The sequence below is a fragment of the Vigna unguiculata genome, chromosome 2, assembly GCF_004118075.2.
Source record: "Vigna unguiculata cultivar IT97K-499-35 chromosome 2, ASM411807v1, whole genome shotgun sequence".
NCBI classification, from domain to species: Eukaryota; Viridiplantae; Streptophyta; class Magnoliopsida; order Fabales; family Fabaceae; genus Vigna; species Vigna unguiculata.
Window position 1 is genome coordinate 22,004,547 of NC_040280.1, and position 65,788 is coordinate 22,070,334.

The 65,788-nt window shown below is 31.3% G+C and overlaps 3 protein-coding genes across 4 annotated transcripts; all 3 read left to right on the top strand.

The window, feature by feature from the left end:
• Nucleotides 1-14,011: 14,011 nt before the first annotated feature.
• On the top strand, nt 14,012-26,499 carry LOC114174066 (paired amphipathic helix protein Sin3-like 4). Its single transcript, XM_028058807.1, is given in 26 exon segments — nt 14,012-14,323; nt 14,416-14,704; nt 15,094-15,246; nt 15,391-15,577; nt 15,671-15,769; nt 15,909-16,070; nt 16,552-16,864; nt 17,276-17,412; nt 19,228-19,303; nt 19,383-19,415; nt 19,538-19,821; nt 19,924-20,078; nt 20,273-20,400; nt 20,515-20,769; nt 21,459-22,154; nt 22,294-22,364; nt 23,322-23,436; nt 23,509-23,954; nt 24,487-24,587; nt 24,669-24,807; nt 24,891-25,043; nt 25,146-25,275; nt 25,278-25,308; nt 25,396-25,501; nt 25,623-25,805; nt 26,017-26,499. Coding segments are annotated over 24 exon segments (4,206 nt in total). The 5' UTR covers nt 14,012-14,323; nt 14,416-14,627; the 3' UTR covers nt 25,782-25,805; nt 26,017-26,499.
• Nucleotides 26,500-36,331: 9,832 nt separating this feature from the next.
• Nucleotides 36,332-44,106, top strand: LOC114173724 (DExH-box ATP-dependent RNA helicase DExH15 chloroplastic). Of its 2 annotated transcripts, XM_028058289.1 has the most exons (8): nt 36,332-36,856; nt 36,948-37,123; nt 37,250-37,363; nt 38,195-38,303; nt 38,389-38,475; nt 39,722-39,840; nt 41,166-41,346; nt 41,642-44,106. In XM_028058289.1, exons 1-8 carry the CDS (start codon nt 36,380-36,382, stop codon nt 43,892-43,894), a joined length of 3,516 nt encoding a protein of 1,171 aa, XP_027914090.1. In that variant the 5' UTR covers nt 36,332-36,379; the 3' UTR covers nt 43,895-44,106. The 2 variants fall into 2 exon arrangements, with proteins under 2 accessions (XP_027914090.1, XP_027914091.1); XM_028058290.1 differs by lacking the exons at nt 38,195-38,303; nt 38,389-38,475; nt 39,722-39,840.
• A 2,851-nt stretch (nt 44,107-46,957) lies between these two features.
• On the top strand, nt 46,958-53,633 carry LOC114173848 (pyruvate dehydrogenase E1 component subunit alpha, mitochondrial). Its single transcript, XM_028058497.1, has 8 exons — nt 46,958-47,840; nt 48,384-48,463; nt 49,541-49,618; nt 52,112-52,207; nt 52,301-52,372; nt 52,879-52,932; nt 53,047-53,112; nt 53,272-53,633. Exons 1-8 carry the CDS (start codon nt 47,153-47,155, stop codon nt 53,314-53,316), a joined length of 1,179 nt encoding a protein of 392 aa, XP_027914298.1. The 5' UTR covers nt 46,958-47,152; the 3' UTR covers nt 53,317-53,633.
• Nucleotides 53,634-65,788: the final 12,155 nt, after the last annotated feature.

Sequence of the window (65,788 nt, forward strand, 5' to 3'; positions counted from 1 at the left end):
ACTAAAATTTTGATAAAAATAGTTTTTTAATAAGCACTTAAACAGGTAAAGAAATAAATTAACTTTATATGATCCAAAATTAATTTCTGTAAAAGTTAAAAGTTTACGTAAATAGCTTTTGTATCGAAGATATACGTTATCTAACAAAATATAACCATGAGCTTATATTAATTAGATATAAAATAAATTTATAATATATATATATATATATATATATATATAATTTAAAATATACATTTTTAATATTAAACATAAATTTTTAATTTAAAAAAACTAAAGATAACTTAAAAAATTAAAGAAAATTGTGTTTGAGTTGCATGTTTGGATCTGAGTGGTGGTGACCCTTGTTCTGTCATACTGAGGTGTGAGTTCTGTCCTTATTCTGTCAAGAAACATGGTACTGAATAATTAGTTAGCATAAAATTTATATATTACGTTATATATCAGCTCATATCTTCACAATTCCACATGCAAACCAGCAAAACTTTTTCAATTTCAATTTCAGTTTGAAAACCGACATCAAACATGATAAGCAGATTTATTATATACTTTAAAGCTGTATCTGAGAAGAAGATGACCTAAAAATCATTGGCTATGTCACAGTCAACAACAAATAATTTATTATATTGTCTTAATCATTAGAAAAAACTATAATGATAATTGATCTAGATAAGAGATAATGTATTTTTTTTATGAAATGATAAGAAGACACAAGTACTTTATTAATTGAGTTTTTTTACATTTTATAAATACAAAGTATAGTTTTTAAAATTATGAATTTGGACAACCTATTCAGAATAATTAAACGTGTACAAACTTTTTCACCAATGCTATATCGGAAACTAAGACGGAACAGGTTTTCCCCTTAGGTCATCTCCTTGACTAGAAAGATGGCCCAAAATTAATAAATGTGACATTTTTTTTTTATATTTAAGAATCATTGTTTATATTATTAACATTTCTTAAAAATATTTTGTTTTGAACTAAATTAGTTAAAAGAAATATAAAACACCTTTCATCTTATGTTAGATTTTTCTGTAAATTTGTTCTAAAAAAACATGCACGAAACCTTGTTTACATCTGATTTTTAAAAGTATTAAAGTCTCCTAACATGCACGATACCTTGTTTACATCATTCAGCTAGTTGAATGCGTTTTTTTTCACCGGTGTCTACCGATCATGACCGCCTTGGTAAAATTTCGCCGCATAGAATATAATTTCAGTCAAGGACGACTAAGATCAAATTTGGATTAGGACCTAATACAACCAAATTGTTACTAGAGTCAATTTGATTAAATATGGACATATTTGGACTAGGGCCTGATCGGTCAAATTTCATTTGAGGTTGAATTTATTGAATTCGTCGGTCGGGGAAAACTTGGTTGAATACGGCCAAATTTGGGTCAATGTTGAATTGGTTGAATACGACTAAATTTGGGTAAGGGCCAAAACAACTAAATTTCGTCTGGGGTTGACTCGGCCGAATATGACATTTTTTGTTAGGACCAAATCGATCGAATTTCAATAGGGCTGACTCAATTGAATTTGGCCAAATTTCTAAATATTGCCAAAACGACAAAATTTTGTCCGCGACCAACTTGGTCGAATATGGCCAAATTTGGATTAGGGTTGACTCTGCCAAATCTCAACTGGGGCCAACTCAACTGAATTTGATCAAATTTTGACTGAGACCCACTAGGCTAAATACGGCCAAATTTTGGTTGCGGTCATCTCGATCGAATACGGTCAAATTTCATCAGGGGCTGACTAAGCCCAATGTGGTCAAATTTGGGTCGAGGTCAACTTGGCCAAATACTTCCAAATTTGGTCCAAGATCGGCTGGGCCAAATTTCGACTGGAGTCGATTTGACTGAATTTAACCGAATATGACCAAATTTCGTATAGGGTCACGCCGACTTAGTCAAATATGGCCAAATTGGGCTAGTTCATCCTGACCTTTAGCCAAACAGAACTACAGATATAAAGTAAAAATTTGAATTGGATATTTTGGATTATCCATTTTGAATATTTAGATTTAGAGAATGGATATTCAATCCATAAAATATATAAAATGTATATCAGATTGAAATACAAATCCAATAAAATAGATTGAATTTTTAGTAAAATGGATCTTAAATGGATTGGATCGGAGCAAAAGTGGATCATATTAAGAAAATTGGATTTTTTGTCCACCCCTGCCACTTTTGTTTGTTTTTTCTTTTTTTTAGCTTTTCTTATATTTCTCTTTCTTCTAATTTTATTTTTCTTTTTCCTAATTATTTTCTCCCAATTAATTGGTTATGTAATATTTTAAAAAATTCACAAAATATTTAAACTATCTATAAATAAAATAATTTAAATAAAAATATTATATTATAAATTAACAAAACAGTAAATAAAGTCACATGGTTCAATGACAAAATATTTATATTGTATATTTAATTAAATATAGAAGCAACTTTTTAAAAAAAAATGCATTCTAATGTAAAAAAAAGAAGTAATTATGATATAAATTACCATCATATTTGAAATCAAATTAATTACGATAATGACAGCACAGGTTACTATTTTTAATAGTAATCAAATTAACTGTAATCTTAATTTTCAAAAATTGAAAATGAAGGGATGATGACACAAGTTACCCTTTTTATAGTAATTAAATCAATTTTGGTACAAGCTAGTATAACAATTAATTCAATAACTGTTAAGAAATGTAACTTTGTAAATAAAGGGTAATTAATTCGATTTAATCAAAAATATAATTTATACATATGTAATTTGACTACTATTAAAAGGATAAATTATTTCAACTGAAATACACGATAGAAAGTTGTCCGTGTTGTGCTAAACTTTTTCATATAATCTTAACAGACACATATTTTTGTCAAGTTAAGTTTTCTAAAAAATTAACAAAAGAAAGTTGTGTTTTTATTTTGTAATAAGATCCAATACAAAATATAAATTTACTTTTATTACTTTTGTTACAAGTTGTATTAATTGTCTTTTAAAATATAATAGGTGGATAAAAATTATAATTGAAAAACATTTTAATTGTTACGCTCTTCAATAGTAAAATAAGTTGTACTTCTAATAAAAAATTGGTGTACTATAATTTTTAACTAAGTAATGCATATTCAATTCAACAATTTACATCATAATGAATATCACAAGTTTGTTAAATTCTAAATAAGAGTTAGCCAAGTCATTGGCAAGAGAGTTTGAGATATAGCGAATTGTGCTCCTTAGTTTGGTACTCATTATAAACAAGTACATATTGAAATATAGGGGTGCACGAAGCAATATGTGGGTTACAAGAAGCTAAGAACCAATTACCATTGCTAAATAACTTGGGCTTTGGAGGTTCTAACAATGATGCACATATATTGTGTTTATGACTTACATGAATGAGAAGGAGGCTTCTTCCTCCACCTCCAAACATTTATTGAGCACTACAAAATTTTTCTGAAAACCCAAAATAGTCCTTTGAATTTTGACTCGAGTAAAATTTTTCTCTCTTATATTAACTCCCTCTAGACATGTCAAAATGAGCCAACCCGGCTCACACGGGTTGGCTCACCAACTCACCTAAAAATTTTCTTTTTTTAGTATTCAAATATTTAAATAAATTTTTAAGTAATCCATGAGATGACAATTATAGTAAAATCAAGAACCAATGTTTTGATCATGCTCACCACAAATATATGAAGAATTATTTCCAAGAAAGTATCCATTAGTCTAAGAAAGCATGACTAATATTACAAATTTTCTGTCATGCTATTCAACAAAATATAAATAAAAAAAACTATACATTTTTTTCATGCTAATTTAGAAAAAATTGTTTATAAGTAGGTTACTTGAGTAATTTAGTATAAAGATTATAGTTAAAGATTAAAGTATCAACATATATATAACTTGACAATCAAATTAATTAAACATTCAAACAATTCAAATATAATTAAGCAATATTCTAACATTTAAAAATATGAAATTGTGAACAAATATAATAGGAGTAGTAAATAATTATTATCAAAATTTTAAAAAAAAATTGTAAAAAAATGTTGGTGGGTTAAGTGGACCAACCCACCTTCAACCCGGCTCAAACCCGTTTAACCCGTGGGTTAAGTGAGCCGGGTTGAGTTCAACGCACTTTTGAAAAAGTTGAATTTTTCTCAACCCAACCCGGCTCGAACCCGTGGTGAGCCGGGTTGGCTCAGGGTTGAAACCCATTTTGACATCTCTAACTCCCTCACAACACTCGGCCACCCCACCCACCCCAGTCCGATCATTTTGGCCAGTTCCATATGTGACCCGTCAAAAATAGATCGAGTGAGACTGGCCCACCACCAGTAAATGGATTAGATATTACAACTCGTTCTACCTCAAGGCAGGCTGGCGGACTGTAGGTTGGCCCCTCACTTTTTTTTTTAACTTTTTATTTTTTTATAATATATATATATAATATAAAAAAGCATTATTTTTTAATTATTTTTAATTTTAAACATAAAAATATTAAAAAAAAAGTTTGGTGGGTCAGGGTAGAGCTGTCAAAATGGGTCGTTCGGTCCGACCCGACCACTTAGTGGGTCAACCCAACCCGGCTCACTTAGAAGCAAGTCAAAAAATTTTGAATCCGACCCGGCCCACCATGGGTTGGTGGGTTAAACGGGTTGGTTCACTAGCCCACTTAATTAAAATAAAATATAATTTTTTTTCTTAAGTCATAAATTATAATTCGGATTAAAATTTAAATAAAGTTCAACACAATCTAAATACAATCCAAAAATGATGTTAAACTCCTATACAAACCAAAATTAAAAAAAAATTATTATCTAAGATTAAAGCATTCTTGTTACTTATCGAACTATAATATTAGAGTCTTAAATGGATAAATCCACAATATTTTAATCTCTTGAAGCATCTTCTTTATCCCCATCTATTTGGAGTTGAAGCTAGGTTTTCATTTGCCAACCCACTTATGTGTTTAGTTAAAAAAACAATCCAACATAATGTGTGTGACCATAAGGGTTGGTGGGCCAACACGGCTCACCACGGGTTCAACCCAGATGAGCCGGGTTCTTGGTGGACCAGATAAAAAATTAACCCGTATTGACATTTATAAAAAAAATTCAACCCAACCTGGTCCAAATCCGTGGTGGGTAGGGTTGACCCACGGGTTTTGACCCACTCTGACGGCTCTATGTCAGGGCTAGCTAACCCATTTTGGCCCGTAAAACTGACAGGTTAAGTGGACCAGACTACAACGCGTTGATGGGTTGGAAACTCCAACCCAACCTGTCCTTTTATTTTGGCAGACTGGCAGTGGTCCGCTTTGACATCCCTACTAGCACCATGGAAACCTAATTTATCTCCTCTTCTTCACCCCTACCATCCACTTTTTCCCTCTTTCCTTCTACTAGATTTAGAATTCATGTTAGGCAAACAAAATCGGATTTCAAAATTCGATTAAAAAATGTATCGAATCTCAAAATCTAGCAAAGAAAATGTTACAGGTTTGGATAGATGATCGGAGTTGGGAGTGCACCGTTCAAAATTCAACTAAAGAGTTTACGGTTAAAGAAGACTACTAAATCTCAGGATTACAAAACTCACTCAATTTCAAAAATCGATTAAAAAACACAGCGAATTTTGAAATACAATTAAACACTCCCAAATTTCTAAATTTAGCTACAGATTTTCAACACAGCCGGATTAGTAAGTTCGGTAACATATTTCTTTAGATTTTGTTATAAATATTTACTTAAATTAACATAAAAGTAAAGCATATTATATTTGATTCAATTTTAATTTAATAAAAATTACAAATTTTATTAAATATGTTAATTAAAATATTATAACATTTTAATATAATTTACAATATAACCGAAGGGATTTCAAAATCCGATTAACATATTTATTTAAGTTTTACTTTAAGCAAAAAATTAATAAATATTTTAATTACTATAATTCTCTTTTAAATTTTTATATAAATTAAAATTAAAATAAAATTTATTTTATTTAGTTTACTTTTAGTTTAGTAATAATTTGAAAAAGAAAATTAATTAAGTTTTTTAATTAAAATATTATGATTTTTTAATATAATTTATTATATGTTAAATATATTTTGTTTAAATTGTGTTTTAAAATAAAAGATAATAACTATTTCAATTAATATATTTTTTTAAAATATTTATTTAAATTAACATAAAAATAAAACATATTTTATCTAATTCTATTTTAATTTAATAATAATTTAAAAAAATTATTAAATATTTAATTATGATACTAAAATATTTTAATAGAATTTACATATATTAATCGAGTTTCAAAATTCAGCTAACATATTTATTTCAATTTTATTTTAAATTAAAATTTAATATGTATTTTAATTATTATTATTTTCTTTTTAGTATTCATTTATATTAATATAGGAATAAAAGTTTATTTAATTGTTTTAATTTTAATTTAATAAAAAATTATAAAATTTCATTAAATATTTTAATTAATATGTCATATTATTTTAATATAATTTAGTGTATGTCCATTAACATGTTTATTTAAAATTTTACTTATATTTAAATTTAACAAATTTGTTAATTAATGTAACATTTCTTTTAAAATATATTTTATTTGATCCAAATTAATTTAATAAAAATTGAAATAAAACATATTAATTAACAGTTTATAATATATAGGGTTAATTATGTTTTTCTTCCCTCAAGTATTGTGCGATTTCGTTTTTAGTCCCCCAACTAACGTTTGCTCCAATTTTGTCCCTCATGTTTTGAAACGATTGGAAATGATCCTCATTTTTGGATGTCGTTAGTTGTGTTTGACACCTGGCAAACGGACTGCCACGTCTAGATCCCGTTTTAAGCTGTAAGTTTTATATTTTGTGCACGTGTTAATTAAAGCTGAAGAGAACGAATTAAAAAGAAATCATTAAAAGGGGTGGGGGGTGTTTGAATTAAAAAGAAGGGGAAAGGTCATTTGGTGAGTGGGAAAGTAATTTTGTGAGAACGAAAGCATTACAGAGTACAATCGGGAGCTTGACGAAAGGGATTAAAGCATTAAATAGTACAATCGAGACCTAAGGTTAGTTCGTTCCTCATGTTTTTTTTTATTGTTTGGTTTGGTTGCTTTTTTTGGTTCGTGTATGGTTCGATTTCTTTAGTTTGTCCGTTGATTGAAAATGTAGGGCTGGAAATGGGGTTTGCAGTTGCTTTTCATCATATGGGTAGGTTTGAAAGGAATAAGGGACTTAAATACGTCGGGTGAGATTCATGTAGTTAAAGGGATCGACCCAAATTTTTGGTCCTATTTTGAAGCACTGGGCATCGTCAAAGAGTTTAAATACGGGGTTGGTGTTAAAATATGGTGAAAGGGTTCAAAAGAAAAGCTATTAAACAATCTACGAATGCTGAATGATGACAAGGAAGCAATGACATTAGCTAACTTTGCAGAGGAGACTAAGGAAGAGGTTGATCTTTCAACATGTACCTAGTCAGCCTGAAGTTGTTCACTTTATTTGTGATGATGGAGCAGAGGAGGTAGTGGCTGAAGATAATTTGGTACGAGAAGAGGAAGTAATGGGTGAAGAGAATGTTGTACGACAAGAGGAAGTAGTGGATGAAGAGAATGTGGTACGAGAAGAGGAAGTAGTGGATGAAGAGAATGTGGTACGAGAAGAGGAAGTATTGGCTGAAAAGAGTGTGGTACAAGAAGAGGAAGTATTGGCTGAAGAGAGTGTGGTACGAGAAGAAGAAGTATTGGCTAAAGATAATGTAGTTGTAGAAGAGGAAGTAGTGGTTGAAGAGAATATGGTAGAAGAAGAGGAAGTAGTGGTTGAAGATGTTAATTGTGAAGATGAAGAAGGTTTAGCTGGAGAAAAATTAGATGACAGTGAAAAAGAGAGGGTGGCAAATGGTGAAGATGGATTTGGGATGGACATTGATCCACCTATTAGGAAGATTGGCCCTGTTTTGGATAGATGGAAATCATTCAAACCGAATTCAAGCAAAGTGAAGAGGAAAAGAGATATTAGTGGAGGGGCATTTGTGAAAAATGAAGAAGTTGGAGTGCATGACATTAATGAGGACTACAATACTGATGACTTAGATTTTGATGTTGATAGTGATGAAGGTGTTGTTACAGTTGGTCCCAATAAGTTCAAATATGAAGATATGAATAAGGAATTCAAATTTAAATTGGGAATGGAGTTTGGATCTTTGAAGGATTTTAAATAAAATTTAATGGAGCATAATGTTCTGAATGGAAAAGAAGTCAAATTTGTTAAAAATGATCAGAAGAAAGTGAGGGCAATTTGTAAGAAGAAATGTGGTTTTTTAATCATGGTCAGCAGGATTGGAGGGAGGCAAACCTTTCGGGTTAAGACACTTGTTGGGCGTCATAAATGTGGAAGGGTTTTTTAGAACAAAAGTGCAAAGAAGGACTGGACTGCTCAGGTCCTTATAGACAGATTTATGAATGTTGGTATTATGACAGTGGCTCAAATAATTGACGAAGTGAAGAAGACATATAGTGTAGGCATAACACCATGGAGGGTTGGGAAAGCAAAACAAATTGCAATGGATTGTTTGATAGGGGATAAACAACAACAATATGGTCATTTATATGACTGACTATGTGGCTAAATTACTAAGAATGAATGTTGGAACTTTCAAAATTAAGATAAATCAACCCCAACCAAGTCTGCCACCTAGGTTTGGCTGTTTTTACATGTGTTTAGATGTATGTAAGCAGTGGTTTTTGGCTGGATGCATACCCTTTACAGGTGTGGATGGTTGTCACTTGAAGACAACATATGGTAATCAATTGTTAGTTGTAGTGAGTAGGGATTGATTAAAAATGATCTATTTTAATTAAGTATATGTTAACTGGATTTTACATCAGGTTAACTTATTTATTTGTAATGACATAATAAAATAGATCAATTAAAAGAGTTATGGTTCGATATTTTGGGTTATATTTGATCAATAATTCAACAATCATCGTTCACTTGAGTTTTAAAGTTTGAAATAAATGATTAAAGTAAGATTGTCTCTAAGTTTCTGCAAATAATTATGATAATTTGATAAATAATTTTGTATAAAAAATTTAAAATATAAATTTGAAATAAAATATTTAATGTTTAAATTTATTTTAGATCTTAACAATTCGTGAAATGTCTCTACCCGTTACCGTCTCATAATTATATTTTATATTTTCTTCTTATAGAATAATTATTAGTCATTTTTATTTTAGTATTTTTTTAAAATCAAGTGATCAAATTAAAATCACTAGTGAAAAAATATTAATTATTGAATAATTATTTAAAATTTAACTTCATGTATTTAAAATTTTCATTTAGACCTATAAAATTGAATTTATTTTTAAAATAAATAATGTTTTAAAATTATATTTTGATACAAATCATTTAAATTTTTATTGCATAATATTTTAGTAAATAATTTAATTTGAATTGTAGTTTAAAATTATTTTTTTATTTAATTGTATGGATGCTTGTCAAGCTTTGGTATCATCACGTATGTGTATGGTTTTGGACAAAATAGATGTGTTTTAGTTTATAAATATTTTCTCTTATCAGTGGGAACGTGCATATCTAGTGTATATTCATTTTATAATATTTTGTCTTATTAATCTGACGGAAACTCATCGTTTGTTGATAGGGGATGAAGCCTTGGAGTGATACAAGCTCCAACTATCATTATGACAGGTGATAAACCTATGAAATCTATTACAAATTACAATTTTAAATATAAATATAAATATAAATATAAATATAAATATAAATATAAATATAGATATAAATATTTATCTATGAAAGAATATTGTTTCCTCCATTTATATATTCATGAACGCTTCTTACCTGGATGGTTCTTCTGATAATACAATATTTTGAGATGATTATAATTATATATATATATATATATATATATATATATATATATATATATAAACTCATTAAAAAGGTTACATACATATATTCCAATTTCTATGGTTTGCACAATTTATTATCTTTTACTACTGTTAAAATATCTTTTATTTGATTTCAGCTTCCTGTTGCTTGTTGCTGCGGATGATGGATGATTACATGCATGAATATGAAAAATCAAGAAAACCTTGAAAATTTGTCGGCATAGTTTATTAAGGAAATGTCCGTGTTCTTCTTCATTGTGAGAACATATAAACATGATAAACTAGATTGTTATTTTTTTCACAAACATGTGATGGCCAAAACTATTTTTACAGTACACAGTCACACATTTCTTTCCAACATGTATATATCCTGACTAAAGCACTTAACAAAAAATAATTTGAGTTTTTTTTATCCAAATTGGATATCTCTTTTCTCCATGCTCCACCTAATGAGAGAGTATATATAAGGATAATATTAAGTGATTAAAAATGATAAAATAATTTATTATTTCTGAAACTGTATTTTATAGCCCTTTAAGTTCCATCATATAAATTTGTGTTATTTTAAAGGTTTGCATATTATAAGTAAATAACGACACAAATGACGTATTCAAAAATACTTTACTTATTAAAAATAATATACTGCTTATTTAGAAACAATTTCTTTTAAATATTAATAGAGATATTTTAGATGTACATATATCATTTTTCACCTAAAAATAAGTATTAATCACATTTGATCATTTGATCTTTAATATGTTATCCTTGTTGAGAGTGTGTTTAGATTAGATGATGTATTTGAAGAATGAAAATAAATGGATATGAGAAGGAAGAAAAAATGAAACTGAGATTGTTTAGACTAAGATAAAACGACGAGAAATTTTTAAGAAAATTTATTAAAATTCGTAAATGATTTGATGAACCAATAAATAATTTCTTTAATAAAATTAATTAATTAAATATGTTTTTAAAGTAATTATCATTTATATATTTTAAGTATTTATTATATTAAAATAAAGAATAAATATTTTATTATGTTTAATTTAATTTTAATTAATTAAATTTATTTGTTTAATTAATTTTCAAATAGTTTTTAAATATATATAATTGTAAAAATTAGAAAAAGTAGTTTTACTTTCTTTCATCAGCGATGTCATCGTTTCGATTCCAAGATGAGATAGTATAACTAGAATCAATCTCTGCATCTATTTAATTTTTAAAAGTAAAAGGATTTTATTAAATATTTTATACATCTATTTACTCAGTATAAAATATTACTTTCCAATTTAGGTTCAAGAGTTTCCTTTTCCAATGATATTATACAAACAGATATTTAGGAATTCAAATCTCAAGTCAGTTTTCCACATTTCAAATCATGTCTCCTAAATAGTTATAACCTGTACTATACACATGTACATGTCTCTGTTATATTTGAAAACAATTTAGTGATTAAGTAAATTTTAAACATTAGCTGATAATTCAACGAGCTCTTAATCATAAATCTACAAAACATATACTTTATTTTATTTTTCTTTGGTGTTGCTATTTTTTAAATTAATTAGTCATGTATATTTTATTTGGGTTAAGTTATGTTTTGAATTTATGATAAATTTAATTTTTTTTAGTTGAGTCTCTATTAAATTTTTTGTGGTAGATTTAGTCTTCACAATTTTAAAATTTTTCAATTAAATCTCTGCCATTAGATTTTATTGTATGATGTGAAAGTTATCTTAAATTGTTATATTACTTTAATGTCATCACAAAGAGACTCTTCTTCAAGAATTTACTTTATGTTTTTATTTCTATTTGTGTATTTGTTGTTTTTATTGTATTTGTTGAATTTGTAATAGGATTAGAGATGTATTTCTTTTGTGTGGTTTTGTTTTTATGTACTTTTCAATTTATGAATTTGAAAGTTTTTCTACATGCATATATTTAAAATTTTAATTTAGACCTATAAAATAATAGTTATTTAAAAAAATAATAATTATTATTTATAATTATTTTGATGCAACTCATTCAAATTTGCACTGTATTGATATTATAGTGAGTAATTTGATTTGAATTGTACTTTAAAATTATTATTATTGATTTTATTTTATATTTAAAAGTTCTTTTAAAGTTATTTGATATAAAATAATATATATATAAACATTAGCGAGTATCCATGGGTATCTACGAGTATACAAAATTTGCAGGCACAAATATTTAACAGGTAATGGGACAGGTAATATGATAAATGTTTTAGACATGACGAATAATGGATAGACACTACTAATACTTGATCTAACATGTTGTCATTCGTAACAAGTAATCCTCACTCGTAATATTGAAAGAGGAAGAAAAAATCCAATGGATTGTTGAGGGTTTGTTCCTATATGTTGTGGAAGAATAAGTTAGAAATTATGTATAATGCGGTCCGAAAGAATCGGGTGTATGTGACACTAGTTGAAAGATGATGAAAAAGAGAGGAAAAAGAAATAGTAAAAGGAGAGAAAAAACATCAAAAAATAGAGTTATCAAGATGTAATAATTTTTCAAACCATGTCAACATTTATTAATTTAAATCCTTTTAAATAAATTAGAGATTAAATTAAGAAAAATAAACTAAAGAATCACATTGAATAAATTTCATATTAAAAAAATACCCTATTAAGCCTACAGTTAAATACATAATAGTAAATAAAAAAATGTAAAGATAATAAATAACTATGTGAAAAATATAAGAATTAATATTGATAATAATAATAAATTAAATAAGTTACAACTTACAAATTAAAAGTAAGCGAAAGTTGTTTACAATTTATTATAAACTAGAAACTTCTAACATACGTTGATTTAAGAAAATTTATCAGATATTTTTTTTATTGGTGAAACTAATAGTTAATTTTATTAACATTACTAAACATACTTTAGATATACTTATTTTAGTAAATTTTAATGTGATTAGGTCCACAAGCAAAAGATCGTAAGATGTAAAAAGTTCGATGAATATAGCAATAAAAACTAAATGTGTTTCCTAATTTCAAAAATAATGAATGCATACACATTAAATCATTATTAGTTATTAATAGTAGTATTAATTATTAGCATTAATTATTGGCCATTAAAATTATTGCATAATAAATCATGCATGTTTTAATGTGTTGAACGGTCGTGTTGCTTCACCATCATTAATAAAAACAAGCATAAATGAACATTGTTCCTTGATATACCCTGTCCTTCTGTGAAACAAAAACACCAAGTGACTATTCACAAGTTACCAAAACCCTAAGATATGTTCGGTTATGGTTATGGCTTCAAGAAAATAATAGTAAAATCTCACTGAACTATTTAATAACACACACACACACACACTTTTCTTTATAACTAAGTGGGCCTTGACATAGGTGTTAATTGGGTTTGAACTTTGCAAATTTGAGCACTTCCCTAACCTAGAAGAGCCCAATAAGCAAAATATCAACAAATTGACCTTAAAAGTTACAAATATAAGTTATACCTAGAGGCCATATATTCTGCACTATTCAACTGTAATAATCTTCATTTATAGTAAATAAAAATATTGAAGCCACACAAAATCAATAGTTTATTACAATAAGGATAAGGTCAATTACGAAGTCTTGTTTAATAAAATGCGAAAAAAAAAACACATACTATTAAGAGTTTTACTCATTCTCTCACTATCTGTTAGACCTAATTTCATCATCATCAATCACTTAGAATGAGTCTTGTAATACATTCTATTCACCAACAACTACTACTCCCAAACTCATACCAAACAGAAAAAAAGATATATTATTATAAAAATAAAATAAAAAAACTTTACCAACATTGTTACCAAAATTTCCGATAGGCGATTGCATGATTTTCATAATTTCCTTTTAAATAGTTACATACGAAGGAAATCTAGCAATAGAATCTTGAATTGCCCTGATTTAATTTGAGAAAACGTGTTTAGGGAAAAGGATTAACCGCTTATAAGCGGTAAACACTGCGGTGACCGGGAAATGAAGGTCAAATTTTACTACCGCCACGCCACCCTTATTTTCTCTTGTTCTTATATCACATCGTTAACTCTCTTTGGTTCTTTCTTTTATTTTCGCGTTGTCTCTTCTTTCTCTCGCTTTGTTTGCCCAGAAAATCAGAGAGAAAAAATAATCCTCTTTGAAATTCAAACTGAGAGAGAAAAAAAGAGAAACTTGTCCTTAAAAACCCACGGTGTTTTCTTCAGTACTTCAACGTTGACGCTTTCTGAGGAATCACAAAGGCACCAGCAAAAAGCTTTGTTACTCAAAGCATTTTCGCTATTTATCTTTTTTTTTTGTCTTTCGATTTTCTATCCTTTTTTTCTCAGGACTTGGCAGTTCGGAGACTTGGCGATCACTCTGTAAATTTCAGTTTCCTTCGCTCTAATTCATCCGCACGTTGCTTTACATTGAAGTAATGCGAATTTTGCTTGCGATTCTCTTTTTATTTCAGGATTTGGCTCCTCTGAGGTGATCTCTTCGTGGAGTTAGCGGTTAGGATTCTTGCTTCGCGTTGATTCCTCGTGGTTAGATCTGAAGTGTACTAATTACTCTTGTTTGAATGAGAAGCCTGAGGAACTAGAATTTTGAATTCTTTTGGAGTTTGGAAATATGATTTGAAGTTGAAGAGGGAGAGTGTGCTGTTTCTATGCTTTGTTGTTGAAGATGAAGAGGTCTAGAGATGAAGTTTTCACGAGTTGTTCTCAACTCAAACGGCCTGTGGTGTCTGCCCGAGGAGAAGCGTAAGTTTTTATTTTGTTATCTTGAATTTTCTTAGACTGTGCTCGAGCTTTGATTTTGCTATTTTTCGTGCTTGATGAAGCATTTATCTCTTCAATCGAGTGGTGAGGCTTTTCATTTTTTGGTGCGGTGAAGTTTTGTGTTTTCGTGTTCTTACGTGAAATCGAAGGAGTTTCAGTAGTTGTTCTACTTTATTATCTGCTTTTGCAGGTTTAGGCTTTAGTGAAGCTTGTAGTTTTGCTTTCGTTGAATTGTTTGACGTTGTGAAATGAGATCGGATGTTTCTTGTCTGCGATAATGTTTGAATCGCTCTCATCATTAGTTGATTTTTAGGTTTTATTTGTGGCTTTAGTCATTGTTCTAAAGATTTTATGAATTTTTTTGAATGAAGGTCTGGGCAACCGCAGATGGCAAATGGAGGTGCTCAGAAATTGACAACTAATGATGCCCTAGCATATCTTAAAGCAGTAAAGGATATATTTCAAGATAAGAGGGACAAGTATGACGACTTTTTGGAGGTTATGAAAGATTTCAAGGCTCAAAGGTTTGATCATGTTGTAACATATTCTTTGTCCACCTCGCCTTTTTCTCAATTATTTGTTCATTATTTTTGTATCATATTGGGAAAGAGGAGGATCTTGGTTTTGTTAGTGGAACTTGAGCTGTGTTTCCCTTGGGTGCATTGTAGAATTGATACCGCTGGTGTCATTGGAAGAGTGAAGGAGCTGTTTAAAGGCCATAGAGATCTTATATTGGGATTTAACACCTTCTTGCCTAAGGGGTATGAAATCACACTTCCGTCAGAAGATGAACAACCTGCTCCAAAGAAACCTGTTGAATTTGAAGAAGCTATAAATTTTGTGAACAAAATAAAGGTAAGTGCGTTGTTATTAATTTTTCCTTTACTGATTTGTTTTCAACCAATGTATTTTTTTTTCTTTTGAGCCTGATGAATTCTTATCATGCAGACTCGTTTTCAAGGCGACGATCATGTGTACAAATCATTTCTTGACATATTGAATATGTACAGAAAGGAAAACAAGTCTATTACCGAGGTCTACCAGGAGGTATGTGTGTCTGCCTATGTTATGTGTTGTCATGCTATTGTCCTGTAAATATGATGTTATCCTTTTTCTTTTCTTTTTTTTCCTCTTGTAATGCTAATATTTCTTTTGATTCTCATTTTAATCATTTGGATTTCTTCAGGTTGCTGCTATTTTCCAGGACCACCCTGATCTTCTTGATGAGTTTACACATTTCCTTCCAGACGCTTCTGCAGCTGCCTCTACTCATTATGCTTCTGCTCGAAATTCTATTCTTCGTGATAGGAGCTCAATGCCAACAGTACGGCCAATGCATGTTGAAAAGGTTTGACTCCAATTCTTATGCCCCTCTTTGTTGTTGAAGTTATAACTAAACCTAAGGAGATAAGGTGAGGTGCCAGTAAGAGGTCAGCACCCCTTGTACATTGAAGTGCTGCCCCTTCAGTGAGATTCTTGCCTCAGGCGCATTTATGGTTCCAGTGAGGCACACCCTCTCCGTATCACTGATATCTGAAAATGAACCTAAAATGCCAGCCACCTATTTTGCTAACTAGGATGTTAAATTTGGTAAAAGAGTTATGATGAAAAAAAAAAAAATTAACACTTGATGTTTGGGAGTCTTGTCAGCTGATAGGTCTTGTAAATTGAACATCTAAATCATTTGTTTTTCACTGAAAATGTTATGCCTAGTAGTCAGTCTTTGTCTATTTGAGAGCCCACCGTTTGTCTTTGATGACCTATGTTGCTTTGTCCCTATGAGTTTTATTGTGGCTTTATAGTTAACATTTTACTCATCTCCATGCCAGCGAGAAAGGACCATGGCTTCACATGGGGATCGTGACCCCAGTGTTGATCGTCCTGATCCAGACCAGGACAGAGGTTTGTTAAGGATAGAAAAGGAGAGGAGACGTGCGGAGAAGGAAAAGGAACGCAGAGAAGATAGAGATAAGAGAGAACGTGAAAAGGATGATAGAGATTATGAGCATGATAGGGAGCGATTTCCTCACAAACGGAATCGTAAGGTTGAGGACTCTGGAGCTGAACCATTGCTTGATGCAGATGAAAATTTTGGTACGCGTCCTATGTCATCCACTTGTGATGATAAAAATTCTCTGAAAAGTGAGTATGACATTACTTATGAACTTACTGTTGTGTTTTTTACCTTTTTCCTAATTAATTAATCACTAATTATGGAACCTGTTTTGCTGTCTAATCGGGTAAGAAATAAATGAACAAAAAGAAAATCCAAAAAACATGTGAACTTAAAATTAATCAATGAATGCTAAAAATTGTCATCACTTTTCTGCCTCATACAATGCTAAAATATTAAATGCAAATGATTTATGATTTCTTTTGGTGATGGAATCATCCATAGTAAAACAGTGCTTTGAATTTTTATATTTATTGTCTAGGGTATGTAAGTATTTTCCTTATTTTGTGTAAAATGAAGGACCTAATTTATTCCAAATAATTTTAAACTCATCCCTTCCTTTTGTGGCTTGTTACGTATCTTAAATTTTGTGATTTCAGGTATGTACAGTCAAGAGTTTGCTTTCTGCGAAAAAGTCAAAGAAAAATTACGGAATCCTGATGACTATCAGGAATTTTTGAAGTGCTTACATATTTACAGCAGGGAAATAATTACCCGACAAGAGTTGCAGTCATTGGTATGGGTTTGCATATTTACTTTTATTAGATACTCAATTTTAATGTTAAGTTCTGTCAAGATGGGTGACTTAAATTTATCAATCGATGTTGGTTTGGCTGGCAATGAACGTTGATTGACCTTAATTCCTTATAAAATGTGGTGTATTGGAAACTACAGAGTTTATTTGCATGAAAGGAGTGGTGTGTTGTGAACTATCAATTTGGAGAATAAAGTTATGTCAAGAAAAAATTGACCTGGGTCAGGGGGACAAAACTACATGGATAATGAAGTACGGGGACTGAGAATGGAATAAAAAAAATGGAAGAAATAATCAATTTCCAATAAATGTTAATACTATTAAGGAAATATATTGAAGGAAGACCATTTTGAGCAGAATGTTGGAGTAGCTATTGAAGGAATGGATTTCAATGGCTTTGAAGAAATTTACATCAACAGTGAAAAATCCAGTGTGGGTTTATCAAAGTAGTATGCTTTGGTTGCTCAGTGCCATGCTCATTACACAGGCACCATCTTTTGGTTTACAATGGTTGTACTAAAGTTAGAATCTATGACCCATTCTACACCCAGGTTAACTCTAGTGGGTTTCACTTTGCATGCACCATTCATATGGATAAGATATCAGGAACAAGAGAGTTTATCCCCTTTTAGTTGCACCATGTCTGTATGCTCCCAATCATCCCCATAAAGGTTGTCTTTCCAAATGTCATCAGAATATAAAAGAAAACCAGGAAACTTCCTTCAACCAGATTAGGCCTGAATCTTGATATGCTTTTTCCCAAATCACCTTGTGCGCTATACAGGAGGCACATTGGAGGTCGAGATTAATATATATCTGACATTAACCCAGATTTCAATCCTTTGAAGATATTCCATTCAATTTGCATTAGTTTATCTTAATAATTATATCTGAGAGAGATGTTTGGTACCATTTTGCAAGATTGCTTTCTGATTTGGAGAGTGAAGTGAAGTAGCTCCAGGAGGAGCAGCTGGAATACACCTTTGTCAAAAGACCACAAAATTGGGGATTTCTGGATTTGCGATTGAGATTGTAATTGGGGGACACAAATTTTGGGCCAAAGACTACAGTTCCTGTCTTGTAATTGTAACAGTAATGTAAACCTTGGACTGTCAGTCAAACATTCAAATCATCTGACCCACAGTGCAGTTGTTAATTTTTCTTGCGTGATACGGAATGACCAACCAGATTTGAATGGTTGGGCCGACATATGTTTTGGCCAAACCAAATTTATTGAGTCTATAAAATGACTGGGCCACACAGCTAATTGCTAGAGAATACGAACTGTTAACAGTTAACTTCCAATCACAATGTTTACATCAGATGCAATTGCTGTTAAATAAATTATGGTTTATGTTATTTATAAAGTGATTAGTTGCTTTGTATGTAGTTTCAGGCTTCGGCCATCTATTCTTGACATATCTGACTGACTGTTCCTTCTAAATCCCCTTTTTGTGCTCAATCTAGAAATGCATTAAAATGAATTTTGGGCATTAAAGTAGATATATTGTCAATGCTGCAGCTTCCACTTCAATAATTTGCTGCACTGTGTTAACTGAATTTGTTTATGAGAAACTATAATAGACTAGTTCATTAATATCTTTCTGGAACTTCATTCCTCTCTCCTGAAAACTTACATGTAGAATATGATGTTAAAACATGAAGATAAATGGATTTTTCTCTCGATCAATATGAGAACCAGCTCAACCTGCTTTTACTGTATTTCATACTATACACCTTGATATGTAGTCCTTGTGCAATGCTATATGATTGACTCTTGGTTATTTATTCTTCCAGGTGGGCGATTTACTGGGAAAGTATCCAGATCTTATGGAGGGGTTTAATGAATTTTTGTTACAATCTGAAAAAAATGGTATATTCAAGCTAAGAATTTATTACTTTCCGTGAAGTTAAATTTTTAAATTTATGTCTAATCAGATCCTATGATACAGATGGTGGATTTCTTGCTGGTGTTATGAATAAAAGTAAGATGTTTTTCAGTTTTCTTATATACGCTCCCTTTTTTAGTTTTATGTGAAATGATCTGGGTTCACATGAACTTGTGCAGTTTTATCATCTGATCCCAAAATTTTCTCGTGTTTGTTAGAGTCCTTATGGAATGATGGACATGGACTGAAACAAATGAAGGGTGAAGACAGGGAAAGAGAAAGGGATCGAGATAGAGACCGTTATAGGGATGATGGGATGAAAGAAAGGGACCGTGAGTTCCGAGAAAGGGATAAATCTACTGTGATTGCCAACAAAGATGTTTTAGGCTCTAAGATGTCTCTATATCCCAGCAAGGATAAGTATTTATCAAAACCTATAAATGAGCTGGACCTTTCTAACTGCGACCAGTGTACTCCTAGTTATCGGCTCCTACCAAAAAATGTAGTTATTTTATTTGTCTCTTTGTATTTTGTCTTTTTCCAATGGAATCTGTGTGATCCTCTTGCTGATTGTTTTTCATGTCTATTGTCTGTGCTTATGCAGTACCCAATACCTATAGCTAGCCAGAAAACAGAACTTGGTACTGAAGTGTTGAATGATCACTGGGTATCTGTCACTTCAGGAAGTGAGGATTACTCCTTCAAACATATGCGCAAAAATCAGTATGAAGAGAGCTTGTTTAGATGCGAAGATGACAGGTAAGATCTTTCCAGTGATGTTTATGTACATTTTAAAATACCTGCTTTCTTGATTAATCTTCTTGGGGTGATCACTTTCACAGTTGCCATATTATTGTAGTTTTTGTTTTTGCCATCATTGGGTTGATTAAAACATGATTTCTGTAAGTTGTCTATCACTTGCACTTGCTGATATTATGTTAACTGCTTCGCAGGTTTGAACTTGACATGTTGTTAGAGTCTGTGAATGTGACAACCAAGCGAGTAGAAGAGCTGTTAGACAAGATCAATAATAATACCATTAAAGGAGACAGCCTAATTCGTATTGAAGAGCACTTAACAGGTATATGGTCTTTTCAATTAATCTGGGGAATTGGTTACAGCAGATATACAGTGCGAAGTAATTTCTTGAACTTTTTCATATTTTGACGTGAATTTTGTTTGTTTGTTGTTTTAGCTATAAATCTTAGGTGTATTGAACGATTATATGGTGATCATGGGCTTGATGTGATGGAGGTTTTAAGGAAGAATGCACCTCTAGCTTTGCCAGTGATATTAACACGCTTGAAGCAGAAACAGGAAGAGTGGGCAAGGTGCCGTGCTGATTTTAGTAAAGTTTGGGCTGAAATATATTCTAAGAACTATCACAAATCTCTTGATCATCGTAGCTTCTACTTTAAGCAGCAGGATACAAAAAGCCTTAGCACCAAAGGTAATAAATAATGTTTCATTTCAATTATGTTGAATTCTCGAAGCTTTTAATATTTGAATATTCTTTTATATTTGCAAATTTTGAATTATGTGAGATAATCCGTGGATATACCTAAACCTGAGTTGTCAATCTAACACTGTAGTGCTGCTGTTGCAATGTGGGCCTTGCAGCTTTGGGCCACTTTGTTAATCCGTGGATATACCTAAACCTATTGTTTGCACTATCTGTTGCATTAAATGCCTAACTTTGGTTAATGGTTGAAAGCCCTTGTTTAGCCATACAATACTGCGTCATTTATGGTCTATTTTGGGGGCAATTTTTTGAGTTTGCTTTGCTCCCTTATTTGGGGTTTTAAATTGAACCGTATTCTATAACATTGAGTCCTCTTGTGCCTGTGAAGCACAGCCTACTATTCTCTGGTGCCATCTCCAGCCATTTATTACATTTTCTGGCACCTTCCTAGTAGTTCCCATATCGTAATTTGATTGATTTTTTTACTTAATTTCAATTGATCAAAACAAAACGTTAATTGTCTGATATTTACACACCGTGCAAAACAAAATCAATGGTATGCAATTACCTTTATTCAGTGAAATTTTCAATATATGTTGGTGGTTACAGCAATTCTTTCCATGTTCTTGACACCTTTCTATTTTTTTGACACCTTTCTTTTATCAAACTTTTTACAGCCTTGCTCGCAGAAATCAAAGAAATTAGTGAAAAGAAACGCAAAGAAGATGATGTTCTTCTTGCTATTGCTGCTGGCAACAGACGGCCAATTCTACCAAACATGGAATTTAAGTATTCTGATCAAGATATTCATGAAGATTTGTATCAGCTCATAAAATATTCCTGTGGAGAAATTTGCACAACCGAACATGTGGATAAAGTTATGAAGGTTTGGACAACATTTTTAGAACCAATGCTTTGTGTTCCTTCACGGCCCCAGGGTGCAGAGGATACAGAAGATGTTGTCAAGACTAAGAATAATAGTGTCAAGAATGGTACGGCAAGTGTTGTTGAAAGTGATGGTAGCCCTGTTGTGGGTGCTACCGTCATGAATCAAAAGCATATAAATGTTTCCAGAAATGGGGATGGTTGTATGCCAGTAGATCAGTCAACTTCTAGTAAAGCATGGCAATCAAATGGTGATAGTGGGGTTAGAGAGGATAGGTATCTTGATGACCGTGTATTACGTAAAACTGAAACTTTGGGAAATAATACACAACATGGTAAAATGAATAATATTGCTTTCCCACCTAATGAACTATCAGGATTTAATAATAAGCAAGACCAGTCTAGTGAAAGGTTAGTGAATGCAAATGTCTCTCCCGCATCTGGAACGGAGCAAAGCAATGGAAGGACAAACATAGATAATTTGTCAGGTTAGCAACTTAAACAATGATGCTACTTCTTGGTACTTACCCTTCCGTTAATTGAATGTAATCTGTCAATAATTTCTCATAATCTTCAACTGTTACGTTTTGAGAATGTGCGGAACTGAGATGCAATTTTTTATACAAGGACTCACTGCCACCCCAGCTAGACCTGTTAATGCATCTGCTGAAGGAGGACCTGATGTTCCACCTTCAGAGGTACGGATTAACTCTGTACAGCTTATGTCAGTCTCAATTTAAATTTTGCTTGTTCTACATTCATCATTAGGATAAATTTTGAGATTTTATCAATAAACTAATATACACTGGTGCTAGAGGCCTCTTCCTTTGTGAATGTATGAGAGAGGGTCACTGTTTGTAGTCTTCTCCTTTCATTTGCAAAGAGGCTGTTTAGGATCTGTATCCTTGGCCAACTGGTTATCCTCTTTTTGTTTTGCTGTTAATATGAAGGAATGTTTTTGCACCTGTTGGTAAACCAATTGATGCCATGCCACCTTCTGAAAAGAATAGTTAAAATACTTTCTAATGCAAGTGAAACACCTTTACTACTCCAATGACGTGACACTTGTTTTCTGGTATCAAATAATTGGTCTCAGTAAGCATGTCTTCAGATTTAGTTAAAATGACAGCATTGATATAAGAAAAATTATATTGTGAACTTGAAAAGGTATATGACTGGCATTACTCACTGTCATTAGCAGCAACACCAATCCTTAGAAATCTTGAAGCATTATATTGCGAACCAGATTTTTAGTAGGTGGTATTTTCTTTCCTTTAATTTGATCAAGTTGATTGTGGTAGAAATACGTTCATTATCTATTCATCTTGCAATATATATTGTTGATGAATGATCTTTCTACTGTGAATTGATCCTCAGATTGTAAATACGAAGATCTGAGTGGTAAGCCATAAGTTGTTAGCTTTTCAGAACAGAGTGTAAAAAACACTCTTTCCTTTGCAAGTTCATGACTACCGTTGTTCTTCCAATAATTTTCTACATTATAATGAAACCAAAAACTTTTGACTAATTATTAATTTAGTTCTCCTTTTAAAACATGTAATTCTGTGACATCATTGCTCATAATGTTTAAATTTTATATATTAGGCATCATACCGATTAATTTGGTGATTTTGTGTTTCTTTATCATGGCTTAGGGTGGTGATTCTGCAAGACCGGGTACATCCACAAATGGGGCCATCACCGGAGGCACCAAAGTCCACCGATACCAAGAGGAATCAGTTCGACCCTTCAAAAGTGAAAGAGAAGAGGGTGAGTTATCTCCTAATGGAGACTTTGAAGAAGATAACTTTGCAGTTTATGGAGGTAATGGTTTGGATGCAGTGCATAAAGGAAAGGATGGTGGTATGAGTCGGCCATATCAAGATAGACATGGGGACGATGTTTGTGGTGAAACCAGAGGAGAAAACGATGTTGATGCTGATGATGAAGGTGAAGAAAGTCCTCACAGGTCATCAGAGGACAGTGAAAATGCATCTGAAAATGTTGATGTTTCTGGCAGCGAGTCTGCTGATGGTGAGGAGTGTTCTCGAGAAGAGCATGAGGATGGAGAACATGATAACAAGGCTGAGAGTGAAGGTGAAGCTGAAGGAATAGCCGATGCCCATGACGTTGAAGGAGATGGAATGTCATTGCCATACTCTGAACGCTTTCTCCTAACTGTGAAGCCACTGGCAAAGCATGTTCTTCCAATGTTACATGAGAAGGACAGGAATTCACGAGTTTTCTATGGAAACGATTCCTTTTATGTTCTTTTTAGACTTCATCAGGTACAAGAATATCTATTTACAAATACACCCTCTCATTTTCATAACATACACTGACGATTTGTGCAGTTTCAGTTGTACAAACACCAAAGTTAATTTTCATTTAGCATTATTAATCTGTGTTATTCTATTATTCACAAGAAATTAGGAATAGTTTTTCTGAAATGTAGTGTTGTCTAAGCTACTCTTCTCACCTTGTCTTTGCTTCTCTGTTTTTATTGTTTAATTCTTACTTCTAAGTGATTGGGTATCTGTTACCAGTAGATTCATTCCAAAGTGTTTAAGTGTGGCCAGATGACTGTCTTTGAAAAGGTGGTGTTTGTACTGATTGAAATTTGAGGCAGTGACAGTAACATTTTATGCATGTATGGATGCGCGTCAATCTTGGCTACACTTGGGTATCAGTGCGTATGTGTATGGTTTTGGACAAAATAGATGTCTTTTAGTTTATAAGTATTTCCTCTTATTAATGCGAACATATCTGCATATCTATTGTATATTCATTTTATAATATTTTGTCTTATTAATATGACAGACATTGTATGAGAGGATACAATCAGCAAAGATTAACTCATCATCTGCTGATAGGAAATGGAAGGCTTCGAGTGATACAAGCTCCACGGATCAATATGACAGGTGATAAATTACAATTTTGAACATAAATGTAATTATAAATATCTATATATGCAAGACTGATGCGTCTCCTTTATACTGTAGATTCATGAATGCCCTTTATAGTTTGCTCGACGGTTCGTCTGATAATACAAAATTTGAGGATGATTGTCGAGCTATAATTGGAATTCAGTCATATGTCTTATTCACATTAGACAAGCTGATATATAAACTCGTTAAACAGGTCACATACATAAATTCCACTTTTGATTGAGTGCACAACTTATTATCTTTCCTACCATTAAAAGATCTCTGATTTGATTTCAGCTTCAAGCTGTTGCTGCTGATGAGATGGATAATAAGCTTCTACAACTACATGCATATGAGAAATCAAGAAAACCTGAAAAATTTGTCGACATAGTTTATCATGAAAATGCCCGTGTTCTTCTCCATGATGAGAACATATATCGTGTTGAATATGTAATTTTATTTTGCCTTCTTGTCTACCTACGTCTGCTCCTGAATGAAGTTTTAAACAGTGTTACAAGTTCTGGAGCGATAACTTAGTTTATTCCGTTGCAGTCACCTGGAGCAACGAAACTGTCTATTCAACTGATGGACTCTGGACATGATAAACCTGAAGTGACTGCTGTTTCGATGGACCCTAATTTTTCAACCTATCTACACAATGACTTCCTGTCTGTCGTCCCTGACAAAAAGAGAAGTCAGGGATTTTCTTGAAGAGGTATGTGATTAGTCAGTAGAATTATAAGTGTAACTGCATTCTGATGTTTATTTTTGTAAATTTATTTTATTTTATTCATATTGTCAGGAATAAACGTAGATATGCTGGTAGTGATGAATTTTCAAGTCAGGCTATGGAAGGACTACAGATTATCAATGGTCTGGAGTGCAAGATTGCTTGCAGTTCATCTAAGGTATTTGATATAATAAGATTTCATAGTTGGTTTTCCCCACTTTAAGCTAGAGTATGATGTCTATTGGATTATGTTTCTGAATTTCCAGCCTTACATCTTGTCCTCGGTACCTGTTTGTCAGGTCTCTTACGTTTTAGATACTGAAGACTTTTTGTATCGGGTGAGAAGGAAACGAAGAGTCTTGCATCCGAGGAGTTCAGGCACCCATGAACAGGCACAGTCTTCAAACATTCGTTCTAGAAGACTGCAACGATTCCGCAACATGTTTTCCATTACATGAATTGTCCATTTTGAGGTGGACATGGTATGCAGAATTCTATATATTGCTATCAAACAGATGCAGAACTCATACTTTCATCCAATATCAATTGTTATGATCAATATTCCTTACTGCTATATCAAATATAATATAATGCAGCTAAAAGTTCATCTGTCATTTGTTGTTTTCTAGATGGTGGGAATTAGTAATAAACAAAAAGTTTGACTGATAATTGTTGTTCGGTTGTCCTTTTCAGTAACACTTGCCAAATGTCATTGGCAGAGAGGCGCATGAAAACAGCACCCTATACAAGAAGTTGATCTAGGGATGCTTATCAGAAATTATTTTTGCAAATTTTTTCTGAGCAACCTAATAAATCTTACAGAATGGGGGCGCGGCATTGAGGGGAGATTGTTGTATACTGTAATCTGATGGCTCACAATAATGTATATAAAGGTAATTTGTGATGTAACTAGAGGACTTTTTATTTCATTCATCAATATTTTTGTTATTTAGTTTTTTATTTTCCCCTTTCACTTTAGCTGCTACAAATATTGAGGTTATTGATCATGGAACATTGGGTGGCTGCAATTGGCCTGCCGTTTCAAATACAAGGCGTAGACTGAGAGTCTGCCCACAACATCCTTTTTCTTTTTGTTTCTCTTTTGGTATGATTTTAGCATGGACAGTAAAATGAGGAGAATGTAGCATACTGAGGCTATTTTTGCTTGTCTTGAAAGCTACTTATCATAGGGAGGTCGGTGGAATGATGAATTGAATTGGGCAACTTGCTAAAAGAGTATTCTTTTTGAAAAAAATGGTACATTTGGGCTTTTTAGTAGTAGCTAATAAAGCTAGAAGAATACCATATAGAATTAGGTATCACTCTGAAAGAAGTTAAAAAGGAAAATAAATTTTACAGTAGAAGTTTCATCATTTGTTAGAAGCGTGTGTGATGGTGCAGTGAAAGAATTAACATTTATATAATTTTTTTAAGTCAACATCATGTCTTAGTTATATGTTTGTTTAATTTGTTGATAAGGGATGCTAAATGGATTGCTTGATGAACTTGTGTAATGATGAGTTCTCTGATAAAATAAGCCAGTTGAAACAAATACGGGGTGCTGATTGCAACTTTACCGAGATGCCACTCTTCTTAAATCACGGGCTTCTTGCATTGCTTTTTAATTGATGAATGAGAACAGTAAAATGCAAGATCACGTGGCACATTTTGAGTCAAGCAAGAGTTGAGTTGCCCATAAATGTCATAGATTAGCTTGTCAAGAAAGCACGTATTTCAGAAAAATGTTCATTTACTGTATAACAACACTGTTACCATTGACATACGCACTTGAACAGACAAGTTGTGTGAACACAGAATCTAAATTCAAATTGGGGATAGGGATGGCATGGGTTGGTTGTGAATTGTACTTTTCCATCTTTATTCTCAAAATAAAAAATTATTCTCATTTTCATATTTAATAAATATAAAATTTGTCATGATGGATGTACATTTGTATCTCTACCTTTACTAATATAAATATTAATTAAATTATTAGTTTATAAAAGTAATAAAAATCATAGATGAGAAAATATGATATTATAAAGATTTAACGTTTAAAAGATACATATATTTAAATTAAAACTAAAGACGTTTTAATAATTTAAAATAGTGATAAGAGGATGAATATAGATATATTTATTCTTTAATTTTTATTTGATTCAATATAGTTTTTTAATTTTTTTTGAAATAATTTAATCGAGTCTTGTTAAATTGATGTTAATTTTTTTTAATTTATATATCAAATTAATCCACCTACCAAACAAAATTAATTTGAATATTTAGATTTCTTAAGTTGAATGATTTGATATATTAATTTTAACAAAAATATAATATTTATATAACGAAAAGATGAAATTGAATCATGATATATTAATTTTAACGAAAATATAACATTTATATAACAAAAAATCAAAATGAATCATTTTGTAAGAGTAGAGGACCTAAATAAAAATCGGGGATTTAATCGAATCTTTTATAAAAATTAAAAGACTAAATGAGTATTTTAATCTTGGAACTTAATCTTTTACCTGTATTTAACCTTGAAATTAACTTTTTATCTGAATTTATATATTAAAAAGTGTTTTTTAAATAATTTTATTTGAAGTTCAAAAATAAAAGTGAGTGTGAATATCCATTGGTCAGCAAAATGAGTAATAGTGCATATTTTTTAGACAGGTATAGATAGCAAGCTAATCGTATCCGCATTTACCATTGTCATATCTAACATGAATTATGTATGTTGAATTATCAGTATCATTCAATAGGACAAAAATTATTAACTAATAACGTTTTATTAATTAAGTGTGATTTTTTAAATATTAAACTATTTAAATATTAAATAATATCACTTATCTTTTTAAGTTACTCTAAAAATTGTAATAAATTCTATTTTTAAATTATAAATTTCAGCAAAAAACAATTTAAAACTTGTGACTCATTTATATAATCAACTTCAACTCGATCAAGGGTGAGTTGGTTTTGATACAGTAACTGAATTGTTTTTGTTAGAGTCTGATAAACAAACTGTATAAACTTGATCCAATCAAAATTGGTGTTTTCATTAATGGTTTACATGCTTCAACCTTCTTTGTCGATGACCCTCTCAAAGCTCTCCATGTGTTACTGATATCTATTGTGAAATTGGGTTTCATTATTTCCACCACTCCTACAACATCACTCACCTCACCATATTCCACTAACATAGTTAGTTCAACTCTACCTCATTAGGGTTATCCCACAACCTCAACCCATCACTATTAACCTTTTCAAACTCTATTACATGAACAACTTAATCACCTAATCAACAACACTCAAAGAACTAGAATTTCATGAAAGGAATAAGATCACATGGAAAATATTATGCTCAACAATGAAACAAAGAATGAAAGGAGATGATGTAGGTAAAATCTTAAACAAAAGAGTTTGAATCAGTCCAATCATGTAAATTCCAAGGAGTGTTTATCTCAAGGAAGCATCTTTCTCAATTGCAAAAATATTTTTCAATTAATGAAAAATATTTCGTTCAATTTGGTAATGTGTAGAGAGTTATATTTAATTAACATGTCATAATTTTAATGGATAAAAATTGTTCTAATCCATTAAACTTGAGTAAAAAAATCAAAGTCCAAGAAATTTAACGGGTTGAAACAAGTTTTTAATATGTTAAACTCCCTTCTAATTGATTTTAATTGACCAAAATTTCATTTTAATCAATTTAAAACAAAGCATATAAACTTTTAAATTAAAGTGATTTTAATTGATTCATTATTAGCACGATTTGTTCAATCACAAGTGTATCAATCACACAATAACAAGTAATAAGTAATTACCATTTTTTCAAAAAAAATTGTGTACCACATAACAATTGAAAACAATAACTAATTTTGGCAAACAAACTATTTTTAGAAATCGTGTTGATGTTTAAGGAATTAAAACTACACAAAAACAAATAACACTCTTTTTAAGATTTTATCAAACACTTGGAATGTAAAATATATTAGAAATGATATTGTATGTTATTGTTAGGGTTATACATCAACCAACCTCATTCTCATGCATTTAACCACTCACTTTCTTTCTAATTTAGTATTAAATTCAATAAACAAGTTTACTCAAATCCTAAGTTTTATTATTAAGATTTAGTTCCTCGAGCACTTATTGAGAACACTTGTTTTCACAATAATGATTTAAGACAACTAACGAGTTAAACTCAATTCCTATATATAAGCTATGTTTTTGTTTCTTGATCACCATAGGTATTTTCCAATAACCAATGAATCAAATATCCATTTATGTAAAATCAAACAATAATAAACATTAATAATGGAAACAAAATATTAACATTGAATGAAAAGACATATATAAATATAAAAAATACCAATTACATGAGAGTTTAATTGATTACATAAATCTCCAAAAATAGGTTTACCTTTTCATTGTAACAAAGAGCCCAAAAAGAAAAGATGAACAATGAAAGAAGATGAAAATCCAAGGAGGGGAATGGAGGTCAACAACCCAAAAAGTATTTAAAATGTGTTCTCCACTTCTGAGTCATTAAAAAGACCTTCTTGCTCGTGAACGATCAAAAAGAAATAACCTAAAAGTTTCACATAAGAAAAAATAGTGTCCAATGTTAGATACTTATGTTGGATGCATGCACTTAAGGGCAAGAAATGGACTTTTTTTCCAAGTGGTGCTTAATGCAATTCATCCTTAGGAGGTGACATCTAGTCATAGGTAAGTGACACTTAGCCCTAGTGATGAATGATCCTTTTTACCTTCATGCCACTGGATTCAAGTGACGTCCAATGTAGACGATCTTTTGGAAATCCTAATTTTTATCTTCTATCCACACTACCTTGATTCCATTTTTTTTTTTTGCTTGACCCAAGAGATTCCTGGTTAATTATTAGACAAAAATATAATGAAAAATAATGGTATAATTATATGAGAGTAACCAATATCCAACTACTTGTAAAAGAGATCAAAATAAAGGAGTAAGTAATTTAAAAGTTAAAGACGAGTTGATTTTGTTAGTGAAATAACTAATAATAATGATGAAAATTAACATTATCATTCATTCATGTTTTTAATTGATTGAAGTGTGTTTTCTTACAGATTCAATGAAAGAAAAATGTTTTAACATATTAAAACATATTTTAATTCATTAAAACACAATTTAAATTCTCTAATGATTCTTAAAAAATTCCAAATCACTTTCTATAACTTAATCAAATTCAAACAAAACGTCACATAGTCATTTACAACATATCTTAGGCCTATATATATGGACAACATAGTCATCAAATCAGCCTTAATACAAGATCACGTCTCAAATATGACAAAGTATATTTCCAATTAAGAAAGTTTGATATAAGGTTAAACCTTATTAAATATGTGTTTGGTGTAGATGAAGGAAAGTTTATCTACTTCAGGCTGACCCATTAAGGAATAGAAGTAGGGATGGCAACGGGGCGGGGCGGGCACGGGTTTCGCTATCCCATACCCATCCCCGTAAAAAAAATTCATCCTCATCCTCATACCCAAACCCAATGGGTATTAAACTTTTGACCCATCCCCATCCCCACCGGGTAATGGGTATAATCTCGTACCCATACCCATACCCATTTTCTTACTACTTCAATATTAATTTTAATTAATTTTTATAAAATAATAAAATTTTTATGATAAAGGAAACATAATATTATCAAATATTCAATATTAGAATGATGATTGTTTCTTCCATATCAAATACTTTAAAATAAATTATAATTGTTTACATTTTATATAATAATACCAAATAAAATTTCATTAGAACTAAAACAATTATTAAATTTGCAAATATTAATGAAACATAATTGATAAAATTTAAAAATATTTTTTTAAAAATATAAAAGAAAAACAAATATTCAAATTAAAATATATTTTAAATGTTTGTTTACTTCAATCATTTAAATTCTAATAAATCTTTTTTTTATACACTAATAAAAGTTATAATACATCATTTGATCAAAATGATACAAAGAACATAATTGATATTTTAAATGTTTGTTTACTTCAATCTTTTAAATTCTAATAAATATCTTTTTTATACACTAATAAAAGTTATAATACATCATTTGATCAAAATGATACAAAGAACAAATAATAATCATAATAAAAGTTTAAAATAAATTATAATTGTTTACATTTTAGATTATAATACCAAATAAAGTTTCATGAGAACCAACACATTTATTAAATTTACAAACATTAATGAAACCTAGTTGATAATATTTTAAAATATTTTTTAAAAGTATAAGCAAAAAACAAATATTCAAATTAAAATATATTTTAAATGTTTGTTTATTTCAATCTTTTAAATTCTAATGAATATCTTTTTTATATACTAATAAAAGTTATAATACATCATTTGATCAAAATGATACAAAGAACAAATAATAATCATAATAAAAGTTTAAAATAAATTATAATTATTTACATTTTAGATTATAATACCATAAAAAATTTTATGAGAACCAACACATTTATTAAATTTGCAAACATTAATGAAACCTAGTTGATGAAATTTAAAAATACTTTTAAAAAAATATAAAAGGAAACAAATATTAAAATTAAAATATATTTTAAATGTTTGTTTACTTCAATATTTTAAATTCTAATGAATCTCTTTTTTATACACTAATAAAAGTTATAAAACATTACTTAATCAAAATGATACAAAGAACAAATAATAATCATAATAATAAAATTTTAACATAGATCTTGTATCTTTTGAACTTTAATTATGTTGGATGGTGATAAAAAAATATTAATGACAATTACATTAAATTTTTATATTGTAGTAAATAAAAGTTATTTATATAATTATAGTGAAAAAATTACAGTATGATTGATAATGAGTTAAGAAATAAAAAATAATTAAATAAAATATATCGAAATAGTATTATACATAATGAAAATAAACAAGAAATAAAATATTAAAAAATTAAAAAATGTTTACAAACAATTTGAGAGACTATTGAAAGAAATCGCACAAAAGAAAACAAATGTATAATTAAGGGTATGATAAGCTGAAAAATATCTTAGAGATCTAAGAAAACTTTTCAAATATCAACATATATACTCGGTATTTTAGAAATAACAAAAAATATTTTAGTGAAATAAAAAAGTTATTCAAATGAAACAAAAACTAATAATAAGAATAATAAGTAAATGATTTTTTTTATATTACCTAGTAAACGAAATGTTTGTGCTATTAAATACTTAAATTGAGAGTATTAAACATTTTCATGTGAAAGAAAAATATACATTAAATAAAAATATTAAAAAATAATAGAAATATTCAAATGTGAGACATAAAATTTTTCAATTAACATACATATTTTTGAACATAATTACATAAAGATTATGATAAGATGAAAAATATAATTGAAATGCAAAATTAGTTTAATGACAAACCAAATAATTAGAATAAATAAAAAATAATATATATATATATATATATATATATATATATGTGGTTATTTAATTAATTAGGAATATTTTAATAATTTAAACGGGGACGGGTAATATGGCGGGGATATATACATCCCCATACCCATCCCCATACCCAATTGAAAAAGTCGGGGATTCCCCATACCCATACCCATACCCAGTCAATGCGGGGATTCCCCGTCAAAACGGGGACGGGTTCGGGGAATACTCACGGGGACGGGTTTATTTGTCATCTCTAAATAGAAGCCAACCTAGATAGATGTCAAACACTCCCCAACATGAGAAGCGTAGGGAACTTAAAGGGAATCCAAAGGCCTATGGGTAAACTCACTTTTTTTCTCTCTCTCATTTCCTATCAAGACTGGTCGACAAAAACAAACCCATCCTTAGGTTGATGAACAATGCAAACAAGCTTTTACAGTACTGAAAACTTTCCTTTTGTCACCACTTGTTTTCAACAAACCTATGTCAAGGGAAGGAATTGCTCTTATACCGCTCGGTGTCAACATGACCTTAATATAAGAAAAATCAAATCAAAAGCCTGTGTATTTCATAAGTTGAGTATTTGAAGACATCGAAACAAGATACTAATTGGTTGAAAAGATAGTGTTAACGTTGGTCATTGCTGCAAGGCGACTATGACCATATTTTCAAAGTCACCAAGTCATTGTTAAGACCGATTGTCCCATTTCCAAGATTCTACGAAGGCCCGATCTTGCTAGTAGGATGGTAGGTTGGTTGGTCAAGTTGTCTAAATTTGGCCCCAAGTTTGAACAAGTCTAATACAAGCGTAATGTTTGACAAATTTCATATTGGAGCTACAAACATGTCCTTTACCACAATTTGTTGTCCAACCTAGCAAGCACAAAGAAGAAATGACGGCTTGACACCATCATCCAACTAACCATTGGTCAACCCACTATGGTGGGGAATGTTTGCATGAACGATGAAATGACAAATGAAGATTGGATGTGCGCTATAAAAACCTGCATAAGAGAGCAAGCAAGGGATATGGATAACCTAAACAAAGGCTTGGTTAGAAAGGAAACTTGATTTGTCATCATCGAGGATGATTTGTATAGAAAAGGGTACTTGGACTCCAACCTAAGTGCATCTCAAGAGATTAAGTTGATTATGTAATGACTAAACTCCACAGTGGAGTATGTGAACTCCATTCGAGACAACGAACACTAGCATGCCAAGTCCTCAAGGTTGGGTATTACTGGTTGACTATCCGAGCTAACTACGCAAGCTTTGTAAGGAAGTGCTTAAGTTGCCAAGAATATTACAATAACATCAATATACTAGGCCAAGAACTAAAAACCATAAGCTCGTCATGACCCTTTTACATGTAGGGAATGGACATTCTAGGACCCTTCCCACTAACCCAAGGATAAAGGAAGTTCTTACTTATCGTTGTTGACTATTTCACGAAGTGGATAGAAGCAAAGTCTTTGACGAGAATAACCACTCAACAAGTACAAAACTTCGTGTGGAAAAGCCTAATTTATATGTTTAACATCCCTCACATTGTTATTACCAACACGAAAGGCAATTCACCGAAAGGCACTAAAGGAATTCTACACGAGTTTGAGGTGACCCAAAACTCCTCTGACAACATCGAAATGCTAGAAAAAGAAGAATACATGTTTACCTCAAGTGGAAGAAACACTGGGAACTCAATTATAATGAACCCTTGACCTTGTACAACTACGACGTATGACCCCTCTAAGGAACCCACCTCTATTTATAGGAAACATCCAAACATGGCAAACTAATAAGTGTGAAAGCCCAATTGTTAGATCAACATCAATCCAAGGGACCAATACATCAACACAACCAAGGTCAATCATGACCATAAACAATTGGACCCTACCTATGCCCAAAATGGGACAAAAGCCAATAACACAAAGCTTAACTCATGTTGATTGCTTTTGACTTTGAACATCATTTATTACTACATGAAACATCACCTAACTTGGGTGTGAAAGTACTTTTCGTAAGTGTTTGCCCCACAAACATTGAGGAGACTAAGAAGACGTAAGAGTCAATGATATTCGAAGAAAGGACGAACAACACAAATGTAAAATAAATGAAATTGTTGGATAATAATAATTATATTTCAAGAAAATTATGGATTAATTTCAGACAATAATATTCAATGAAAACTTTGAAAAATAAACTTATCCAAAATTAAATTACGCATAGAAGACATAAAATATACTATAACATTGAAAAAAGACTTGAACAACACTTATTATGCTTTAAATTTATAATCCCTGGTTTTTGAAATATTAAAAGAAAATTTAAAATTTTATCCCCTCTTTGAACAAAATTTAAACTTGTATCACTAATTTAAAATATTAAACCCTAATTTAAATTTTTAATCCCCTAGTTCATAACATTAACAACATTTAATTTTGAAGCCATGCTCAAATCATTAAAGTTTAATTCATAATGGAAGAATAAAACAAAACAATATCACTTATTCTCCAACATAACAAACTCTTAACTTGATTAATTTTACAAGTATAATCAAGTGTTTGAGGATAATTGATTACGTGATTGTCTCGGTATAATAAAAAAAATGCTTTATCACATAACATAATCCATTAAACATTATTGTTCTATTGTTGTTGAACTTTAGTCTTACATAAATACATACACAAAATATCCACAAGCAAGTCATAAACTACTACTATGTACTTCACACTACCAACCATAAATAAACTAGAATGGAGACGCATGAGTGAAGGGTGAAGCAAATAGTTAAGTATTATTATCGTTAATGTTCTAGCATATGTATATCAGAAATGAATAACTACACTCAAAAAACATTTTGCATTTCTCGTCACTTATCATGTAATAAACAAAAATAAGAAATGGTAGTGAAATCCAACATTTTTTTAAGAGTTAAATATGTTTTTGGTTCCTTAAATTTTAGTGAATTTTAAAATTAGTTTATTTCAAAACTTTAGACCAATTTAGTCTCTCATCTTTCGAAATACGTAGATTTAGTCATTTTAATCAAATTTTTGTTAAGTTTATTTGACATTTCAAACGCATTTCATAATATTATTTGACTTAACATTAAAGCAAAAATGTGTCAAACAATATAAACAACTCAAGTACAAGTATGAAATATGTACGAAACATCAAATAAACCTAATAAAATTTGATTAAAAGGACTAAATCCACGTATTTCGAAAGATAAATCAAATACAATCTTGAAATACGTACAAAACATCAAATAAATCTAACAAAATACAAAATTTAATTAAAAGAACTAAATTCATATTTCGGAGGATGAAGGATTAAATTTGTCTAAAATATTAAGATAAACTAATTCTAAAATTCAAAAAAATTGAAGGACAAAAGCATATTTTAACTTAAAAAAAAAAAAGACCAAATTTGTGAAATATCACTAATAAAAGGCCAAAAATTCAATGAAGTGAAAATATTAACCAAAACTGGGCCTCATGCGATTTTAGATATTTAGAAATATTGGACAACGAATAGAAAAAAACCCGCACGGAAAGCAAACGCGTCCTCTCCCGCCATGGCCACAAACACTCATTTCATCCTCACACTCCAACCACGTTACCCTTATTCTCCTTCTTCTTCTTCCTCTTCTTCTTTCCCATTTATTCTAACTAACACCGCTCTCTCTTTCTCTCACCTTCGCTTTGGATCTCTTCCTCTTTCCCTCAATTTCCGTGCCTCCTTCTCCTTCAAGTCCCCTACCTCAACCATTAGCGCATTCTCCGACGCCGAGGAGGACGAAGAAGAGGAAGAAGAGGACGAAGAAGACGATGAAGAAGAAGAAGAAGATGAAGACGACGATGTTGCTGCTGACGAGTACGACGACGTATCCGCTGATGCTTCCGAAGACGACGCCGGTGTGTTCGCTCGCCACGATGGATTCAAGTGGCAGAGAGTCGAGAAGCTCTGCAACGAAGTCAGGGAGTTCGGCGCGGATATCATCGACGTCGAAGAGCTGGCCGCTGTCTACGATTTTCGCATCGATAAGTTTCAGGTTCGTTGAGCGTTTGTTTCTCTTCGTTTCGAGAAATTTCCTCGGATTTGGAACGTGTTTATGAGGTTTTTCTGGTTTGGTTGAGTTTCAGCGGCAGGCGATACTGGCCTTTCTGAGAGGCTCCTCGGTGGTGGTTTCTGCTCCGACGAGCAGCGGGAAGACGCTGATTGCGGAGGCCGCGGCGGTGGCTACGGTGGCTAGGGGACGGCGATTATTCTACACGACGCCGCTCAAGGCGTTGTCCAATCAGAAGTTTCGCGAATTCCGGTGTGCAATGATTAGAATGTGAATTTGATGTGTTTTGCTTTTGTCAGTGTGTATCTGTGGGCAAGAGTTACTGCTATACTGGTTTTGGAAGTTTAATTGTTGCTGGTTTTTGTTGCCGATTTTCAGTGAGACTTTTGGTGACAGTAATGTTGGCCTTCTTACGGGTGATTCTGCTGTGAACAAGGATGCTCAGGTTTTGATTATGACCACGGAGATATTGCGCAACATGTTGTATCAGAGGTACATTGCATTCAAATATGGGGAAATTAGCTATTTCATTACTTGAGTCTTTGCTGTTGTGGTGTAGAAGCGTTTGGGGTTGTGGTTTTGTAATGTGTAGTTTCCAATTTCATTAATAGCTCTTTATCGATGAGGCTGGTGCGAAATACTTAAGAAGTTGAGAAGGTCGTGTTGCACAAGAAATTAGAAGTAATTGCTGCATTATTGTCATGAGCTAGAAGTTTAGTATACAGCTCCAGTGTGTGTGTGTGTGTGTGTGTTTTTTTTTTTACTTTGTTGGTGTTTATTTTAAGCTATCTTATTCCATTTCCAAGCGACATCCCTAGAATACTGTCGTCAGGAATGTGATTGGTGAGTAAATTCTAGAATTTAGTATTCCTAGAAATACTTTTAAAAAGAAGTGGAAGTGGAATGGGATTTAATAGTTAGCACGTAAATAGCTTTCTATATAATCATGAAGTTGCAATATACCCACCCTTTGACGTTGAATATATAAAGTAAAACAAGATGATACTACTTCCATTGGAATCGACAATACCCAACAGTGTTTTTTAAAGCTTATGACAAACTTGGGGATCTAACATTTCAAAGTTCACATTCCTAGTGATGAATTTACAAACCTTGAAACAAACACACTCTAAACTCCTAACCTTGTATTTAACAATTTGATTATGACAATGTCATCGTCATTGTTATTTGTTCCCACCTTAAGTTTTATTATTATCAAATTGATTCTTTAATCCTATCTCCTCTACTTTTTGTTTCATTACTGTCATTTGTATCAATATTTGCAAACAGGAGTAATATTGACTGCTGCTGTTTTTCTTACAGTGTTGGCAATGTTTCTTCTGGAAGTGGACTTGTAAATGTTGATGTGATTGTTTTGGATGAAGTTCATTATCTTAGTGACATATCTCGGGGTACAGTCTGGGAGGAGATTGTAAGCATGATTTATTGTATTTGCATGTTACATAACTTGCTCAACTTTTCTTATTTGTTCGTGCATGTTTGGACTAAATCTGCAGGTTATTTATTGCCCAAAAGTAGTTCAACTAATTTGCCTGTCAGCAACTGTTGCAAATCCAGATGAGTTGGCTGGGTGGATTGGTCAGGTATTCAGATTGTGCTGTTGATTTCTATTAAAGTCGCAAAATGCACTGTGCTGACTTTTCTCTCTCGTAAAATCAACCAGTATTAAACTTGATCGATTAATCTAGTTCCACTGCTCCGTGAAATGTAGTACTTCTCTTAAAGAAGAAAACCAATTATTGTAAGATAAGTGTTAAATATAGAGAAAAATTGTATAGGATTAATCTTCCTTGTGTCTAAAATACACATAAGGTGAATATATTTATAGTAAAGAGTGATACAAGTATAAATGAAAACCATACATAAATATGGTAAATGGAAGATATTGTTACAAACAATATCTACCAATATCAAACAATAACTATGTTTCCCTAATAAATAATAGACGGTGTGTTTCCCTAATTAACATAAAACGCAATATAGCTAACAATAAGAAATAGATCAGAAGAGAACCAATTACAATGCATAATATATGAATGAATGTAATCGGAATGAAACTTACAATTTAGCTAAAAATATCCGTGCCTACAATCTAGGAGAACTATGTGTTAATTTTGTTGAAACATCTAGATTATGGATGGCATTGTATTTTTCTTATGTATTTGTACTGTATTTAATAAAATGCCATGCTTCAAGAGGGGAGTGGAAACTTGCTTAAATTTGATAAGTGTCAAGCATATAACATCATTTTCTCCATAAAGCTTTTGTTACCATCGAAGTTTTTCTTCTGTTCTATGGCATGGGAGATTTTTCACAATTTAGTTGGAAACATCTATAAGTTTTAATTGTAGATAATTCATTTGAAAGTTTCCCTGACCGAACATTGTTTTTAAGGAATTTTATAGAGTTTATCATGTTGATGGACTTCCGGACAGTTTGGGATATGTAACAGAGATTAAATGCTTGAAATTGCTTATATTCTATCCTTTTTTCAAGCACAGGATCCTGAACTCTGCTATTAATGTGAGGCTTGTTATTCAACTTTATTTATCAGATTTTTTTTTTTCATACTATATTTAAGGAGAAAGAAGTAGATTACATAAATTACGTCATTTTATGTAAAATTACCTCCCTTTAGGTTTTGTATGATTTACATAAATCATTTCTATAATTATGGTTACATTTTGTATGATTTAAGTGTATCATAGGTATCTTGTTTTGTACTATTGCATCTTCCCTGATTGATGGAACTGTATCTAGTGAAAGAATTCAAATAGCAAATTAAATATAGTTTTCTTTGTAACCTCTGCAAAATGTTTTGGCTTTCAGATTCATGGTAAAACTGAATTGGTAACATCCTCAAAACGCCCAGTTCCATTGACTTGGCATTTCTCTATGAAGAATTCCTTATTTCCACTTCTTGATGAGAAAGGAACGCACATGAACAGGTGCTATCTGGGGTCCTCATTGCATTTATTCAGTTTAGTTATGTGTTACATATTTTCTACATCAGTAAAAGCCTTTTTTATTGGTAAACTTTACTACTTGTTTTTATTTTACAACATAAGAATTTCATGATAATCGGTATTGCTAATGGCCTAAGAGTCAAACTTGTTGGAAGTGGGTGTCTGGCTGTTATACTTCCTGTCTTTTAGGTGTGTACAAGTTTTCATATTGGACCTACTATTGGTTGGTTTCTAAAAACCAATTTATGCAGCAAAAAGAATCAAATTTCGTTATTTATGAGCACCAATTGCTTGTTTGGTTTGGCGTTTGAAAACACAGATCCATGTTTTGGATGTGAAAAAATAAAGTTACTTAAAGTAGTTTCATTTGGTTATGGGTAGAGGATTCACGTTTGACTTGATCTTATGGGAAACCAAACATGCACCCAGTGAACTTTTTTTCTATTTCCACATAATACTCCCCCTAACATATGGGTAGGATGGAGGATGACGGGTTATGAGATAAAACTAATTATTCGACACTGAAATTTAAATAATTGAATTGTGGGTGCTGATCATGTCCAAAGGTGATTATTCCAAGTATTTTCTGGCCCACAATGACACTTATTGTCAATATAGATGGGGCTGACACATAATGGTAAGAGGCTTGAATTAGCATGAAATATGATTTGGCTGCTCTGAAGTGCAGGAGTATAATGCATAGTGTCCTTCCGTGACAGTTGCTGACAAGGTGAACTGATTGAATTTTGATCTATTAATAAGGCAAGGGATGATATCCATGAGTTATTTTTAAATAAAAGCCTACTACTGTATCCAATTTAGGTTAGTACTGTGTTGTTAATTAGGGATTGATCAAGCAATGTTGTGGACTGCGGCACTGATTGTTGTAGCATCAATGTTCTTATAGAATTTTTTAAGCAAGCAATACATCAGTAGTGGGGGTGCCCTACAGCAATAGCTTTGGTTGCATAATTCGTACTGGTGGTGATGATGATTTATTGATTGTGGTAGTTATTTATGTTTTTGATATGATCAAAATGAGAACACTAACATAATGATAACTGCAAGAGTTCTACTGAATTAGTGAATAGGTGTTTTATAGTGAATATACAAGTATCAAGTCTTCTTTCAAAACGAAAATGTGAAGATATCATTATTCTGATAATATAGATTGCAACAAAATAAAGTACTATGGATTATTTATTATTTAGCAACTTTGAACAAGCAAATACCAAAGATTGTCATCTTATTTTATTTACTTAATCGAATAAAAATGGAAATTTAGTTTCTTCTTTTATTTAAAGCAGGAAGCTGTCATTCAATTATTTACAACTTCAAGCTGCAGGAGCTAAACCTTACAAAGATGATTGGTCTCGAAAAAGGAACTCTCGGAAACGTGGAACACGCTTTAGCTATGATAGTGATGATAACATGTTTGAACAACGTTCTCTTTCAAAGAATGACATAAATGCCATACGTCGATCACAAGTAAGGCATCTGAATCAAATTTTCCTTACACTCCGTACCCTATGATTGTATTGAACATCTGTTCCTTGTCTTTCACAACTTACTATCTTCATGTTTAAATGGCGGGAGGGGGACAAATTGGCTACTTTTTATGTATCCAATAATCTTTCGTGAATATTGGAGACACAATCTGGTTGTGATACACACTTTGGCTAAAAGCACTCTTATTTTGTTGAATAAATAAGAAGATTGATGTATTTTGTATTTATAATAATGTGCATACATTCTTATGGAGTGTGTTCTTACTCTTTTTCAGGTTCCTCAAGTAATTGATACATTATGGCAACTTCAGTCCAGGGATATGCTGCCAGCCATTTGGTTTATTTTTAGCAGGAAGGGTTGTGATGCAGCTGTGCAATATCTTGAAAATTGCAAACTTTTAGATGAGTGTGAATCAACTGAGGTCGAACTAGCCTTGAAGAAGTTCCGCAAGCAGTATCCTGATGCTGTCAGAGACTCAGCTGTAAGAGGACTTTTGCAAGGGGTTGCCGCACATCATGCTGGATGTCTACCTTTGTGGAAGGCATTCATAGAAGAGCTGTTTCAAAGAGGACTTATTAAAGTTGTTTTTGCTACAGAAACCCTGGCTGCTGGAATCAATATGCCTGCCAGAACAGCTGTTATTTCATCTCTCAGCAAAAGGGGTGACAGCGGGCGTATACCATTAAGCTCAAATGAACTGCTTCAGATGGCTGGGCGTGCTGGACGCAGAGGCATTGATGAAAGTGGTCATGTAGTTCTCATCCAAACCACTAATGAAGGTGCTGAGGAGGGCTGCAAAGTTCTGTTTGCTGGACTAGAGCCTCTAGTGTCACAGTTTACTGCTTCATATGGAATGGTTTTGAATCTTCTTGCTGGTGTGAAAGCCATTCAATGGTCAAATGAATCAGGTAACATGAAACCTTCCACGGGAAGAACTTTGGAAGAAGCTAGGAAATTAGTTGAGCAGAGTTTTGGGAATTATGTTAGTAGCAATGTAATGCTGGCTGCTAAAGAGGAACTTAATAAAATTGAGAAAGAAATCGAGTTGCTTATGTCAGAAACTACTGATGAAGCTATAGATAGAAAAACCAGGAAGGCCTTAGCACCACGGCAATACAAGGAAATTGCAGAATTACTGGAAGATTTAAGATCAGAAAAGCGTGTTCGGACTAAGTTGCGCAAACAGGTGGAAGCAAAGAGAATGTCTGCCCTGAAACCTTTGTTGGAGGAGACAGAAAGTGGACATTTGCCATTTTTATGCTTGCAGTATAGAGATGCTGAAGGAGTTGAACATTCAATTCCTGCTGTGTTTTTGGGGAAGGTTGACTCCCTTAATGCTTCTAAACTCAAAACTATGATTTCTTCTGTTGATTCTTTTGCATTGAATTTAGCAGAAGCAGAGCCAAGTGTTGCAGATTCTGCACTGAATAAAGATATTAAACCTTCATACCATGTGGCTCTTGGTTCAGATAACACTTGGTATCTATTTACGGAAAAGTGGATTAAGACAGTATATGGGACAGGCTTTCCTAATGTTCCATTGGCTCAAGGGGATGCTCGACCTCGAGAAATTATGAGCACTCTCCTTGATAACGGTGATATGAATTGGGATAAGCTTTCTCAATCTGAGCATGGTGGTTTATGGTTCATGGAAGGATCTCTTGATACATGGTCTTGGAGCTTGAATGTTCCTGTTTTGAGTAGCTTGTCGGAAAATGACGAGCTACTACTGAAGTCTCAAGATTACAAAGATGCCATTGAATGTTACAAAGATCAAAGAAATAAAGTTTCACGGTTGAAGAAAAAGATATCTCGTAGTGAAGGCTATAAAGAATATTTTAAAATTACAGACACAGTCAAGTTTGTTGAGGAGAAAATCAAGCGCCTGAAGAATAGATCTAAACGTTTGATTAATAGGATTGAACAGATTGAACCCTCAGGTTGGAAGGAGTTTATGCAGGTTAGCAATGTCATTCATGAAATCAGGGCTTTAGATATTAATACACATGTCATATTTCCACTTGGTGAAACCGCTGGTGCAATTCGAGGAGAAAATGAGCTATGGCTTGCGATGGTTCTTCGCAATAAAATTTTACTAGATCTAAAACCTGCGCAGCTCGCTGCAGTGTGCGCAAGTTTGGTGTCCGTGGGTATCAAAGTTCGACCCTGGAAAAATAACAGTTACATTTATGAGCCTTCTGCAACTGTAACGAAGTTCATAACATTATTAGATGAACAAAGAAATGCCTTATTGGCATTGCAGGACAAACATGGGGTGACAATCTCTTGCTGTTTGGATAACCAGTTTTGCGGCATGGTTGAGGCCTGGGCTTCTGGGTTGACATGGAGAGAAATAATGATGGACTGTGCAATGGATGATGGCGATTTAGCTCGTCTCCTTCGCCGGACCATTGATCTGTTAGTTCAGATTCCAAAGTTGCCAGACATTGATCCATTGTTGCAGCGCAATGCAAAGGCTGCTTCTGCTGTTATGGACCGGCCTCCAATAAGTGAACTTGTGGGGTAATTTTTCTGTCTCTAACCATTTGTTTGTAGGTTTTGTATAATTAATTTTCAGCAATGCTTTTATGATGTTATCATCATCATTAATATTATTATTAACAAATATTTAAGAGAAAGGAAATTGCTCCATTCCAATGTAAATCGAACCCAAACTGGTTTTCGCTTGGGCTAATTCTTATTGGCATGATGATATCATTGCTATTAAAAGTACGTCAATTTACAACATTATATTAAATTAAAATTTGTATCCTTCAGATATATACGTAGTTTTTATTTGTATGATATTAATTGTTAATATATTTCAATTAAAAATATTAAGCTATGATGTTCTTTTATAACGTATGTGTCTTTTTCTGTAATTCTGCTATAATGAAAAACAATTAATAAATAAATCATATTTATCATCTGTCGCAATAGGATTCTTGATAAATATTTTAAAATTATAAAATGGCAATAATAGTAAATTGATTGTAGATGAAATTATGTAAAAACTTTATTTATTAAATATTTACTTGATATCAGTTAGTTGGTCTTTATAGCGTCCTTCTGCCATCGCTATATTGGTCTTAAGTTCGTCAACTCGGGTAGACAATTCTTTCAATTCAGGGCATTCTTAAAATTTAAGTTTGTAAGTATTAGAATAAAATTTAACTCAATAGTGTAAGATAATTTTATATTGATATTTAATCACCAGAGCATTTTCAATTAAAGATGTTTATATTAGTTATTTATAAACAAAAAGGCTATTTTAATGTGGATTTTTTATACATGAGCTTTTAAATTTAATGAGATTTTTTAATTTTAAGCAATTTATTATGAGACTTTGTGGGATTTTTTATTTTTAAACATTTCCATTGAAGATGTTACGGTGATTTATATGACTTTATGCTTCGTTTAATTTGTGGAAGTAGAAGACAGGAATGAAAATATAGTGATTGATTGAATTGTTTGATACCGAATAAGGATTCAAATATACGCAAATTAAAGAAAAACGTGTACCATAAATGGAAAAAATATTCTAAATAAAAGTAATCATGATAAAACATAAAAAGGTTTCTTCTATTTTTTTCTCCAATTTGAGAGAAAATAAATTTGCACAGATCCCTTCAATTTTTCTTTCCACTCTTATTGTTACTTGAACCAAATGAGGACAAATACACGAGTCTTTTCTCCTCTTAAATTACTGTGATACTTATTTTTATGTTTATTTAGTTTAATCTCTTTTTCTTTTAAAATTAGTTTAATCATTTATGCTTTTAAAGTGGTCAAATTCAGGTGTCTATTCTTTTTCCTCTTATGGTTTTCAATTATACTTCCTTCTTTTTCCCTCTCAACTTCTTTTCCGCCCCCACATATCCAACCTCCTTCCTCTTTGGTGCTCTCTCTATCATTTACTTGTCCATTCTTTCTTCAACAACAAATCATGACATAAAAAATACTTCAATATCATAAATAGAAAAAAGAGGAAACTTCATTTCTCAAACAATATTACTTAGTCCGAGGAAGACAGATTAAGTTGGAGCCACGTGTAAGGTTTCATATTTAAAGCAAAACTTTCACTTTTGTTTTCGGCAAAGAAAAGAAGGCAAAAAGAGAATCGAATGAATGAAGAAGCAATACCAACAAAGAAAAAAGATCAAAAGTTGAGTGTGGGTTATAGGTGAAGTGATGCAGACGGAAGGGAAACAAGACAGCGAACTGAAGTGGAGAAAGAAGATTGAGGGTGGAACTAAGATTTTATGATTTGAAATATTAACCAAATTAAATTTAAACATATGGAAGACACATTTTAAACCATTTTAAAATGGAAAATACTAAATTAATCTGAACAAACGAAGACCAGATCGAATAAATTGTAAAACATAAAAAATCATTTATATAATTTGGTCTCAATTTTGATTTCTCTCTTTTTTCCCCTCTAATCAAATAATACTTCAAAACAATTATAGTAAAATTAATAACTTATCATGATTTATTGATAATAACTTATTTCATTATTACAATTTATATAAAATATAAAAAAATTGAACTTATTTTTTAAATCTGGTTTTTCGATAAACTTTATCTGCACATAACAGCAAATGCCAAGAATTGTATAAAAGAAATTGCAAGTTTGGCTGCGTCTGACACACTTCAGTCACTTTCAATAAAACTCACTCTTAAAATATTATTCATTTTTTTAATTTAAAATATACTGTATAATGTAATGTTGTAGGTTGTGTTATGAATCCAGACGTGAATCTAAATTTTATATTGGTTAATAAAGTACTATATAAGAATAAAGACTCATAAATTTATTGTCTTAATATTTTGGATCGAGAGTGGTGACAATATCTTATATGGTTGAGTTCAGGTCTTATTGATATTTGTTCTTCCTAGTAAATTCCCTCAATGTAAACCTAACAAGTGAAATCAGAGTCGATGGTTAAATAAACCAAGGAGTACTTGTGATTGAAAATTTTATAAAAATAGTATTAGAGCTGATGGTTAAACCCGACTCACTAAATCTCGTCCTTATATTTAACAAATAATATCAAAACCGATAGTGAAAATCGCCTCAAACAAATACATATCTATGTATCAAAAATCTTACTAACAATCTTCCTAGCAGATATTATATTTTTCTGGTAAACCCCGTCCTTGGACCCCTAAGAGATTGCATATGTATAATTTTAGTTTAAGACAGCTAATAGCATAGCATCTCATGCTTTATCATCATTTCGGCAAGTTCTACAATATTACTATTAGTGCGCTTAAAATTTTCCAACAACTTTTCTCTCCAATTATATTGAAACTACAAAAACATTGTCTCTTAAAATATTACAAGGAATTCTAAAAAAAAAACATAAAGAATAATTTTAAATGAAAGCGGAAAAAGTTTGGATGGTAATAAAAATAATCACTAAGAAAAAACAATTATGTAAAAAGGGCAAATACATATTACTTGCTATAAGTGTGATATATATATATATATATATATATATATATATATATATATATATTAAATAGTAAATATTAAATAAGAACTAGAAATGCTTTAACACGAGAGCATAGCAGCCAATAAAATAGTAACACCCGAAACGACAGCGTGATTTGTGTGCAGAGTGCTTCAGATTTTCTCTCTCTTCCTGGAGTCAATATTTTGTTCTAAAGCTCTCAACTCAACAACTGCACCAAACCCTTTCAACTCCAATTCCTCCTTCCTCAATAATTCAAAAACCAGAAACAAAAAATCACAAAATTTTTAATCGCAACAGATCCAATGGCTCTCTCAACTTTTTCCCGCCGCCATGGCCTCGGATCCATTCTCGCCAAGCCCTTAACCGCCGCCGTCTCATCGCGCCCGATCTCCTCCGACGCCCCCCTCACAATCGAGACCTCCGTCCCCTTCACGGCGCACAACTGCGAGGCGCCGTCACGCGCCGTCACCACCTCGTCCTCCGAGCTGCTTTCCTTTTTCCGTGACATGGCCCTCATGCGCCGCATGGAGATCGCTGCGGACTCTCTCTACAAGGCCAAACTCATCCGCGGCTTCTGCCACCTGTACGACGGCCAGGAGGCCGTCGCCGTCGGCATGGAGGCCGGCATCACCAGAAAGGACTGCATCATCACCGCCTACCGCGACCACTGCACCTTCCTTGGCCGCGGCGGCACGCTGCTCGAGGTGTTCTCGGAGCTGATGGGGCGCAAGGACGGGTGCTCGAAAGGGAAAGGGGGGTCGATGCACTTTTATAGGAAGGAGGGGGGGTTCTACGGCGGACACGGGATCGTGGGGGCGCAGGTTCCGTTAGGGTGTGGTTTGGCGTTTGCGCAGAAGTATAGTAAGGATGAGACTGTGACTTTTGCCTTGTATGGAGATGGGGCTGCCAATCAGGGACAGCTTTTTGAGGCGCTTAACATTGCGGCGCTTTGGGATCTTCCTGCAATCTTGGTCTGCGAGAATAATCACTGTGAGTCACTTACTTAGTTGCTGCATTTTATTAGAAGGGAGGGCAAATTGAGATTAGTTGCTCCGTTGGAGAAATTGACTCCTATAGTTTCTCTAAATTTTTATATTTATTTTTAATTCGTGTATAAGTTAATTTTAGCTTATAGAAAAAAAAAACATCATTTTAATTTGCTCTACTTTTGGGTTCTTTTAATTGGGATATGCCTTAGAAGTTGTGATCTTTAGAGTTGTTTTTTTTTTCTTACAGTTTTATAGTTGTCTCCGTTTTATATTTTATTTCTTGGACAACAAAATTGTAAATTTTAGCATCTACATTGGCCTAAGAGGTAAGTTTTGGTCCGTGGTGTTGGCACGGGAGAAAATTTTCTGATAGTATAAAAGTAGTACACTGATTTTCTGACGGTGATAAGCAGCTAGAAGAAAGTGGTCTAGGGAGTAAAGCTTAAAATGTGAGCAAGTATAGGGATTTAGATAAATTGTTAAACTGTGTTGTTTTCTTTTGAATTGTATTTGTGACTCGTTAGTTTGGTTTTGGTGAACACAGATGGGATGGGGACTGCGGAGTGGAGGGCTGCAAAGAGTCCTGCTTATTACAAGCGTGGGGATTATGTGCCCGGCTTGAAGGTGGGTTTCGTTTTGTGTGTTTGGTTGATATGAAATTAAAGGGCAAATTTAATGTGCTTCTCGGTTAAAAGGGTTGGATCCATGTTTTTAATGAGGTGGGGCCTGCGTGTAATTAACGCAGTAGTTGAGAGTCTGTGTTGTTCTTGTAAGTCGAGGAAAGTAATGCCTGTGTACCTAATGAATTTTGTAATGTATTGATTTGAAGGGATGGGTGTGTATTATTTTGTCTGGACTCTTCGATTGATGCACGATTGCATTCAGTGCTCTGGTTAGTGAACATTTGGTTCAGGTTATTTTGGAGAGATGGTTGCTTATTTTTGCTGGTTTTCTGAGATTTTCTTTAGGAATAAGTAATTGTTTGTCCTAAAACAATCCAACCAAACACGCACTACTTATATTTTATTTTGACAGAAATAATCAATTTTGTTTTGTAAAGCATTGCAATGTGAAGATCTATTGCATGTGCTGTCGTGGAAAAAAACTATGTTTGGAGGTGTTGTCAAATTATCATGTTGTATGGCGATGCTGTTTATAGATTGTACAATACATCATTATTGCCTATTGATTGATTTAATTTCCCTGGATATGAGTTCTTTGAAAATGCAGATAGATGATGACTGTATAGTTATATTATTAACTTTTCTCCCTCTCTTTTTGTTTATTTCAAGGCCATTGCTTCTTTTATGTTGTTTTTGTTTTTAAGTAAAGGATCTTTAGGTCTTGTCAGTTCTCTTCTAAGGGTCCGAATGAGGTTTTTGGTTTTGGTAATGGGCATGTTTCTTGTCCTTGCATTGGATGTTGATAATTTTGTTGACTCTCCTTTAGCCCAGCCTTTGGGCTCTGTTCCCCTTTTTCATGTTTTTGATGTCTAAATATTTAGGACTATATTTGCTGTATGATATCTTATTTGTTGGACATTGCTATCATTGTTTGAAGTCTGTATTTTATGGATGTTGGTATGCAGTTGTATTTAGCAGTCCTGTCTGCATATCTGTAAATAGGGTGATTAAGTATACTTTGTGGCCTTTCCACACAATCTTTTTTTATTTTTTTAACAAATAATTTTTCTATGCACAGGTAGATGGCATGGACGTTCTTGCTGTTAAGCAAGCTTGCAAATTTGCAAAAGAACATGCTTTGAAGAATGGGCCCATTGTGAGTTAATTTTTTCACTGTTATGTATACTTGAATTTCTCTTAAAATTAGTTATTCGCTATTGGATGTTTTGAATTAGCCATTTATCTACTGAAGTTTGACATTACACTGTAGGTTAGGAGGGATCAACTCTTTTTTGTTGCTTATCAGATTCTCTTAGCCTTGCTTTAGTGACAGGATCATACACTTGTAAATTAATTTTCTAATAATGAAAAGAATTACTTAAAGCTGGCTAAATCAACCATAAAAATGCTATTACCTATCTAATTCTGTTGAAAGTATAGATCTATGAATTAATGCATATATGAGACAACATTGTTTGGAACTAGTATTTCTCTTAAGATTAGGTCGTTTTTGCATTCTTGCCTAGTGTTACTTTCCAATGGACAAGGAGTTGAAGATAAGGTGAGCGCAGTTCATTGAATCTGGTATTGTTAGGGGTTGCTAATTGATATAGTTTTGGTAGTGTTTACATGAAAATTTTGCCATTTTTGTTGAAATTTGATTCAAATATCAAGTCAGGGAAATAAATAATTTCCACCCTGTATTTTTCTTTGAATGAGTAACTCAGATCAAAACTGTAAAAATTGAAGGCCAAAATTTGATTTAAATGAGCAAAAAAAAACTATTTGAAACCACGAAAAGAGATGAAGTGTGACAGAAAAGAGAAAGTAAAGAATAGAGTAAAAGAGAAAGAAATGAGAAAAAGATAGAAAGACTAACGTGATTAAGTTGAAAGGATGGAGGTGGTTGAAAAACTTGCAGTGACTCGAGGAATCCTCCTCCCCCCCACCCCCCACCCCCAACATGTGTGGGATGTGTAGAGATTTCAATAGTTTGAACAATCAAGTTCATACCCTTAATACATTGTCTAAACTAATACTCATGCAAATGTGTCTTGACTAATAATAATATGTGGTAACCATTCCTAATATACCTTGTAACTAGGGGTGTTAAAGTGAGCAAACTAGACTCACACAGGTTGGCTCACCACGGGTTGAGCTAAAAAAAGGCTAGCTCAACTCGGCTCACTTTTTGGTAAGCCAAAAATTTTGCAATCCAGTTTGACCCACCACGGGTTGGTGGGTTAATGGGTTGGCCCATTTATGAATATTTTTTTTTTCGCAATTTATTTTATATATTTATTGCATTACAATGAGCGTGAATTGACTTAATTTTTTTTATAATAGTGGAATCAAATTGTTCACCTAATTCTCTAAATATTATTATAAAGATAGTAGTTAAAGATTAAAGTATCAACGTATATAACTTGACAAACAAATTAATTAAACATTCAAACTATTCAAATATTATTGACCATCATTCTAGTATTTAAAAATATAAAATTGTGAACCTACATAATTAGAAGTAGTAAATAATTATCACAAAAAAAATTTAAAACATTGTAAAAAAGTGTTGGTGGGTTAAGTGGGTCTTCAACCCGACTCGAACCCATTTAACCCGTGAGTTAAGTGTGTCAGGTTCAGTTCAATCCACTTTTGAAAAAACTGAAATTTTCTCAACCCAATTCAGCTCGAATCTGTGGTGAGCTGGATTGGCTCACAAGTTGGAACCCATTTTGACATCTCTACTTGTAATCAATACTGATGGCTTCTAGTGGCCACCATTGATAATTATCATAATCTTGATTCTTCTTTCATCCTCAAGTCTTGCCTTTCAATTCTATTCTTCCTGAAGATAAATTTATGCCAACTAGTCAAAATAATTTTGGTAATAAAGTGTACATAATTAAGATCACTTGCGTGATTTGTAGGACCTGACATCAAAGAAAGCTGTTTGGTTGAATTTTATCCATGGTCTGTGTATCTGGATCATTTTATTTATTTTTCAAGTTTATGGAGTTGATTTTTTATTTACTTGGAATTTATTTTTCCAAACTCCAACAATTCTGATGAAATAGCATGATACTCGGAAGCTTGTATCCTTTGACAAATTTTCATGTGATTAAGAAGCCATTGAGGCGCTATAAATTCTGTTTCTGTTTCTTAACTAATTAATTGCTGTTTGAACCCTGGGAAGAAATTATTTTGCTGAAAAGTAATTTAATGTTTCTGGTACTGGTCATTGATGTGAAGAATGTATTCATTCACTTTTTGAATTTTAAAAAACAGTTTATCATCCTTTGTTTTCAATAGGTTGGGCATATTATTTATTATTTGTAAATAAAAAATGTAATTTATTATTTGATTGTTTACATTCTTAATAGTATGGTTTGGTTTTTCGCGTATATTGCTCTTCAGCTACTGTATGCAAGAAGAGTTTGTCATCATCCTTTTAAAGGCTGTGTGACTTAGTCCAATAGTAATGGGTCCTTTTTTCTAAACATATAGTACAGCATCTTATAAATTGCATGATTTAAAAGAATTGGTGTATAATGTTTTAATATACCTGTCACTTGTGTTGTTTTGCTTAAATTATAAAAATTCATACTTTTTTCTTTTATTGATTGCTCTTTCGTATGAATCTGTCCAGATTCTTGAAATGGATACTTATAGATACCATGGTCACTCTATGTCTGATCCTGGCAGCACTTACCGCACACGTGATGAAATATCTGGTGTGAGACAGGTTTGTTACACAAGTCCCCAGCTTACAATACCTAGTTGTTAATTGTTTTAAGAGATTTATTTTAATTATTTTTCTTGTCTGCTATGATTGTAGGAGCGTGATCCAATTGAGAGAGTAAGAAAGCTGTTATTGTCTCATGACATTGCTGCTGAAAAGGACCTAAAGGTGATAACGATATTGGGGTTCATTCTTAATCCCTCGAATTGGGAAACTTGATATTTCCAGAATTAGTTATGCACAACATACAATGCTTTTTTTTTATATATATATATATATCTTTGGCTAAACTCACTCTGGTTGTTTTCCTGAAGACACTCCATAACAGAAACTTCATTCTTTATAATGATGAAGGGCATTGAATTTATCTAAAAGATTTTAGTAATCAGCTTATACAGGCATGAAGTTAGAGTCCAAGTGGGGTGTCCTATGGGCTGGTAGTCCTTTGTGGTGGTAGCTAATATTCTATTGAGTTTAACTGTACCTATAAGTATTTCTGCTTGTGTGCCAGGATGAATTTGTCGATTTTATGGTTCTCAAATAGTATTTCATGGTTAACTTCAAATTTTGTTATATTTAACCATTTTTCTCCGTATGGGTTTATATGTGTTATGTAAAAGTTGAATTTTGATGCAATGCTAGTCAAATGTATTAATTTCCTTTCCTTCTTGTAGGACATTGAAAAAGAAGTCAGAAAAGAAGTTGACGAAGCCATTGCTAAAGCAAAGGTGAAAAGCTTAACTTTTCTATTTTCTCTCAGCTGAAAATTCGTTTCTGTATTATCTTTCCACACCCTGTAATATCGTTTACAATCTGGGTTTTGTGTTCATTTCTATTTCCAGGAGAGTCCCATGCCAGACCCATCTGAATTATTTAGCCATGTCTACGTTAAAGGTTTAGGAGTTGAGGTATGGATTTTATCCAAACTATGGACACATATAATTGAACAGTTTGATTTAGTGTTTATACATCATCCTTGGTTTTTAAGATTACATTTAAAAGATGCAACTGCACTCACGTTGAAACAATTAATTCATACATATGATTGGTGGTGTTATGTATTGCAGGCATTTGGTGTTGATAGGAAAGTATTGAAAGCTACTTTACCTTGATTAAGAAGTTTGTCCTCTGAATATCTTACCAGCATCTGGTAGCAGACTCATGAAAATAATGAAGAATAAAAGGTTCTACAGCAGGTCCTGTCTCCCCCTATTTGTTGAGTTTTTTACCCTCGTATAGCAACTGGGCGGAATTATTATTTTTTTGCCGTGTAATTTTTTTGGAGGAAACTAACAGCCAAAGCATCATTGTGATTTTGATGCAACTGGGGTGTTCTGAGGATTTCAGGAATACACTGTGCACTATTTGCAAATATGTAGTTCAGAATAATTTAGACACATCTCAATCATATTCCAAACTTCAAAATCAATTCTATATCACTCTAACCCAAACACTTAACTTAATTTCAGTTCTATTCAACACCAAATGCAAAATGCAACATTTTACTATTCTGTCGCATACACTAGACAGATAAGTTGTGTTATTTTTTTAATAAATAATTGTATGCTAGACATAATTTTAAACATGACACCCCAAATTTCAGACAAGTTGTGTTATTTTCACAATATTTTGTTCACTTATTTACTTGTATGTTTTGAGTAGTCTACTCTGTGTCTTATACTTCATTCTCATTTCATCTTATTCATAAAATAATATCATGCAATTGTTGTGTGGGAATAGACTTTGTAGATTGTGTTGTGAATTATTCATTAGACGACTGATGATAAAAAAAAGTGCCATGCATTAATGGTGTGTCAATTTGTATTATCATTCGATGAGAGAACGAAAATACGTGTTAAGTTCTTCAATAGTTTAAATTTATATTAAATATTTTTATAATATTTACTTTTGGCTATTCTCGTGTGTAGTCAGTAAAATTTAAAACAATAAATATGCTAATGATAAATGAGATTGAGAGAAATAGAACTAGAAGAGATTATTCTCATTATTATTAAAGATGATTTTGAAATAATCAATTATGGTAAACATTTCTTTTTTAAGAAAAAAGTTATAATTGTGATTTTCTCTTTGATGTGAATTTTTCATCTTTAATTGATTTTAAAAATTAATTTTGGATGACTTTAAATAATTTATTAGCATGAATTGATTTTGAATTTTTTTTAAAGTGAAATCAAACATTCACTTAATTAATTGAAAATCATTTAGGAATGTTTTTGATTGACAAATTGGATTACTGTTATATTAAAAAATTTGAGTTTGTTGAGTGTGATTAGGTCTATCGTCCCTTAAGTAGCAAATTACTTTTCCTTATACATTTTCTGATTTAAAATATATACTAATATCATTTATGAATGTTGTTGCTATTTATAGGATAAGTATAGAGCTGTAAAAACGGGTTACCCGACTTAACTCGACTCGGTCTGCGATGGGTTGGTCACTTAGTGGGTCAACCCAATCCGGCTCACTTATTAGCGAGCCAACAAAATTAGAAGTCGATGACTCACCACGGGTTGGTGGGTTAAACGGGTTGGCTCACTGGCTCATCTAATTAACAAAAAAACACACAAGTTTTTTCTTCAATTTAAAGAAAACTAAATTATAATTCCGATTAAAATATAAATAAACTTCAATACAATCCAACTAAAATTCCAAATTATGTTAAACTCAAAAATACAAACCAAAATCACAAAAATATAAATTACTATCTAACATCAAATCATTCTTATCACTTATCAAACTATAGTATTAGAGTCTTGAATGGATAAGTCCACAACATTTTCATTTCTTGAAACATCTTCTTTATCCCCATCTATAATAAAACAAGAAAAAAATAATGTTAATTAATAATATTAAAAGATTAAGTATTAAATAATTAAATTAATTTTACAGTACTAACAATAATGTTACCTTTTAGTTCAAAACCATGCAACCAATTTTTTGTTAAAATGAGTGCCTCAACATTCTCTGAAAGAATGAAGAACGATATTTAGTTAGCACGAGAACCAGGACTAAAAGCAAACTCATTTTTCCTTTTCTTTACCTTCTTTTATACCAATTTTTGTAAAATGATCTCAAATCTTATAAGTAGTTTCCCTATGTCTCTTACTTTCTCTACCAAAATTTGTACCTTCATTATCAATCTCTTCTACGGTTAGTGACAAAAGAATCATTATATATTATATATATATATATATAATATATATATATATATATATATATATATATATATATATAAAATATATATATATATATATATATAATATATAATATATACATATATAATATATATAATATATAATCTATACATATATAATATATAATATATAATCTATACATATATAATATATATATATATATATATAATATTAATTTAATATTTAAAATTTATTGGCGTGTTGGTGAGTCAACCCGACTCATCACGGGTTCAACCTGAATGAGTCGGATTTTTAATGGGTTGGGTTCATTTTTAACCCATATTAAAATTTATAGTTTTTTTTCAATCCAACCCAACTAAAACTCGTGATGATCCGGATTGATTCGAAGGTTATAACCCATTTTTACGACTCTAAATTTATATGATAAAAAGTTGAACACATATTTCAATTACATAAATTGTAATAACAGAGTATACTGCTTATTCTATTGCTTTCTAAATGTCACTGTTTTCAAAGATTTTTATTTTTATTTAATTTCAAGATTTATCACGTTTATTGTTTATATCCTTACCCTTCATCTTATCTTTAATTAATTTACACGCATGTATTTGCTGTGTTATAAATTAAAAAGATGTAATAAATAATTTTACAAGTATTTTACTAAAAATATTTATTTTTATTTTTAAAAGACTTACTTAAAAGATGAACAATTTAGTTTGGTAGTAAGTTAAGTGGTCCTCCTCTTCCAAGTAGAACCATCTAAATTAAATGTGTACGTAAAATATTGTTTTTTATAATATTGTTTTTTTTTTTTTGAACTGAAGGTGAAAGTTGAATAAAAGTTTGAAAAATGAGATAGTTTACTTTGAGGAAAAACAAAGTGAAATAAAAGATAGTAAGTAAAAAATTTGTAGTTAATTTGATTAATGTTGATAGAAAAGGAAAATAAAATCAATTAAGTAGTATTATGAATTATAAGAATACCTTTAGTTTAGTTTTAATAAAAGTGAGTAAGAGTTAAAGTTAAAAGACGATTAACTGTGAAGCTAGTATTTTATAACACAGAAAATAATATTTAAAATAATTAATTTTCAAACTTCAATATATTTAAATAATTAGCTGTGTACACTTTTTTCATATATTAGTTTTTGAAAAATTAAAGTATAATAAAAGAATTTCAAATGAAAAATAAAATAAAATGTTGAATGGTACGTCAACAATGTAAAATACAATGTAAACCACAATTAATTCCTACCCTTCTTTTATTATGAACAGTAATCAACCTGAAACAAAAACAAACACAAACACAGTATAATGACATAATCACATGCAACACAACTGTCATAAGAAATTTATGCATTAATTAAGCCATTAGCCTAATAGATTTTAAAACTAAACACCCATTATAATGAGAGATGAGTTGTTGAAAATCACTGATTAGAGAAAGAATGTGAAAGAGAAGCTTTTGTTTAGGAAATAATTTAATATCTATAAGATAGTGTGTCATAAGGTATAAAAAAAGTTCATTTACTTAGTTGAAGAAGATAAAAGGTAGTTGTTAGATACAAGAGAGTTTGGGATAATCCTTTTATAAACAAGTAAAAATTTTCAATTATTTATTTTGATCTCGTTTAATAACGTGATATAATATTTAAAAGTGATTGAAATAGTAAATTAAAATAGATAAAAAATTTGAATCAAGTGAAATGAAACTTATCTGCTATGATAAGTAAATATACAACTTTATTTTGTCAATTTATTTTTGCATCAACAAAAAAATGCATTATTGTTAAAATAGAGGTCAAGTGACAAAACAATTTTATAGAAAAGAAAAAAAACTATTAAGAATTCATTAGAAAAAAATATTTAAATGAGATTTAAAAAATGTCCTTATCGTAATCGTGACTTAATTTTAACATGTGAAAGAGTAGAAAGTAAAGTCAATGATGCATCACAAATTTGTGTTCTATTTTGAAAGTTCATTTGTTTAACAAAATTTTGAAAAATTTGTTCATTTTTATTTCTATAAGAATCTTCTCAATTTTTGTGTGTATTACTTTTATTCAAATATCTTCACAAATTTTAGAAATTTGTTTCTCTTCGATAACTCATAAATATCGTGATATATAGTAAATTCTATTATGATTTTAAATTCATTGAGATATAAGAGTCAATTATTATGTTTGTGATATTATTTTTTTTTAGTCTGAAGTTCTTAGCATGGAAAAGTTATTTTATAGAAGTGAAGTAAAGAAGTAAAGAAAGTATATTTAAACTGACACCGATATATTAACTACTATGTGATAAGTGATATAACACAGTTGGTATATTGGAATAAATTTTTAAAAATTTTGGTAAGAATTGAAAATAGTAAAAAGAATGGAATGAAATTCTAATAATTTTTAAGAATAATTTAAAAGATGAAATTTTAGCCAAATTTAAGGTTTTTAATTTAATTCATTATTTTTATTAATTCTCAAAAATAATTAAAGGGTGTATAAAGTTGGTATATAAGAAAAGGATAATAGTTACACAATAAAGTACTTTGTGGTTATTTAATTATAAATATTAAAAAACTTATTCATTTGTGACTTACCAAAAATCACTTGAATAGTTTGTCATTTCATTTTAATAATTCACTTACTTAATTTTGAGAGTTTAATCTTTTATATGACGAAGATAACAATCTAGCTAGTTAATTTTAACTCAATTTATGTTATGATTTTAAATTTTAATTCACTATCACTTATATTATAATAATTCAAGTATTTATTTATTTTAACGAGATTACTCATACTAAATCTAAGAGTTGATTCAGTTATCAATGCATGTGATTTATATTATTAACAGAACAACAAATAAAATAAAGACAAATAATCACCTTCTTAATAGACTTCAAGATAAACCAAAAGTTAAAAATAACTAACGATTAATACATCTATAATTAATATATATATATATATATATATATATATATATATATATATATATATATATATATATATATAATTATAAGAAAACTGCCTTTATAACTTAAAAAGTTGATTTTTTTGGTTAAACGTACATTGTTGAACACCAACTTTTTATATAATTATCTAACCAAAAAAAAAGTATAACAGGTTTTGTGTAAAGTTATATATTAAACTCAAAACTTTATTACCGTATATAAAATTATACTTTGATATATTTTAAGAGTTGTTAGAATAACAGTAGTGGTAACACTATAAATGTGATTATTCTGACTCAGTAAGCTGAAGTGACAATAAAAAAAAAAAAGAGTTACTTGATTAAAATATTGACCATGATGACATTCCCCCATTTATTTAATGAAATATAATTTAATAATAAATTCAGTAATTATTTAAATTAAAATTGTTACTTGTTACCAACACTTTGGAATAAAGTGAAGTACACAACTACTTATGTTGTTTTTCTTCTTTGGTTTTTCTCTCTTTTTCTAACCTTCATCACCTTTAAAGTATGAAACTCCATTGTTATACCATAGTTTTCCATCCACTTCCTTTACCCTAAGCAATGCACATTCTTTCTTTATTCACCAATTTTCAACATTTAATCATTGCATCACTTTTTGTGTTAGGTTATTTGAAGGACCAAAAATTGAAAATAAATTTATATAACAGAAAATTATTTTCTGAAATTTCTAATATTTTGGACATTTCTTTAAACAATATATTATTAAGGTGAGAGACACATTGAAAAGTATTTTATACTTTGATCTATAAATTTATGTTTAATTTGCATATGGAATCACATGCAAGGAGGTGGCAAATGATGAAACCGGTTGTATTTCACGGGTGAGTTGTAGCCGTCAGATGCATTTTATTATCAGTGATTGCTGATTGCTGTGCATTGCATAAGAATCTTTTGATTATTTTAAGGGTGGGTCCCATTCGCGCAGTGACATGGACCACCGCTGAAGAAAAGAAACACATGTTCTATGACCATGATGTCTTTCCTTAGGTTAGTTGCCACGTGGCAGAATCTTACGCGAAACTGGGATGACGACAAAACCACCGTAGATGAGTCTGGACGCACCATTAACTATGTGTACCAACGCTCAGAGTATCCAATGCACACGCTAAATTATTTACTGGTACACGCATTCACACACAGTACTTTTTTCTTTTTTAACTCCATAAAAATAATTTACATAAAATTAAATACCTCAAAAGAAAAAAATGATCATAAAAAATTGAACACTTTCAAAAATACAACTCTTTTACTTGTTTAAAAGTGAAAGTATACTAGCACTGTTTATATTCCAAATTTCAAACTTATGATATTATTATTATTATTATTATAATATTTTATTAAAAAAAATCCTCGTAATCTGCCACTTAAAAAATGTGAATTATGTTATATTATTACCTGGCATCACAACCCACACCACACGTGCAGAAAAATTTGGCCACAGTTTTCAAACCTTTGGTTTATGCAACAAAATGCTAAAATATAATTTTGTATGCAGTGGGTGAGAGGCACTTTGTTCTGTGTTTGGTGATGAGGCAATTTTGGAAGCAAGAGAATCCACCTTTACAAAACCTTACCTTACTTTCTAAGCTACAATTCAGTGATTGCCAAACAAGGCATTAAAACAATAAAACTTATCTTCATTAATAATCATTAGTCACTGTATTTTCTACTTCAACTTGTTTGGGCCCAGATCTCAAATCCCACCCAATCTATATTTTATAAGCTTTCTTTTTCCACTCTCTAACACAACATTTTCAAACCATTAAAAAAATATACCATAATTTACTTTTCAGATTTTCCTATTTTTAACAACAATTCTACATTGAAACTTGAAACTGTCACAGGCCAGATGAATGTTTGCGACCACCTTTGTGGATTTTGTTAAAATGTTAGAAAACGTTTTTTTTTAATCCCTGAAATAATAGTTTGCACATTAAACTAAAAAAATTATATCTTTTTGGAAATTGTTTAAGCTTGTGAAATTAATTAATTTTTGCTATTTTGTCCAATTATTTTGGTGATCTCATCCTAATAATTAGATGTTAAAAACGGCATAAAGACGTAGTAGAAAGAATGGAAAAAAGTAGCAAACGCAAAACCTTACCGGAAAAGCACGTCTATGAATTTTGATTCACACTCAACTTAGTCAACAAAATTTGATACCCACTCAAAGTATGAGGTAAGTATAATGAACAAGAATTTCCCATAAAATACTTTGGGATGGTGCTAAAGAGACCATAATCATTGGTAAACCTTCACATAGCCTTAATTAGATTCTACATAGTTATTCTATTATTTTTCATTTTCATTTTAAATAGAGTTGTCTACTTTCTTAGAAAATTCCTAATTTTAATTTAATATTCTCAATATTGTCTATATATTATTTTACATTTTAATTTATAACTTTTTAAAATTTCAATAATGGTGTATAAAGAGTCATTAACCCTAAATTTGGTAACAAAGTTTGGGTTAGAAATGATGAAAAAATATGTATTATTAACAAAATAAAATTATTAAATAATGAATTTTCTGTTTCCATACTAGTTAGAAACTTTTTTAATAATGTTGCGGGAGATAAATGAAATACCTACTATATTGTTGGAAAACCCTTTATTTGTCTATAATTATTGTGTGAATGAATTTTTTGTCGAATATAAGTAAAAGACAATTAATCTAACAATACTAAGATTTATCCCATTCAAATATTTCTCAATTTTAGTTAAGTGGTTGATGTTTCAGAGAAAATATAAATAAAAGAGACATATACTCATGCTTTCAAGAATATGAAAATGATCACTTTTTTATATAACCCTCCAATTATTTATTCATTTAACACATCTTACAAACATATATTCATATTTAATCATTATATAAACAAACATAAAGTTCAGTTTTGATTCAAAATATAACTAAACCCATAGTTTTATATCAAATTTAATTTAATTTAATTAATAAAAGTATACGAAAGAGTATTTGCAATTTGGTTTTCAAGTCAAATTTACACTGTAACGGTTTATTTAATCTCCAGTTATTTTAATTATTCAACTTATTTTGAATTACTAATTTTATATTATACAATTCTATTATTAATCATACAATGTTGTAAAATATTTATAATTAAATTTAAAATAAAATAAAATACTAAATGAACACCATATTTTTTATTGTATTGATTTATGTACAAGTCTCACATTTATTAAAAATAAAGTTGAGTTAAAATATATATGTGAGTGTAAATTTTAACTTACAAATTGATCTAGGAAGTTAAGTTAGGATTAAAACTTACTTCTTGATATGGTATTAGAGTCTATTATAATGACTTCACCTTACAAGAAATTTTGTGGGTTGAATTAGACTTAAATACCACTTGAGCTTATCAAAATGACTTCACTTTACACACAGGGGTGTTCTTTATGTTGACAACTCCTCCAATGTTTTTTTTATCTTTTGTATATATTTTAAAAGTATATTTATATATTATTTATAATAATTTAGTTTATTTTTTTTAATTTGAAAATAATATTTTTTTCCCTCTTCTGTACTTTTTTTTTCTTTATTTGGTTTCTCTCTACTGTACCTTCGTATTTTTCTCACATATTCTTTCTATCTCAATTTTCACCATAAATCTCTTATCATTTTTAAAACCAAATTGCACCATTCTAAAATTGAAGAGTTAAGAAACATTTATATCGAACAATTTCTTCTTTTGAGTATGTTCATTTTCTATCTTTTTTTTTTTTTAAAATATGTTTTCCTCTTGTATTTATTGTATATAACTTTCTACGCTTTAGGCATATATCTATCTGTTAAACATCCTAAAATCATACTCTAATTTTTGATTAAATTCTTGTTTGTATAGATAAAACTATTTTAGGCTTTCAAGCTAAGGAAAGAACAATATTAGTAATTTATTTTAAGGTAAGGGAAGTTAATTATTTATAAGTTGTTAAGTTTCTTAAAATTTTGAGTCCTTGCTTTGAATTCTAATTTGGGGTATTCATAATCTTATCTTTTTTCTCAACAGGTGAGAGGTGACAAATTTATGTTAGAAAAATTATGATAAAGAGTAAAAGAATTGATTTTTTTTTAAAGAGGAAGGCTTGTGATGAAGATGAAAAAAATGCATATACGTCAACTAAACTTGAGAAATTTCTTGAGAATTCAAGAATTGAAGAAAATGAAAAATAACTCTCGAAAGTTCCTAGAGTTACATATTATGAATTTGAAAATTCTGTAAAATATGATCCAGAAAAATGTCCTCAAATTTGGTAATACCCTCAAAATAAAATTGAAGGGGTATGAAGGACTTATCTAAAATGGGATTCTAATGGAGTTATTAATTTTAAGTTCTGCTTTGGATCTTAAGGATGCTTATAAAGCTTTTAATACTGATATAATTTGCACTCTTGTATACAAATATTATCTCATGGATTTCAATGAGCAAGAAAAGATTAATTTGAATTTTCAACTTCAACAATTCAATTTTGATGCTCGTCAAGATTCAAATTTACAAAATTTATCAACAATGCAAGACCTTTTTAGTTTCTATAACTACAACTGAAAGATTTTTTTTCTGCAATGAAAATAATCAAAAATAGATTGAGAAATTAGAAGGAGGCTGAATTTTGAGCAAGTAGTATGATAATGTATATTGAAAGAGATATTGAACCAAACTTTAATTTTAATTTAATTATTGAATATTTTAAGCCATTGAAATAGCATAAAATAACACTCTAACTAAATGTAACTTTTTTTTAATATATTATTGTTGATAATAAATGTAAGGCCCATTAAAAATCTGCTTTAATATTTTCTGCCCTAAAGTAAAAGGGTTGCCCCTTGTATTTGGGCCTAGGGCTGGCCTAAGTGATAAAACCAAACCCTAAGCTGGCCTAACACACTTACTCTCATTATTCCACAAAACCAGCCGTCATCCCTTCCTTGCTCCCACAAGACGCTCTGCTAGGGTTTTGCCCTAAGCCTTCTCGAACTAGCTCGGAACCAGCTCCTACTCCACATAAGTGCCGCTTTCTAGATTGTATGGGTTCCATTGCTATTCCTTCGTAGTTCACAGTTACAGTTTCGTAATACTGCGTCCTTTGTCCCGTTTACCTTCTATTTTCAGCTCGCTAGTCCGTTCCTAGAGCTGCAGTGCTCGCGGTCGTGCCGTCAAGGTTTTTGTTAACCCTTTTTCCAGGTACGGGAAGTTAGGGTTTCAAGTTTAAGTTGTTTTTGGCCTGTTCTTGAGTTTGTTGTTGATTGTATGGATTAATCATTCGTTTTGATGCATGGGATACTTTGTAGATTGGTTGGTTTGAAAAATATAGCTGCTGCAAGTGAAATAGTGGCGAGACCTGATAATCTCGTCCAAGCAAGCCAGTCTCACCTAGGCGAGACGAACAAGGACTCGCCCAAACCCTTTTGCGCGAAAGGTCGCCCAGGCGACTCGCTCAATTTTTGAGCGAGCGAACATCTCGCCCAGGCGAGAGGGGTCTCGCCTAAGCGAGATCCCGCGTTGGTTTCTTGATGCTTTTTTTCAAGCCCTCGCCTAGGCAAAGGGGGCTCGCCTGAGCAAGCACGTCTCGCCTGAGCGAGACCCTTCAGCCTGAGTGAGGGGCTGGGCGAGGCAGTGCACTGTTTGGATGCTTGTTTGCTCTTGGATGATTGGTATTTGGTTGGGTATGAATGTTATGATGAGAAACATGTATATAATGGAGTGTTATGTATGTGTGGCATGATTCATGGATTGTAGATGATGGGTTTGGTGTGAAAATTGACATGTGAACTAAATGAGATGGGTATTATTAAAGTGGCATGATAACGAGATGAGTTGAATCCTATGAGCATGGATGGGTTATGATGAGTTGGAATGAGTTGGACCTGGATACGTGAAAGGTATTGGCTTTAAAGGTTGACATAATGAATATATCCTTGCATGGCAAATACTATTTGACTGTGTGATCATGTTTTGTTTGTGTTAGTGCATAATTCCTTGGGGTCTCTAGGTGAGACTTTCAGGGTCGCGCTCCAGTGGTCGGGACGTAATTCCATGGCCCATGTTAGTGGGTGTCTATGGTGGTGTCCCATCTGTATAACTAAGTAAGGATTCGATAAGGATTCAAGGTAAGGATTGCATCCTGACACTCTAAGGGGTTAGTTAGTCTCACTTAGAGCGGACTGACTCATGTGGTGAGAGTAGCAGGCGACCTGAAATTCATTAAGGGCTAACCTTGTGGTGAAGGAAATTGATTCATTGAAACACTTGTAACACATAGCTCGGGGGCGAGCAACTCGGGGGTGAGCAGAGGTATCCACCATAAGTGCAAGCATCCGCTGAATCCGACCATGGTTATATGTATCCGGATGAGTCGAGTCGTGTCGTAGTCTATTGCCTGAACAGTCATAACATGCTTGGTTGATTTAAGTGTATAGTATTGTGGAATTATATCTGATTTGATGAATGAAATCTTTTGTGCTCTAGCTTACCCTACTTTCTTTGTTGTGTGATCTGCTGTGTGGTACTCTCTTTTGCGATGATCATCAACTTGTTGGTGTGAGTATATGCGAGGAACACCCGTAGGCAACAGGGGTGGAGATTCCGCTGCATAGTCCGCGTGGACTAGTTTATATTTCCGTATGAGTTTATCTAGGGTTTTGGCCCACGTATTTATTCGTCCTTAGATTTATGTACTTTTGGTTAAACTCTTCATCTAGTTTTCTTTTGAGCATCGTGGTGTGCCATGGGTTGTAAGGAGTTGAGTTTAAAACTCCTAGACTGCGCTTTTATGTTATCTTTCTTGTAACGCTTCCTTTAATTTCGCGTATTAAATGGGGTTTTACAATAAACTTTATGTTACACTTATATATATATATATATATATATATATATATATATATATATATATATATATATATATATATATATATATATATATTTTGTTGTCATAATTTTTTTTATTCTATTATCATGTGTGTTTGTTTAGAATAAAAAAAAGAAGAAATTTTTTTTTTAATTAAAAAAATTATATATAAAAATATAATTTGCCCTCCGAAATCTTTTGCCCAAGTTCCCTCGGTGTCTTAAATACCTTAAATTATTATAAAACCCATTTTACTTAAAAAATAATTAAAACCACCATTTAATAAGTATTATAAAGATCATAAGAAATAAATATGAAATTAAGTTAGACTTAAAGTTTATTTCTTTACATGATATTAAAGTCTATCTTAATGACGTCACCTTACAAAATGATTTTGTGGAGTTGAGTTAGAATTAAAAATCACTTCTTTACATACCTAAATTATTATAGAACTTATTTTACTTTAAAATATTAAATTACTAGGGATAGCAAAGTGGGCCAGCCCGGCCCATTTTAGCCCGCCTCACATTTTGGCCCACAAAATGCGAGTCGGG

Bases quoted from the DNA above. Each gene is read 5' to 3' on its own strand.
- LOC114173848 (XM_028058497.1), top strand. From the start codon at position 47,153: ATGGCTCTCTCAACTTTTTCCCGCCGCCATGGCCTCGGATCCATTCTC. The intron at 47,841-48,383 runs GTGAGTCACTTA...TGGTGAACACAG, and splicing joins GGTCTGCGAGAATAATCACT to ATGGGATGGGGACTGCGGAG. The intron at 53,113-53,271 runs GTATGGATTTTA...TATGTATTGCAG, and splicing joins TTAAAGGTTTAGGAGTTGAG to GCATTTGGTGTTGATAGGAA.
- LOC114173724 (XM_028058289.1), top strand. From the start codon at position 36,380: ATGGCCACAAACACTCATTTCATCCTCACACTCCAACCACGTTACCCT. The intron at 36,857-36,947 runs GTTCGTTGAGCG...GTTGAGTTTCAG, and splicing joins TTCGCATCGATAAGTTTCAG to CGGCAGGCGATACTGGCCTT. The intron at 39,841-41,165 runs GTGCTATCTGGG...TATTTAAAGCAG, and splicing joins AAAGGAACGCACATGAACAG to GAAGCTGTCATTCAATTATT.